The sequence below is a fragment of the Colletotrichum truncatum genome (genome assembly GCF_014235925.2).
Source record: "Colletotrichum truncatum strain CMES1059 chromosome Unknown Contig_0007, whole genome shotgun sequence".
NCBI lineage: Eukaryota > Fungi > Ascomycota > Sordariomycetes > Glomerellales > Glomerellaceae > Colletotrichum > Colletotrichum truncatum.
Genome location: NW_027222404.1, coordinates 2,491,859 through 2,553,148, shown reverse-complemented (window position 1 = coordinate 2,553,148; position 61,290 = coordinate 2,491,859). Strand labels below are relative to the sequence as shown.

Below are 61,290 nucleotides of genomic sequence, written 5' to 3'. Positions count from 1 at the left end.
GAGCGAGTCTCAGATGTCTGGTGGTTGGCGTGGGCATCCACGGGCGGGTGACGACCGTCGTTTGCAGTGATGTGATTCCAGTCGTTGCTTCAAACCATGCGTGAGACGCTTGCGAGGAAGGCAGAAGTTGGTATTCGGAGTGGGATGCCCCGGTGGTAGGGTGGCCGAATAGTGAAGTACGGTACCAGGAGCGATTGAGGTAGAGGAGAGGAAGAGCTGGTGTCACGGCACCGTTGAGTGACACGAGGGACACAAGCAGAGTGAGGCGTAGTATGAAGGGGATGCGCGGTGGGAGGTAGCGGCAATTGTGTCTGGATGTTTGGGGTGAAGACACAAACAAGCATGCATGGGAGGACGAACGGGATGTACTCGGCTCAAACAAAACAACCTTGGATAAAGTGGCAGCGAGCGCGAGATGAGTGGCAGGGAGGGGGTGGGAGAGCAAAAGGCGGGGAATGATGGAGATGGATGAGGAGACGTCTTTCGGGAGAGGAGCGGAGGAGGGAAAGAGGAGAAGGGAGATGGCGAGATGGGGGAGATAGGTTAGGTTAGGTTGGGTTAGGTAGGTTGGCAGGTAGGCAGGTAGTTAGGTAGGTGTCAAGGTAGATCCGGCCGGTTGACAGGGTAGAGCGCGGACCAGCACAGCGAGGTGGAACTCGAAGACGGAGCGGAGGAGACAAGAGCGAGACAAAGAGAAACGCTTTTGCTGCTGCGAACCGCGGGTTTGAAGCCGATGTGGGCAAGATCAGTGAGAATGTGAGAGGCTGGAGCCGAAGAGGGGGAAGCACGGGAATGTCGGTTGTCTGCCGGCGCCGTACGACCAAACAGAGTGTGAAAGGTAACGGTTGGCTCGAATAGAGGAGATGGGCGTGAGGTCGCTCTATTGTGACGAGAGATGTTCTAGCACGTATGCGTATACGCAAATTGGCAGAGGTAGAAGGTTGTCGCGTGAGGTGAGGGGGAGCAAAAAGAGAAAAAAAAAAAAAAAAAGAAACAACAAGAGCCGGCGTGTAGGTGCTTCAGTAGCGGCAAAGATTGTTTGATGATATGCCACGGAAGATCAATGGAGACATGTGGTCGCGATGTAACGGTATTGCTTCAGGTTACAAAGGAGCAGCTGCGGCAGCAAGGCGCGTACTTTCGGAGATGGAGTAGGTCGCCCGGCGGTGAGGAGGAGGAGGACAAGTAGGAAGATGCAGGTAAGGCGAAGGAGGAGGAGCGACAAGAAAGGTGATGCACAGCGATGCGGCTTGGTACGGCGGTAGTGGTGGTGGTTTTGGTGGTGGAAGCTGTGGGAGCAAGGTGAGGAGGAGGTGGTAATGCGTAATGGGTGGGAAAAGGTGGAGAGAGTGATGAGGAGAGAAAGAATTGGCTTCTGTTGGATGGGGGAAATCCAGGCAAGGAATCTGGGGTCTGGGGTTGTCTCCTCTCTCTCCGCATTGGAGAAGCAGAAGCACCACGGCAGGACGGCAGTAGTAGCGGCAGCGGCAGCGGCAGCCTCGAGCCTCAGCCAGCAGAGCTGTAGCTGCTGCGACTGGACTGTCATCGCCACTAGCCTATGCCTAGCACCAGCTCATGTCCTGTCAAGGTACTTTGCCTCGCTGCGCATTGCAGCGCAAATGCAAAGTACCGGAAGCAAGGGGGGAGTAACGCCAAGCAACACACAGCACCTGAAATGTGGTGGTGGTGGTGGTTGTGGTGGCCTGGCTCCCGGCGTTGGAGAGAGCAGGAGCCAAAGCACTGTTCGAAAGCTGTCTGTGGGGCACCTTTGAGAGAGGGGAGACCTTTGGGGTTGACATGTGTGAAGTACCTAATCTGTGGAGGTCCCACGGGGCAGCTACTTTCTCCAGCTGACCTAACCAGGTATATGGCCAGCCAAGCTTCAAGGTCTTCCCCTGCTACGCATGCTAAGATGGGTTGCATGTGGTGGGGGGAAAGCTGAGCGGGGAAGACACAGAGAGAGAGAGAGAGAGCTTCCACAGCCAGTGTGAACGGAAAATCAGCCATGAAATCATTTGTCGTCGGTCGCCAAGGGGAAATGCTAGCCGACACCTCTCTGTTTTTTTTTTTTTTTTCGTTGCTGTTTTCTTCTGCCTTCCTTTCTCATTCTTGTCCTTCAGTCTAGCCCACTCTACAGAGTTATTGCATACATAATAGTAATTGTATATCTGGCCACCACGACTGAACAACAACAAGTAATGCAATCAAAAATCACGCCAATCTCACCTCACCTCATCTCATTTCATATCATCTTCCCCGCAGACTTTGGCTCGCATAGCAATGGCTTTGCTTGATGATATGCTCTTCATTCCGGAGAGTATAGCTTGTGCAATTCAACTTTCCCCTCCTCTTGGAGTAAGACAAGCTACGTAGAAAAGCTCCCAGTAGTCGTCTGCCAGGGCCATCCCCCCTCCTCTTGGTTGTCCGTGCCAGCTGCACTGACACTTCAAAGAGAGGAGAAGGTAAGAGAGACATGGATTAGTCTTCATTTGGGCATCGGAGGACCGAACCGGGAGACTGCAGGCCAGAATACGCGCCAATCGCAGCTGGGCAATAGCGGTCAATTATGGCAGGGAACCCTAGGTGAGAGGGTCCTTTGCCAACGAACCTCTCTCTCTCTCTCTCCCCTTGTACTCTCCTCTTGTTTTTCGTACATTCTTATTTTGGAGAAACTACACGAACCGGTCTGCATGGCTTGGTTGATCGATCAGCTTGGTAGATCACCCAAACCCCCAACCCCCGTTCTTAGTGTGCAAGCACCGATCAGTTTCGAATGCGTCGGCACGATATGGAGCGAAGCGCGGCGGCGCTTGGCTTCTCCCGTCCTGTCCCCAATTACCCATGTTTATTGTGTGTCAAGAGAGGAATCGAATTTGGTATGTGCTCCTAGGTGACGAGACGGCCAACCTTGCACAAGTAGCTTCATTGTCTCCAACTGCGGAGTCCGAGACACTCACTGGAATGGGCGGGCAAGGAGGGGAGAGGGGTTTGCGCAAACGCAAAAGAAACACTCCCGAGGAATCGCAAGAGAACGGAACGAAATTCAAATTCGGCCTCCATACGTAAACAGACAGTTACATGGTGGATGTAACTTAGCATGTAGGTTTTTGCCCGCTCATCAACCTCAGGTATTCGATTCGCATGAGCGGCCACAAGAGTCGCAGTCGGGTGTCTCGGTACAACTCCAAAGCAGGGAATAGGTAAGATGAGGTACCCTGCTCTCGAACTACCTTACCCCAAGCACGAGATAAGGGAGCACGCGGTTGCGCATCCGGTCTGTCCTCGGTGAGAAGCCGCCCATGATACTGGCCACAAAAATAAAACGCAAAAAATGAAATACGGAAAACAAAATAAAGGGTAACACACGGCATCTGTCTGTTCCTCTCCCCTTTGGGAACTCAACCTTGGTTGTCTCCGTGAAACTCTGGTTACCATCCTCGGCAATCATCCAGCGCAAATATGCCTCCGGCTCACTTGACCAGATCACTCAAAATAAAAAGACGACTCCCCTTGCGCCTCGTCCCCGTACTCATTACGCAGAACTGCATCTCAGGGCATTCTGGATGGCGGGAAATTGCGTTCGAATCTTCTGGGCCCCCCTCCTCGGCCCCGCCCTTGAGCGTGACATCCCATCTCCAACCCAAGGCGAGGAAATTTCCCGATGGCTGCTGCCCTGCACCTGTACTTAGTAAGGTGGTGGTGAACGGGCAGCGGAGGGTAGGCAATTTGGTATGTGCTATGTGTGTGGTGTGTGTGGTATGTGGTATGTATATCGTGTGGTGGTGTGTGTGTGTGAGAGTGGGCGGACGAGGGTAGGATGTGGGATCCTCATGGCCCTGGATGCAGCAGCAGCAGCTCCCTCCAAGGGAGGCTTAGTAGCGGAGGGAAGCAGCAGGCAGGGCAGGTACAGGCAGGGCACGCAGGGCAGACAGGGCAGACAGGTACCATTTCCACCTTTCACCTCTTAAGGGAAAGGGTACAAAATGGGGGATGCGGAGGAGGCAGGCAGGCACACACACGTCCGACGCAGGGCAAGACACAAGTGAAGCCTTGCCCAGTACCAAAAAAAAAAAAAAAAAAAGCTGCAGCAGAGCAGGAAGGGACTGCGCAGCATGGAAACGGAGAACCTGCCCCAGGTGCAAAAGTGTGGGGTAAGTCAGGTAGACCCACTGTCACGGTCTGTGTCCTCTCCTTCTGCCCCACAGCGTCCGGATTTTCTTCCCCCATTTTCCCCCGTTTGCAGTTTCAATCACAGCTTTTGCAGGCAGGTGCAAAAAGGGGATGCTGGGTTTGTGGGTGTTTTGTAATCAGCGAATCCTCGTCATTCCCCCCTCTCTCCACCCCACCCTAAAGACCTTTTGATTTTCAACCCACCACCCAGGCCGCTGCTATGTAATGTACTCTCCAGGAGAGCCTACCATTACAGACCCAACCTCCAATTCACCTACTACGTAAGCTGTAGGCTTTTTCAAATGTCATTCACACCTTTTTTTTTTCTTTTTTTTTTTTTTTGGTAAACCTTGTCAAAGGACGGCGATAAGACCTCGGCGACTAGCATGTCCAAACTAGCCAAGCTTCCACCTGGCGTCACAATTGACACCCTTTCCCAATTCATCTCAACTCCGCATCCTCCTTTCTCGGTATACTTCCCCTGACCTTCAGGCACATGTCAGGTGGCCAAAAGGTCATGATGATCTGCTCCTGGCCACGATACTTTGAGAATTCCATAATGCCGTTGCTCCATTTCGTGGCTTACATTCGATGCACTTCTTTTATTCTTCCTGAGCTTGACCATGATCACGGCCGTCAATCGCACAGACACCAACCACGGCCCCTAAACCATCTGCCAGACGAGGAGGTTTCCCCCAATGTCAGCTTGTCACAAACCTTGAACCATCTGCAAGCCAATAACAAGGCTTCTCTGAGCCATTCCGACCTTTTGCATTTTAGCCTCGGTAATGCTGCGTCTTAAGGCCTTTGGCCAGAGGGCCAAGAGGAGATTCTGTTTCCTATGCTGACCGCACGCTCAAACACCCAAAACTGGGTTGATGAAAGCAGACGTCGCCGTCTCTTGCGTGACATCCGCTCTTGCCGTGACACGATTCCATCTTTCCTATACTTTTGATAAGCCCAGTCTACCAACTGGACAACAACGGAACTCCAATCGTCTTCCTAGGGTAGGTTCCTGAGTGCGGCGGCCATCCTCCGCCAAAGTCAAGACCCCCAACGCCAAGTAGGACACGGGACTATTATGCAATGTAACAGGCAGTTGTCTGTATGGTCCGCTTACACATTTCCGGAATAGCCTATGCAGTGCTCCTTTGGCTTTGGGTTCGGTGGCAATCATCCGCTCCGATGACGGCCAGCATAGTTTTAATGTTGGATGAGAGTTTCTGGCAATATTTGAGAAACCTGGAAACAAAACCCCCCAACCTAGATGACCCAGCGGTTGCAGTCTGCAAAGTGAACCACGTGGTTAGTTAGGTAGCTCATATCCAGATGTACCAAAGCATTATAGTACAATTCTTTGCCGAGCCTGAATCATTTCAGCCTGCTTGAACAGCTTTATACGATCGCTGCTATAATGCCTTCGTCAGCTATATCACGCCTTTGCCCATGGTATGATGTACATGAGAGTTTTGCAGAGGAGATGTTTATGCTCCAGTAGATGTGCCGACATCTTCGAGTCCTATATGTTACTGGCTGGTTCTCAACGTCCTCTAGCTTTGATAACAACCCCGAGGCTAATTCAAAAAGCCAAAGACATCCCGTCGTCCGAGTATTTTACAACAAGGGACAATATTATCCCTAATACCCTGATTACGCCTGTCATTTCCGGCGCATGTATTTTAGTCTCGGCAATACTCAGTCTCCTTTTCTCTACATGACGCGAGGTTTTCCTTTTCTGGCAAATATTCAACGGCTATTTGCAGCAGGCGGCTGAGATGATGGCAGGCCAACATTTGTGGCTTATTTCAGACGCCTAATGAAGTAATTGCATGGGTAACACGAAGTCTCGACTGTGAAGTCAAAACCTCTCTATGCCCTGACCTTCCAACGGTCTTCTAAATGGCTGTAATTCAGGCTATCCTAGAGAATGCCATCTCGTGAATTTCATGCCCAGCTTAGGTCTCGATTCGCATACCTAAGGACATTTGAAGTGCTTCAGCATCCACCAAATGCCATTTCTCAGTGGCCCACTAAAATATCATATCTTCGAGGTTTCCTAGTGCTCGGAAAGATTATATCCTGTTTGAGCATTCGGCTGGACGACAGACCTTTTGCGAGTAAGCGAAACTTCCGTCCCGAACGTGTCGTTGGAGTCTCTGGATCGTGACCAAACTGACGTTTGGGGCCTTTTGTTAATAAATTGAGATTTGTAATTCACCAAGTAAGCCTCGAAAGAGATAAGAAGATCCCCATGTGTATGAATATGGGCTCAAGGAGGAGCGGAGGGAATGGATAGACTCTTGGATGAACAAACAAGTGGCCCCGCCTAGGTGATGATCACGCAAACCGTTCTCGCGCCAATGAAGTATATGAGGATAGTTTCTTTTTCAGTAATACTCGCAATAGCCGCCCAATGCCCATGGTCTATCATGATTCTCCCAAGTCGTCGATTTCTCATTGACATCCTTTTTCCACGCATTTCGTTTCCCACCATCTGTCTCCCAGTCCCATTTGTAATACCCAGATCTTTAAAGAAAGCACCTGCCGCAAATCCCCTCCCTCCCGTATTCCAACCAATGCATGCCCCAAAAGAAAAAAAACACACCCTCGCCCGAAAGCTCCCTCATCACACCAAAAACCACCTGCCAACGCTCAACCCTCCAACAGCTCCTCGGGCCACCTCACCTCGAACCCGCTGACAGTCTTCTGGACCTCGACATCTCCAGGGTCGCCCTCGAAAAGCGGCTTCTCCATCTTCTTCTCCAGCACCTGCTCGACCACCAGGCCCCTCTCGCGCGCGACGTCGAAGAATGCGAGGTCCTTGTGCCGCAGCCAGGGGCGGTAACTCGTGAAGAAGACGTACGCCACGCTCTCCTTCTTCCTCGACAGCGCTTCCCAGATCGTGTCGACCAGCTTGCCGTGCTCCGAGTGCCTGAACAGCAGATCCGCCAACACGAGCACGTCGAACTTCTCGTCCGCCCCGTCGGGCAGCTCCTTCAGCAGAGGCGCGACGTCCGCCCCCCACACGTACCCGAGCGGCACGACGACGCCCTCCAGGTCCCCTGCCTCGTCGACGTTCTTGTGCATCGTCTGGACAATGTCCGCGTCCGGGAAATCCGTCACGACGACCTTCTTCGCGCCGAGGATACCGGCGGTCAGGGACGGCAGCCCCGCGCCCGCGCCGAGCTCGAGCATCGTCTTGCCCTTGATCCGCGACGGCTCCGCCTCGAAGTAGTCTGATACGATGCGGCTGCCGTTCCAGAGGTGATGCGCCTCCGTGGGCGAGTAGCCGACGAGGTGCAGCGTCAGCACACGGCCTGATGAGAGCGTGTGGGACTGCGTGGTGGGAGGGGGGGTAGGAGGGTAGAAGTCCTCGGGGTCCTGGAAGAGATCACCCGTGTCGCCGTCCGCGACATCGCTGACTGGGCTCATCTTTGTCTTGGGTGGTGTTTTGCCGAGTGAGGCTCGTCTTGACGAGCAGTGAGGCGGATGGAGGGGTTAGTGGGGGGAGGGGCAGAGTGAGTAACTGATGAAATAAATTTTGCAAACCTCTTCGGTATGAAGAGTGTGTGAAAGTGAGACCAGTGAAACCGCCAAATGACCGTAGAAAGTCGATTTGCTTTTGAAGATCTGCGTGCTTAGTTAGACTGTGTTCATAATGATGGGTGAAGAGGTACACATACCTTGGTCGTGTGTGTGCGGGTTGAGAGAGGATAAGTCGCAATTTTTTTGTGAATCTTTTTACGACTCGAGGTGAAGTTGTGGGTACAGTGCGCGATCCCCCTCCATTGCCCCTCTTGCTCGTGGATATCTCGCCTTGTCACAGTGCGAACGCTCTCCGGCTTTTCACATGGTACTCATGACACTCAAGTAAAATCCAGCAGAGCTGAAGTCTTGAAGAGGTTGCTTCATGTGAGACGGAAGCTTGCCCGGTAGTCCATTCTATTAAATGGTCAAGTCCCACGTTAAAGTGGCTTTGAATGCGACAGACAGGGTGTGCGAAATGCCGATGCAGCCCAGCATGAAAAGGCTTCAATGTCATACCTGTTGCTTGCCCTGGTATTATACAGATTCTCTTCTTGGGCGTCAATAGTACACACAAACTTCCCGTAACTCCTCATACAAACCTCAACATCATCTACATTAGCCTCCTTCTTCTCTACCCAAACCTCTGCTTAGCCAACTCCTTCAGGCCCTTCATTACCCCCTCCTCGCGCTCTCTATACTCTCTAACTCTCTCCTCCCTCTCCGCGGCTCTCGCTCGCGCAACCTCCTCCCTCCTGATCTCTCTTTCAGTTTTCTTCCGCTCCTCCCTAGCCTTCATAGCTCTATACTCCGCCAGCGAGTCCCCTCCGCCCATCAGCTCTTGCTCACCGACCTCGGCCTGACCGTCCCCGCCTCCGCGCTCTCTGAAATCCTTCATCTTTTCGTTGACGAGTGCCTTCTTCTCCAGCATCCGTTCTCTGGTGCCAGCCTCGGCGCGGGGTGCCAGATCATCGAGCCTCTCTCGCTGCATCTTCCTGTCATCCTTCCTCTGCTGTCGTAGGTCTTCGTTCCTCGCTTCTCTTTCGCGCTGCGCGTCCTCGGCAAGGTTCTCTCGGCGGAGCGACAGGTCCGCCATACTGGGCATGCCAGGCCCGGACCGCTGGCCCCCTTCTCGCGCGGCGGACGGCAACCTCGGTCCCAAGTCCTCATCGTCCTCATCATCATCATCATCATTCTCATCCTCGTCCTTCTCTCCGCTGGCTTTCCTGTTAGTCTCCTCCGCGTCCGGTCTCCGGGGCCCTTCCTCTGCCGCCCTGTCCTTGGCGGTCATGAACATCTCCGGATCATACCACCCAGAACTCAATTCCCCACGGTTCCATTTCCCCATAAAACTCTTCCATCGGCCTCTCACCTCACGCTCATCCATGTCACGCATGTCTTTTTGTTTCTGCAAGTCGAGGTAGTACGCCAGCAACGGTCTGAAGACATCCAGGTCGTTCTTAGAAAGCGTCCGCGCGTCGTAGGGCAGTGTAATGGGTGGTGCGCTGTTCGTAACATCTCTGCTCCCTCCACGACCGCTCTCTCTGGGGCTATCCCGATGGCGATGGTGGCGATGGTGGTGGTGATGATGCCGCTCTTCCCGCTCTCGTCTTAAATTCCCTTCGCCAATCGGCGACCGCCGTCTTGTCTCATCCCGACGTCGCCTCGGTGACCGCGACCTGCTGCGAGTACGTGTCCAAGTCCGCTCATCCGTCATGACGGGCATCAAACACTTGCCAAATGAGTCGAAAAGGTTCCTTCAAGCGCAAAGTGACGACAGCACGTCAAAAACGCTATTGAGTAGCTTCGATTGATGTGAACAAGGGTCACCCCCAGAGAAGGCTGAGTTGGTGGGGTCTGCGTGTGGAAGGGCGTTTTGTTTGACTACAGTTTCAGGCGTTCGACAATCTGCCGCGAAAATCGAATGGGATCCTGCCAATGAGTCTCTCTGGTGGTAACACTGGAACGGTGGCGTCGAATGCAACTGAGGGGTTTGTCCGAGGCTCTGAAGCGGAAAACCCTGAATAATGACGTCGGTGGAAATGGATAAACTGATGTTTGTTTTGTTTGTAGTTGCAGGAGGGAAAGCTCGTGCCTTTTACCGAACCAGGGGGGAAAAAAAGTTGGAGAATGGAGCCGCGAGTGCCCCAAACTCGGCTTCGGAAGGACTGAGAGAGTGCCACTTCCCCCCGGCCACAGGTGCCGCTTTCCCGCACGAATCTTCAACTACCGGTCCGCAAAAACTCTATCTGTCCCGGTCATCCGTCTAACCAACGATTCCAGCAGTATCCTTATTGATCATGTATCAGGTAATCCGCTGAATTCACACAAAGTTTCTCAAACATCTCCCGCGTCTGAGTGAAAGTCGTAAATGAATAGAATTTGACACACGTCAGGATATGACCTGTAATCCTGAGATCCGCAGACCTGAAGTAGCAAATCTATGAGACATTTGCGATATAGCCAATTGAGGGTATCGACTTGAAGGAAGGTAAAAAAAAAAAATGACACCACCAGATGCAAGTCTTTAACGGCGTAAAGCTCCGGCCTCCTAGGCAGCCCTCGTTATCCATCATCCCAAACCATGCCGTCGTGAAGTAGCAAACATCAAAAAAACCTAAAACTTCTCTGGCGGTGGAACAAGCTCCTTGTGAGCTTGTCATGACTCTACCACGGGCGCGTTGTTGTGTATCGAGCAGCCTAAGCATTGACAATCGTCGCCGCAGGGACATGACGAAGTCTCGCCAGCGCAAGCATCCCCACTAAACGGATATGTCACGAAGAAGAAATCGCTGGCCGAAAGTGCTTGTTCCTCGCTCAGCCCCGAAGCTGCATCAGAGGGCGTCTGGGGCGCAGGAGGAGAACCGCCGCTGTCGCCGTTCGTGTGGGCATCGACCCCGCGGGCTCCATTTCCGTTGGTTGCAGTATTTTCCAAATGACCGTTTGCACCGTTTGTTCCATTCGTTCCGTACGAGTCGTCAAGCATGCTGTTCCATGCCGACCTCACGTAATCCTGCGTCGCATCGTTGTAAGGATGGGCAGCGCATCCAACACATTGACATCCGTCACCGCAGCTGCACATGTGTGATGTCGACTCCGAAACAGCGGGAGTTGTGCCATCAGACACAAAATTGAGTGGGGTTGACATGCCGAATCCTGTTGGCTGCGACGCCGGTTGTCCATACTGCAAAGCCTCCATCGCCTGTCGCCATTGCGCGGGTTGTAGAGGCGACATGTAGGAACCATACTGCGGAGGGTAGGTGAAGATTGTTGGTTGAAAATAAGATTGGTACATGCCCTGCGGCATGGCGATCGGTGTTTGTTGATAGGGTGACATAACCATGCCGTTCGGTGACATGTGGCCGTTGAGGATGTGACCGTTAGTGACGACGTTAGTGTTTATCGGCGGTGCTTTGCTGGAGCAGCAGCCGCCCTTCTTCGGTTTTGGTTCAGTCTTTGGACTTGAGGTGACGCTTGAAGGTTGTGCCGACTCCCCTTCACTCTTGCCTGGTCCTGAACAACATGAGCCTCCTTTGCTGGCGCTTGTTAGTGAAGGTGTAACAGGCCCGACGGGTGTCTTTACAGCCCCGTTGGCCGAGCCAGAGCAGCAAGAGCCCCCTCCGTTTGTTGCCTTTGTTGGAGCAGGCACTGGTGCAACTTTTGGTGTGATGGTGGTAGACACAGCACCATCTGTCTGAGGTACCATCGAGGCGGCTGGTGGAAACATGCTGCCGGGTATCTGGTGGGGGAACATCGGAAACATCATGGGCTGGTGGAATCCTCCATTGACGGCACCCATGATGGGCATCGAGCCGTATTCCATACTGGACTTCGGCGTAGGCAGGCCCGTCATGCCGTTCGCATGGGGCATGGGGCTCGGATGTGTCATGTCAAAGGGCGGCAGGATGTTGACGTGGGCAGCATCCATCCTCTCCAGGGTAGCGGGATCAAATGACTGTTTACGACTGGCGGGCTTGGCTGCGGACTTCTGGACTCGAAAGGAGGCGGCAGAAGCCTTGGTCGGAGACATTGGCGGGGCATCGCTCGCAGGTGACTCGGCCTTGATCACGCTCGATGTTGCCGACGAGTCGGTAGGCGTTCCCGCGGTGCTTGATCCGCAGCCGCACTTCTGCTTTCTGGGAATGGCGGCAGTCACGCTGCCGCAACCGCACCCGCGGGTGGGGGGATGAGGACATGTGCTTAAAGGTCTGCCTGGTTTTCGAACGGGGACCATTAGGCGCTCATTCGCGTGTGTGCATTTCGTGGAACGATGACCACGGATGCATGGCTCACTGAGCAGTGGATGCAATCAATGGTCAGCTTCAGTATTCCAGCAGCAGTAGTCGATAGCGAGGCGGGGATGGAAAGATAAACCAGGCGATGCGCATGCTTGACAGGAAAACATGAAATATGCAGTAGTAAGAGGCAGAAGACTGGTGAAGTGCACGACAGGAGGAAGACATGGCGACTTACCAGGCCATCTTCTGGCCGTTGATGAGGGGCATGGCGGGCGAAGATTGGAGATGCGCAAGGGATAACTTTGAGATTGGCGAATTTCGGGATTGAGAGAGCGAAGACGAGCGGAGACGAGGCTCTCAGGAGAGAAAGCGTACAGTGATGGTTGTCGCTCTGGTTCCAACTCCGACAAACCTTTGACCCTTGAAGTGAGCCGCGAGGTGAAACATGGAGGCGGGCGCCGGCTCCCTGGGTACAGCGTCGGTCTGCCCGAGTACGTGAATTAAATCGTCGGGTTGTCTCTTTGGGTATGTTTGCAGCGGCGGGAGGTGAAGCTGAAGGTGAGTTGAAACGATGGTGACTAGGTAGGCGAGGGTTTTCTGCGCAAATCAATTCGGCGACGACGTCGACTGGAGAAGCGGGATATTAAGCTGACGACTGGCAAGAAAGCTGAAGGTTGTTTGGAGATTGGAGAAGTAGAGTGTATCCGGTCCAGGTCGGGGTTTGGCAAGGTAGAAAATGGCGAGACAAAGGCGATCGGGACGGAGAGCGAGTAAGGCGAGGTACGACTCAGAGGCAGCGGCACAACAGCAGCAGAAATGTTTGTGAAGGGATGGCAGCAGTTAAGGCCGGCAGTCCTTTTGCGGTGGTGCTAGACGCAACGGAAACGGGCTGGTGGATCGTTTAGGTGGACGGACGTAGTCGTCGGGGGTTTCGACCTGCAAAAACCCACTGAGGGTGGCCCATGTGCAGTTGAACATTGGGGCCCTCTTGGGACGAGAGGGGACTTTCCCTGTAACTCCTCTGGGGCAGGTACCTAAGGTGAGGCGTGGTGAGGAAAGGCGCACTATGGCAGGGTAGGTAGGTGTACTACGTATTGGAAAAGAGAGATGTTGTGGTGGTGGTGTAGACCTGGGCCAGACTTTAGCGCCTAGAGGCTAGCCTAGCCCAGCCCAGTAGGCCGCCGCCGCATTCCTCCTGCCCCCCCAAGCGCGGCAGAGAAACAGCATGAGCACGGGTGACCAACAGCGGCCGACGGGACGAGAGACGAAGGGACCAATCAGATCTATCTAGTATCCTGGTAGCGCATCCAACCAGCCCCACGTGCGGGGGTTATTACACACTGGCGCCACGCTGCCGATGTGTTGCCAGCGCCTTATCCAGTCACCAACCACTGTACCACAGTAGCTGCGCTGCGCTGTTATACTGGTGAGTTAGGCTGCACTGCGGCACACCCACCCCTCCCTTGGACCCTGGACCCCCCATAAAACATACAACAGGTACGCACTTCCTGTCCTGCTCCTTTCGGTTTGAATGAGGGAAGTCATTGCCTTACTTGATCGTAGTGTAAGCGAGAGATACATAAATGCTCTTGGCGTGGTATCATTCGTATATATCCATCACAGACACTAAACTGCTCACACATACACATATTTATCTGAAAATATGTCGAGCATGAGATGATTGCCTTGGCTCGGAGGAAAGAATCTCTTTTCAGCTTTGTCTGATTAAAGAAATTACTCATCCAAGAAACATCTATCGTAACAAGGGGTCCATTTCATGGCATCCCGGGTCTATTGGATACCGTCGACGACGCGATATGTTGTCTGCCGGTGGTGTGTTGCCGCACTGTCTTGAATCTCATGCACAATATATGAGGTCCCTGCCGTTACCACCGCACACACCAGGACCTTGGAGGGGGAGGGGTAATCGGTTGGTCGGTTGTCGGGGGGCATGGCATGGCTTCACGAGCGACCCTCCCTACCATGTGCTTCTCCATATTGGGATGAGGATGGGGGTTTCTTCCAGCGGTGCCGCCACGAGGTGATGATGTCCAACCATCGTCCAGCTCTTTCACGAGCTCAACGTAATAAAGAAAACACGTAAAATGACTAGTTTTCCCAGTTGCGAGACAAGCCGCGTTTTCTCTACCGGGATACACTGCCTTGACAGATCAGAGGCTAGCATAGCATGATCGCCCTTTAGTTAGCATTCTGCCCTCCCGTACCGTGCCGGCCTCTCCCTTTTGTTGCCCGCCCTCTTCTGCAGTCATGGTCTGTTTCGTAAAACCTGTTCGGCAAAATTTCTTCTTTACGCCCATCTCGCATCTTGACATGCCTCGAGCTCCATTTTCCGCCGCCATGACTGCACCTCCACACCCCCATCCCGATAGGTAACCTGTCCCAGGGTCCGGCTTCAAGGATTGATGCAACATAAAAAGATGCTGATCCCACGTTTCGTCAAACCTTGAGTTGGGAAAATCTGCCTTTCGGTGCCGAGTCCATGGTCAGCCAAGCTAGCCTTCATATCAGATCGGACCAAAAATGCCATCAGTCACCAGCAAAAAAAAACAAAGAAACGGGGGTACAGACACCCTGCTTCACTCAATCTTGATGATTCTTGAATTCATCCCTGCATGATCCGAACCGGTCTATCACTCCTTTCCGTCTTAGCACGGCCAGCAAAGTAAAGTATACTTCTGTCCATCTCGCCATACCTGACATACGCAACCCCACATGGACATTGCGCCTCATTGCCTTTTGTCCATCCCACGTCCACCGCACATTCCCACGCCGCCAAATGCACCCGAGTCCCACGGCCACGCACCCTATAACAGGAAAGTCGAGCGTGATAAACGGGTGGGTGAAGTCGGGTAGGCAAATAGAACGAGAAAAAAAACAGCGAGAGGGCGTGGAGGAGGGTGGGATGCGAGGTCAATACTCCACTGCCAGAGGCTCGAGAGGCAAGGGAAGTGAGCAAGTTTTGATTGGCCAGATCTGGCACCAAATTCAACGAGACGGTTGTCGAACGAGCTACCACCAGATAGATACTTTTGCAGCACCCCCCCTTTCGACGAGGGTCGCTTGACGAAGAATGTGTATCCTTGCTGTGCAGTAGTAGTGCTTTGCGAGAAGGAAAAAAAAATCCCAAAAGATGGACACTTGTGATGTAACTTGTGTACTTGGGCCATACTGGCCTCGGAGCTGCTCTATTCCTTCTTGGCTTCTTCCAGTTATTCACTCGGCTTTAGCCCTTTGCGTCGGGAACTAGACTGCTGCAACTCGTTTTAACGAGACAATATGGCTGACCTGTGCTTGTGAAAGATGAGCCACTGCCTGTGAGGCTAGTCGTCATGTGCGCCGCTACGCCATAAAACACCCCGATACAGATCCAGAACAAGGGTTGGCCAACTTGTAGAACGCTTTCAATTCTATGCCGTCATGCCTTTTCTTGCCTCTTCTCCGTCGCCTTCACACAGCACGGTTTGCCGGTTCACCTTATGCATCCGCAATGCCATGCAATGCCATGCCTTGCCTTCTCTCAGCGGCCCTCGGCAATGTTACTTGGCGATACTTATGTGTGCCCTGCAGGCCAGCAGTCACAACCCTCCACATGTACCCTGTCCACCTGCAGTCCAGTCAAGACACCGGCGTTTGCAATGCTGGGCATGGGCTAATTCTTCAAATATCCTGCGTCTCCATTAGGTGAGCAAGATTGTTAATCGTCCAAAGCCGCTGCCTCGCCCCTGACCTCCCCTGATCTAGTCTCGGATAACACGCTTGTTTCCACCATACACTGCAACGTTAGTTTCCCTCATCCGACTCCCCGGAGTCGGCGAACATATCCACTGCCCTCATTCGTTTCCTGGTTTGTCCCGTGGGTCTGGATGATAGCTGCAATCTTCCGACCGTGTGTGGATTGGAGGTGCCATCCGCGCTCTCCGCTGCTGCTTCTGCCTTGCCGGGTTCGGCTGGTGTTGTCTGAGCCTCCGCCGGCTCGACTAGGCTGTCTTCCTCCATCGCCTCCCCCTCAACATCGTCGTCCGCCATAGGTTCGCCCTCCACATCTTCTTCGCTCATTGGCTCGCCCATGACGTCGTCTTCCTCCATCGGTTCGCCAGCAACGTCTTCTTCCTCCATCGGTTCACCTTGAACGTCATCATCTCTTTCTGACGTTGTTCTGCGAGGCACACCAAGGTCAGGAGTTGCCGTGGCCGTGGCATCAGCGCTTGGTGTCGAGGTTTCAACCAACTTCCATCTTCGCTTCTTGGCTGCGTCATCTTCGGTTTGCTCCTGGGCCTTGAGGGATGGCGGGTTGTCGAAACTGCTGGCAAATGACTCCTGACTCTCTGTCGGAAATACGCACCAACCTTCCCAAAGACCAAGAACTAGCCCAACACTTCTCTTCCACTTCTCGGCCCGCAAACGGCCCCAGTTTAACTTTTCGGCCATCAAGCCAAGGCCCTCAAAAACATTACGCTCTTTGAGTGCGCCTTCAAATATTTGTCGATACCGCCAAGCCCGCTGGATTCCGCTGTTTGAAGATGCAGATAGTATGTCGCTAACAACATACAGGCCCACAAGGCTTGCTGCACTTGTGTCTGGACCCTCTTTGTCGGCCTTGTCTTCCGGCTCAGGATCTGATTGCTCAGATTCATCCCTCTGCCTGCCCTTTTCTCTGCTGTTTGCTTGAAACTCCGGGTTCGCCGCCGTCAATGCAAAAGGCTTTTCAACGTTCGACACAATCATATCCACCACCTCCTCGGCACCCTTGCTTGCGTGCGTGAGAGCAAAAGCCGTAACTCTAGCGACATCTCCTTTCCGAATCTTGGATAATGTTGTTGGGAGGCGGGCCAAGAGATGGGTTAGTTTGGCCTTGTCTAGCGGGTTCAAGAAGGTAACTTCGGCCTCTGTTCCTTGGCCCTCCCGGTTGTCACCGTCGAAATCTTCGTCGTCTGACGAGTTGTACTCGGGGTCCGACACAAACTCGTCAATGTTGGCAACAAACTCGAACGGTAGGCTCCTTTCGGGTGCTTTCCAAGCGTGACTGCCGTCAAAAAGGGGCAAATACCTTCCTTTATTACGCCGTGATTCAGAGCCAGTGATAATCTCCCAGAGCCGCCAGCGGTACCAAATGCCTCCTTCGCTACGCGCATTCCAGATCCATGCCCACTTCTTTTCTCGCTGAACCTCAGGACGGCTCATCAGCAGAGCCTCAAACTCCACGCCGTGCTCGAGAACTGATTCGATGGTTTTGTTGATAAGTTGTAGCATTTTTATGTCGTTGGGAGGCTTGACAGGAACGTGAAGTAAGCTGTTTCTGTTGAGCGATTCACCAGAGTTCGGTCCGTAGGACGTAGGCGGCGCAAAGCCTCGATGGAAGGCTTGCTGCGTTGGCGCATTGCCGGGTGTCGCCTGCTGTGCGACTGGCTTCGCACCAAAAGGCTGCGATGCGCCAGAAGTGCTACCAAGCGTAGACGCCGTGGCGGTTGCAACAGCTGATGAGAGATGTCGATGTAATGATAGGTTGAATCCGTATCCGAGATAGCGATTCTGGAGTGAACTGACTGCCGCGTCAATGTCTGTTGCCGGTGTCTCCTGTGACAATGTAACGATGGCCACTGCGCACTTCCTCTCTGTGGCGGAGGATGCAACAGACGGCAAAATCTTGACGTTCTCAACTGTAAGACTTGATGGCATCAGCGATTTGATGAACGCTGGAGAGGTACCTGGAGGCAGCTGAGATAAGCGCAAGGTTGGCTTGGCTACACCCATGGCCTCCCTTGGGTCCGACCCGCCTTCCTCCTCGTCATCGCTGGTGTTGAAGGCCTTCGATACCGACTTTGGCTCGTCCCGGTCATCAAACCCCAGCCTGCCGTCTCTATCCCTCTCTTGACGGTATGCGTCGAACCCTCTCTTCCTTCCGAATGACCCTGGCGGGGGTCCTAAGCTGCCGGGGCCACTCTTAAAGCCGGATACAGGCCCTAAGCTCCCTGGGCCGCTCTTCAGTGCGGATGCACCGAAATGTCGCTTCGAAGCGGCAGCGCCTCCCAGCGGCGCGCCAAAACCAGGGCCTTTCGGTGGCCGTTGTGAAGGGAATGAGCCATAGCGGCCGCTCCCTGTGTCATCGTCGTCATGATCGAAGCTCTTGACAAAATCTTGGTATACTGCAGCGGTCTCGGCGGCCTCCCGGGCTTTTTTGGCTTCGGCTTCAGCTCTCTGTTTCTCGAAAGCGGATTGCTTAGGGGCCTTCTGAAGTTTCGCTTCGACGTCGGGAAACTCAACGAGGTTCTTCGCCGATGACATTGTTACCGAGAGAATTGTTGAAAGCTTCGTCGCATATTTGAGGAGGGCGCAGGTTTCGCACTGTCGCGCAATCGCGATCGGCAATTGGGAAGCAGTTTGTAGTTGGATAATTGAGTTACTGTAGCTAATGGACATAGCGCGCGGGATACCGTCCGTACCATCTCACTAGTCATAGCTGGTACTGTGCGTTGTTCAACTGGGGTCCATTCACACCGTGTAACTGTGGCTGGATCTCGGCTTCTGGAAAACCAGCCACAGCGGGACTTAATTTTTTGGTTCACATAGTGCAGTTTCCAGATGTCTATGAAGTAGATAATTGCTCTACATTTCCAGAGGACGACCAACATAGTTACTTTCTTCGTAAGTGATTTCCTTTTACAATTGTCCGTCCCCTTCTTGTAGCGACAGTCAGATATGCAGCGACAATCAGCAGCATCTGAAGATGCAAGAGACAAAAATTCATCAAAAACATACAACACCAGGTATTCGCTGGTCGTCACCGACCCAACTACTAATCCGGCCCTCACTGGCTTATCTATGGGAGAGCGGACGGGATCCCGAGTTTTCCAGTGGGTATGGTCGAATGTGATTGGGTAAAGTGTAAAATTTGCCTATAAAGGATGACTTGGCGAATAGTATACCTGAACAGACGTCCAATACTTGCAGTCACCAGTTACCGGTGCACTTTAATTTTTTCTCTTGCTATTCCTCGATCAAGTATCCATCTGGCAGCTTTCTCGTTGTAAAAAGATCATCTCCAAACTTTATATGCACCAAATAGTAGAATTTATAAAGTCGACAACCGGCTAAGAGGCCCACGGTAATGTGTGTATAAAGGTTTGTTGTTTTATAGGGGGATGGAGGGCGCTGAGGAATGGCGGGACATGTACCTTAGCTGCCGTAGAACTCAGAGCAAGCAATGGTAAAGAAGACGTAGAATTCGGATTTGGAACATGCATGCTAGCATCAACTCAGGCGGTTCAGTCTGAACATTCAAAACGATCGGGTGCGAGTCTCTATTCGTTATCTCGAGTAATATGGGAACAAGCCCATTGACGACAATGCACTCACTGCAAGAGCACCCCCATTCATAGACAACATTAACTCAGTGAACTCCTGGCTATTATTGGGAATCATTACTGGATTCCTGCTGGTGGCTTCTTTCACAAGATCAAGGAAAGGAAAAGATCATTGAAAAAAAAACAAAAAAAAACACTGTACTAGATCCGGACGATACTGCTGAGGAAAATCATCGTTGTTTAGATTCACGAGAACTCCTCCTGGGGCAGTCACCAATAGACATAAAGCGCATCAAGTTCTGATAATCTAGCTCCGCTGTGGAACTAGTCACTTCTCGATAGTTTGAGCGTCCAAAAACAAGGATGATAATGACGAAAACAAAAAGACGGCATCCATCTTCCCTTATATATCCCCCTCATTCCGTCCCAAGATCGACAAAAGTTGTTACGCAATTGCGTTTGCTGTGTGACTCGTCGTTGTCATCATGTTCGAATATTCGGTACAGTTTGCTGCCGTAAATATTATCCCAGATGTTCCTCCTGTTCACCCAAAATAGCGAATGGAAGCCTGAGTAGAATATCGAAAAAATGGGCGCGATGAAATGCTTGTGATGCCACTTCGACCTCTAGCCAGTGCTGGCTCAGAGGTCATGACTTCTTGACTGAACAAAAAAGGGCCCGAAACGATCGCTTTCCTGTCGGATGATGGTTGCTTGGTGGTTGGTGCATACACAAGGCTGGTCCGAAAAATGGACGAAGTATCCGAGCAGTCGAAAATCGCAGGGAAGTCTCCGCCATAGAAGTTAAAATGTTATCGCAATCACTTCCAAGCCACAACACTCCAGTTGAGGTCTGATGCTGCGTGAGACAGACGGCTTACGGGCCCAATAAGAAGCAGATTCAATCTACCTGCATACCGGAAAAGAGACCCTCATTCATGAAACAAACCCAAGAAGCATCAACAAAAGCTGGCCCGACTAGGACACATTTACTCCTTCATCATAATCGAGGCAAACTCATCATCTAAAGGCGAAAGTCAGTACACCCAACCAGGAAAAGGAAACAAGGAGAAGCCGGTCAAGGGGAAACAGCACTTACAATCAATCGACCCGTCGCCGTTCTTGTCGGCCATTTGAATCATCTCGTCAATCTCGGCCTTGGTCATGTTCTCGCCCAGCGAAGTCAGGACATGGCGCAGCTCCTCGGCGGAAATTGTGCCGCTACCGTCGCGGTCAAACACCTTGAACGCGTTCTTGAGCTCCTCCTCGGCATCGCCAACCTGCACCTTTTGCGCCATCAGGTTGAGAAACTCTGGTGCTTGCGTCAGCATTGTCATCTCCATGTTTGTTTCACGAACACTAAGTGGCTGAGCCAGTGTCAGACAAAGGACAAACACACCATTAAAGTCAATCGTGCCGTTGTTATCGGCATCAACCTCGTTGACCATGTCGTTCAGCTCCGTGTCGCTGGGGTTGAGACCCAGGGACCTCATGACCTCTCCGAGCTCCTGAGCGGTGATGTCACCTGCAGGATTAATGTCAGTTTGCTTTTGACTGGGTCATGGGACGAAAAAAGTGAAGAGAAAGACAATGCGAGATGAGACGGAATGGTCTAAGCCACTCCGTTCCCAATGGGCAAAATCAGGGGTTCGGTCGAGCTAAATCCCCAAATCGTTCAAAAAAGAGGCGTAGTAGATTTGCGCATATGTTATTACTGACCTGTTCCATCCTTGTCCTGTTCGCGGCGTGTTAGCAAAAGTAGCTATTTTGCATCGGAGTTGAGCTGAACCAGGCTGCCGCCAGCCTTGTGGAAAGGGGAAAGGGGAACTGGGAAGTGGGCAGGAGAAACTCACAAAAAGGTCGAAAACCTCCTTGTATTGCGCCCTTTGCTCTTCGGTCAACGCAGCAGCAGCCTGCACATAGTAGTCAGCATCAAATATTTAAGAAGGCGCATCTTGGCCATCTAGGGATATGTTGTCACCATTTTTTATGTTTGATTTTGTAGTGGTGATGAGTTGTTGTGAAGGAAGTTTTGGTGAGTGAGAGGTGGTTTGAGACAGGGAAGACGGCGTGGGACAGCTGAAAGCGGGGATGTGACGACGACCCCGCACGGTGCGATGAGTGCAAACAGCGTCATCAATTCATACGGTTGTCAAAAGTGCGTGGGCGTGGTGGGCTGGCCCTGTGTTTGTTCCAGGTTGCATCAGCATTTCCCTGTTGAGACGACCTTACCGACTAGCCATCATCCAGTCAGCCTCATCACAAATATTGTCCTTGGGCGGCACATGACCCATCTGATGGACCTGTTGTTGGTAAGGCTATGAGGCACAACTGCCGATGCAGCTGACATAATCCCCTCTGGGTCTAGACCACCAGTCATTGAACTCGGATATTGACTAATCGGCTCGTCGTACAAGTCGGGACAACGATAATGCTTTTCTTAAGGGTATCACTACCACTAGAACATTGAGTCTCGTTCTACGTTGATGTTGAGGGAAACACAAGTGTCTCTCGTGGGTTTGGTGTAACTCCTGGTGCGAGAGAAGGAGTTTGAAAGATGTACAGGAAAGGCAACAATAGGCACAGTTTCGAAAGAATTCAATACGAAACCAACAGTCTCGATCTACAACAACCACAACCTATGCATTTCGACTAGAATGACGTCGCAGGGATGACTGCCAACAGAACCAATCATACTCCGGACTGCAGACACCATGGATATATGCCTCCACTGGGATTAAGTATGTTAGCTTAGAGACTTATGGCCCACATACAAAGCAGTTTCAATGCCCGACCGCCCCCGGATCCAGCTTCCGATTCCGACTGTTTTTGTTACACGACTATCATTAATCGCCAGCCGCCAAGCTTGAATTGATGAGCATAACCACACAGACATCTTGTCGTCCTGCAAGAGTTCGAATTCATTACCTTTCAATAAAGGACACAGGAAAACTTGTATATCCATCGCAACCTATGTGTACGCCAAGCGTGCCCTAACTAAAACAATATGCACATTGGTAGTCTCTTGGGCCGACGACACCCCCCTCCCATGGACCCCACCACCAGCATTGTGGTCTCCAACAAAAAAATGGTAAAAAATTTGTTCGACCCCACGCCGAACATTGCAATCGGCTCTGGCATTGTGCTGCAAAAAACTTACGATAGGGACGGTTCCCCGCCATGATAGCGAGTCAGATCAACCGATACGCAGACAAGCCGGGACACCGCAAATTCGAGCTCCGATATTGCGCCGGTCCGGGTGCTTCTTCCAACCACCGCTTCCCCTTTCCTTGCCTCCCCGCTCCCCCATACTCCTTTTTAAGGTATGTCTCTTCCCTTTCATCTGGTGTCGTAAAATAGTATCTTTTTTCCGGATTCTCCCCCCCCCAATCAAGACCGTGATCAACCTCGCAGAGCCTCCACGGGTCCCGCCTCAAATCGTACAGTCCAGAACTGGTATCTGTACCAGGGACCTACCTTCACAGCCACACGGACAGGACACCGGGCCGCAAAACATACAAGATGGCAGACCCCGCTGAGGTCCCTTCTTCCATCCTCATCATTGGCTCCGGCGTCTTCGGCCTGACGACAGCCTACGAGCTCGCCCTCCGCCCCCGCTACGCCTCCACAAAGATTACCCTCCTCGACCGCTCTCCCGTCCCCGGACCCAGTGAAGACGCCGCCAGCGTAGACTCCTCCCGCATCATCCGCTCCGATTACGCCGACCCCGTCTACTCACGACTCGCTGCAAAGGCCCAAATCGAATGGCGCAAGACTGCCAATGCCTCTGACCTTGGAGGCGAGGGCCGGTATCGGCAGTCCGGTATGGTCCTCGTCGCCGACCCCGCCGCATCATCACCGTCAGCCACCCCTGCCGACCCTTCCAAAAAGTCGAGTTTGGAATACGTCCAGCAGAGCTATCACAACGTCATTTCCCTTGTAGGTGAAGACGGCGACAAGATCATTAAGGAACTCCCAACATCCGCCGCCATCCAGGAACATCTTGGTACCCCCAGAGCCCCTGGAACATGGGGCTATCACAACCCCCTCGCCGGCTGGGCTGATGCCGGCGAAGCCATGAAGCACTTCACCGCCCGCCTCCAGGCCCTCAACCGCGTGGAATTCGTCTCCGGCACGGCTGCCCGCCTAAACTACTCCTCCACGTCAGCCGTCACCGGCGCCACCCTCGAAGACGGACGCGTTCTCTCTGCGGACCTCGTCGTCGTCGCCGCTGGCGCATGGACGAGCCGACTCGTCGACCTCGAGGGACAAGTCAGCGCCACAGGCCAGGTAGTAGGCTACATCGACATCACCCCGGAAGAGCTCGCCGTTCTCTCCAAGATGCCAGTGGTCCTTAGCTTCAGCACAGGACTCTTCATGATCCCTCCATCGGGGCTGCAGGTAAAGGTAGCCCGTCACGGCTACGGCTACATCCACCCGGCCTCCGTTCCCCACCCGAACCCTTCATCCTCAGGAGAGAGTGTAGTCTCCCTGCCCGTAACCCACATTACGCATCCGGACTTCAAGCTCCCAGAGGAGGGCGAGGATGCGCTGCGCCAAGCCGTCCGCACCATCGTGCCCATCCCTGCCATTCACGACCGTCCCTTCGTCAAGACACGCTTGTGCTGGTACACCGATACCAAGACCAGCGATTTCATCGTTTGCCACCACCCAAATGTCAAGAACCTCTTCGTCGCAACAGGTGGCAGCGGTCATGGCTTCAAGTTCCTGCCTGTCCTGGGTGAAGAGATTGTCAATGTTCTCGAAGGCAATGGCGACAAGGTGTTCACGGAGAAGTGGAGATGGAGGGGGGTCAAGAGGGACGACAACGCGACAAACGCTTACGAACATATTACGAACGAGGATGGAAGCCGTGGAGGCATTCCCGGAATCATGCTGAACCCCCCGCGGGCTAAACTGTAATTGCCATCATCAGACACGTATATTCCATTGATAACGAAACGTAGATAACGTAAACGTGTAAACATCTTGTAACGTCCCACACCCACTTCTGGGCACCCCCCACATTTGGGCACCCCATTTACACCAAAAACGCCGTTTTTCGAAATTCTATATTAAACTAACTACTATACTTACTAAGAAAAGAAAATATATATAAACTATGTTAAGTATAATTATAGCCATCTAATTTTTTATAAAGGTTTAAATATAATAATAGTTATAATATAGAAGTTTAAAACTAAAAGCTTTAAAATGTTAGTAGATACTAGTAACTTACTAGTATTCCTTAACATTAGAAAAATATATTTTCGCTTATATATACTTATTTAAAAAATCTAGGAAATTAATATTTATACTTATTAAAAGTATATAATTATATTCAAAAGAGATTTAAAAGTATTACTTTAGTAAATATAGTATAATTAAGGGTTAAATTCTATAATAGAAACTTTTCTTAAGGTAAATTTTAAAATATTATTCTAAGCTTAAAGAATTTTTTACTAAGTATAAGAATATATAAATCTACTATATCTTACTTAAAAATTCTAATCATATTAGTTAAATATCTCTACCTATTTTATATATTAAGATATAGGCTAGGTAAATTAGTATTATAAATGTTAAACCTTGAATTTATAATACTTATTATCAATAATACTAGTATATAGCTACTTAAGTATTATAATTAAGTCTTAATCTATTTAACATATATTTATTCTCTTTAATAAGTAAAGTATTTAGTTTAATATAGAATTTCGAAAAACGGCGTTTTTGGTGTAAATGGGGTGCCCAAATGTGGGGGGTGCCCAGAAGTGGGTGTGGGACGTTACCTATATAAATCAACTTGTTGGAAATCACGTCTCTCACGTCTCACACCCATTACATTGGATATTCAACGACCCATGACTTCGACGAGGCATGTATATGGAAAATGGACATTCATGAAAATCAGGTTTGGCATTCAACTCGAACTAATGCCCACTAATCAACTCGTTACAAACCCTCAGCTAAAGGCAGAGTAAGTATAGAGTGATTAATCTAGCCCACCTGACCCTCGCAGCAAAAAAGCCAGGCAAACCCTTTTCTCGTAACACATTCCAATCCGCTCCCCCCGACCAGCTGTCCAGAAGGTAACGCCGCTACCAAACCAATCCCCACGCTTACTCTCCAGTTCCTTCCCCTTCTCAGACCTTCATGCATCTAAGTCGCTTCCATTAAAGAACGGCAAAGTCGACCTGCGCATCTGCCGTCGACTATGCCACGAGCAATCTATGTAGTGTCGCGGGATGAGAAAAATCTTATTCTTTTCGTCTGAATCAAACCACCCGACTGGATACCTCCAATCCGAGTCCCCTCCTGTGCTAACGCCAATGCAATGCAACGGAAAATCAAATGAGACACAAACAAACGTCAAGGCAACCAGAGTCATGACCAAGGCGTCACCTTGACGTTCGCCTTTTTTTTATGTTGTGCGTAAGAAAAGCAGTCGTGGTATCGTGAAAAAAGGGTGTTGTCTAATCGTACAAGTCGGCAAAATAATTTTGGGTGATGGTAGTACATCGACTAATGTCGATGATCCATCCTTGGCTTCGGTTTTTAAACTTTGCGGAAATCTGTGGCATGTTAATGATTGCAGAGCGATGGTGAGGGGCAAGGAATACGAACCCTGAAGCACAGGATAGATCATCTCGAAGGCTTGGTAGATCTCCTCACGCACTTTGGCACCAGTGAGGACAATCTTTCCACTGACGAAGATAAGGAGCACAATCTTCGGCTTAATCATGCGGTAGATGAGACCAGGGAACAACTCGGGTTCGTAAGAACTGAAGTTGTGATGGCGCGATGCCAGACCTTCAAGACGAATAGGAAACTTGATGTCGCAAGAACCGACAATGTTCTGGATCTTGAAATCGGTGAACTTGGCGTTGAATCCGAGCTTCTGGATGATACGAGCGTACTTGCGCGAGGCAAGCTTCGAATCGTCCTCAGACTTGGCACCAGTAACGACCATCTTACCAGAAGCGAAGATCAGGGCGGTGGTCTTGGGCTCACGAATACGCATGATGACGGCGGCGAAACGCTAGAGAACCAGTTAGAGTGATTGTGACAGCGACGGAAAAGAGGTGACACAACATACCTTTGGGTTGTACTCAGCGTTTCTCGCGTGCAGGGCAATCGTCTTAAGGTCCAAACGGCAATCGAGGTTGACCGTGGCAACGATGTTCCTTAAGCGAGCGATATAAGCGTCATGGATCAGAAGAAGATCACTCATGATATACATACTGCAACGTAGGAGTCAAGCCACTTCCGCCCTGGGTAGCAGCAGGAGTCGCGGCGGGGGTCGCGGGAGTCACCCCGGTACCGTTTGCGCCTTGCTGGCCATTAGCGGCAGGAATCTGGCCATTGGCAGGAGCCTGAACGCCGTTTGCCGTGGGAGGGGGGAGCTCGTGGGCACCGCCGGGGAAAGAGAGAGAACCAGGCGCGGTGAAGGCCTTCGCTTGCGCAGCGCTGGTGGGATGGGTTTGGATCGCCTCCATGATTGCGGTTGCTTGGATATTGACCGTGGATAGGACAGTGAGCAGATCTGAATTTCGAGTCAGTATGACGTTGTATGTGGTGTAGCAAACGCGATTACCCCCAGGTAACGCTTAGGCTTTGGTGTCCCAAAAAGGAGTACGAGAAGGAAAAAAGAGATATTGGAGATGAAAATGAGACGAGGTAAGTTATGTGGCTAGCTGAGTGAGTTGTTGTGGCGGGCAGCAGCCGAAAGTGCCAGAATATTTAAACGATGGGCTATATGGCCCGTGCACAATCATCTTTGCGCATACGGACTTGGGATATGCGTGGATGCGAATGCAGGTGGCAGGAAGGAGATATGGATGAACGGGAAGGAGAGGTAGGACACCTACCAGACGTGGGAGATGAACAAGTGAATGTCTCCCCTACAGCGACTGCTCAGGACAGGTAGAATATGCGCGCAATCTTCTTCTTGCGATGCGACGATTTTGGAATCGGTGCCGGGCTTACAGCAACGGCGGGAAGGGGCGAGTGGAATTAAGTGAGGTAGACCGACGAGAGGGTCGTTGGTTTCGTAGGCGTCGCTTTGAATTTGCCGCGAATGACCCAGATACCACAATCAACTCGACGTCTCGGGATACCTCGTCACGGTTCAAAGTACTATGTCTCTATTCGTCGACGATGCGCACGGATTGTCTACAGAGCGCAGCTACTCGTTCTCGACCTGGTTGTCGTTGAAAGGTATCGCGCGAGGTAACGTAACGAAGGGGTGTCTTTGAAAGGAACGTATTCCAGTCCTTTCTCGTGCAGGGTAGGATGTCCGGGAACACTTTCAGTTAAGAGAGCGATACCACCTGTGCCCTGGCGGGTAGTGACAACTCCGACGTTAGTTGGAGGAGAGGTAGAGAGAGTAGGTAGACCTCGGCGGGTGAGGACTGCGACAGCGATATATGAACTGTCTGCCTGCCTGTCGATGATGGACGGGACTTGTGAAATGCGATGAGGCTGCGATGACGATGACGACGATGCAAGCTCGCGTGTGTTGGTTGAGATTTGGGTTTGGGGGTGATTTGAGTGGGGGTGGAGAAGGAAAATTAGAAAGGCCGAACGTGAGTGGGTGTGACTACGTAAGGCTGTCGGTCGGAGCTTCCGCGCAAGAATTTCGAAACAAGCGGGTTGGAGGGAGGCCTGCCTCTTTATAATTTTGGCCTTCGCCCGCCTGAGCAGTCGCCCCAACGACACTCCCCTGCCACGCAGTCCAGGGGCCCCAGGCAGCCAGTGCGCCGTGGCGGTTGGTCCTGCTTGACATTGCTTGTGCTTAGCGGCCGCGCTAAGGTGGTGCATCCAATCAGGGGCCGCAAAACAACTGATTTTATCTCCTTTGCACCCCCATGTCCCCCCTGTTGTGACCACCCAGCCCCTGAAGTACCGAGGCACCATGTCCCAAGTCTCTGTACTTGGTCACGAATTTTCCTTTTTGCGACAATGCTGCTGGCCAGTGCTCACGGTCTCCTTGCCTCTTCTTGGCTGCTGTGTGAGGACTTGGTGTCACGACTTGGGGCCTGGTGGGCCATGTCATCATCCACCATGACTGCTGCTATCCAGTCTGGTCGTATTTCTTTTTTCTGCCCTGAAGCCTGCTTTGCGCTCACAGCATTTATTTTCTTCTTTCTCTTCCACTTTTTGCGACTCGTCTCGCTTGGTTTGCTGGCACATCCCTGGATTGGGACCATCGGTCATCCCTCGCTCAGAATTTCGTCAGGGTTAACCATCCACACACACTCTCTCTCTCTCATACGCACACATACTCAGACACTTCAACCGCGACCAGCGATTTTCTTTCATTCTCTCATCCTATTCGGATCTGATCCAAAACGAAGCCTCCACTGACACTCTCCGCTTCGCAACTGTTGCGACCATGCCGACTTTTATTGGCCGTAACGGATACTTACTCGCCGCGACCACCACCAAACTCTTCGTCAGGCAATCACCAGCACGACACACCAGCGGAATCGGTTGCGACTATGACGACCGCTGCCTGACTGGCAAGGCCTGGAGGCAAACAACACGGGATCAATAGCGCGTCTTTCGCCCACTTGCTTGCTTCCACCTGCACTGCGATGATTCAATCCAGACCAACCAGAGGAGCCTGCCAATGCCGCCGACAACTGCCCGTGGACCATGTCAGGCCCAGCAAGCTACCTATTGTCTATTGATTGCATGTGCTGCTCCTCCTACTGGATGGACCAACCAACAAATCCCACAGCAATGCTACCACCTACGCTACCCAACTGGATACCACCACCGCCAACGCTACCCACGGCCTGTCAACCCATTCCGCTCGGTTCTGCCCCCTTCTGTTCAGCTCCAGCACTCCCTCAAGGCCATCAGCGCCGCGCGTCAAAGTCCCTTTGGCAGCTGCCTGCACCACACAGAACGGCTCCAGCCTTTTGGGTGGAGGAGGTCTGGGTTGTTTTTGACTGGCTCTCCTTTTCCCACGACCCCTTTCCGCTCCTCCCCCTCCCCCCTTTTTTCTTTGATTTTGCATCCTCCCAGCAACCGAAGATTTCTTTCCCTTTTCCCAACCCTCCTCCCCTCCCACTCCAACCACACGCTAGCAGTTTGAAACGCTAAGCCTGCTCCCTACTCTTGATGCCTCATTGACGATCAGCACCGACATGGCCTGTCAGTGCTGAGCAGCAAGCAGCGGCAACAGAAGCGGCACCCGCAGCGACCGGGCTCGCCGTCAAATATGTCAGAAAGGTCACCAGACCACGTTGTCGGCACTATGCCCGGACGTGATGACACGAAGACGCGAAACAGTCAAAGAACCACAGCTACTACGGCAAACGAAACTACGAGAGGAACGCGAAAACGGCACCCTTTGATGGCGCTTGCACTGCTTTCGGGCATCGGCTGTCCTGTAGCAGGAATTTAATGGGCCACGACAGCAACAGACGGCTTCCGACGTGTGAGTCATTGACTCTAGACCGGTTTTAATCGGCCAGTGCCAGCAATGGCAGGGGGACGTGAAAAAGCATTGAAAAGGCTGGGCTGGGCGTGTCTGGGTCGCCTCCCAGTGCTAACAATGCTAGCCCCCCCATGTCGTAAGATTTTCGCGTATTTGGTACGCGAGCCTCGCCACACCGCGGTTCATCAGTCCTGAGAAAACTCTGTCTACACCCACCCGCACCACCCATTACACTCCGATAAATGCCCGGTAAGTCCGACGACAGAAAACCATCGTGATGCTATTCTTCTCGGGCATCATCTTTCCTGTTTGTAAGCCTCTAAATGTGTGGCGTTCTGGCGTTGCTTCACCGTCGTGACATAGATGGGCACTTGCAGGAATTTTTGCAGATGCAAATTTGACCGTAATCTTACGGCCAGGTATCGGGTACTAGGGCTTCACGAGATTGGAGATGTGGCCCGTGCACGACCAAGTATCCTCTGATCCACCATTTAGTCAAGGTACTTCCCCAGACCATCAGCTTTGCCCTGCGCGACTCATGCCTAGCCCAAAGCCAAGCCATAAGTTTTTTCATCCTCTGGCAGCCGAGTGTGCTGAGCAACGAGAGTTCCAGTATTTGGGAGGCCGCATCTCGGCCTCGCGGGACCTGGGAAAGCTCCATCTGCACTGCGACTCATGCAACTTCAAACAGCATTCGCCCGATAGCCTCGTCGCGCCCACCCTCTCACCATATTAACTCCAGTGTCGCATCAATCCACATGCTCAGTCGATTTTTTTTTTATCCCTTTTGTCCCTCCCTCCTCGTCCTCCTTCTTGTAGTTCCATATCGTCGCCCTAAACTTTACGGCCCACCGCCAGTACACTAGATGTAGATGGGGTTTCGGGCAGCAGTCCCATCATAGACTCGGAAATCCTCAAGAAGCTTGTGCGAGTCGCCCAATCATCAGTGTTTATTGACGAATGGGAGCTTCCAGTTTAGACTGCCGTGTCAGTCAGTCTTACTCTCCGAGAAGTTGCCGATGTGTTCATTCCAGCCTTGTCAACCGCATGAAGTCCAAACCCGACTCGTGTCTCGACTAGCATTCTTTTCTTGTCTCCCATGTCCGTCCCTCATCCCCAGGTCATGGTTGTCACCACCCTCCCAATTAGGGAACTATGAGGCAAAAAGTGGACTTTGCTTTCCCAAGGCCACCTTTTCCAGCACCTCCTTCTCTTGTCACAAGCCTGGCGTGGCGCGGGTTAAAGTCCGGGCCCCTTGACACAGAAGGCCATCTTCCAGAAGGCTTCTTCATGCATTCACACAAACCCCATTCGTCCGATATGCTTTGACCAGGTTGGAAGTTTTTTTAAAAAAAAAAAAAAAAATTTACACACAAAACAGTGTCGTCATTTCCTAAGTTTTTAACGTAAGGATACCGCTTCCTACGTGTATGACAACCAACACCTTGGACCCCTGTACACCTTTCCTGTCCATAAAAAAAAAAAAAAACAGTAAACCAGCCAAGCAACCTAGCGCCTCCAATGTCATCGTTTTTTGGCTTTTCCGTTACCGCGCCACTCACGTGATCTATCCAAAAATGAAGCATGGATGAGGACGTCGGGCTTTCGAGCGATCCAATCATCTACCCCCCCTCCCTTCTAGTGTTCTCGGTTTGGGTTGTCTGAGCATGGGCCGCCTTGACTCTGCAAATAGAGATGACAGGTTATTCCGTTTACACTAAGCTCGCGCCAATAACGAATGTCTTCATGACATGTAGTACTTTGGACCCTCGCCTCCCTGTGGGACCTGCCAGTTGATATCCTGGTGTGGCGCCTTGATGTCGCACGTCTTGCAGTGAATGCAACTAGAAGAGGGAAAACAGAGTCAGCCAAACCATCCATTATCTTTTACCGCCCCCACGATTCATTGCAGTGACGGTGTGTGGGGCTATCAGGGACAAAAACTCACTTCTGCGCGTTGATCTGGAACCTCACGCCAAGCTCCTTGGTATCGTCCTCGACGTACTCGTACACTCCCGCGGGGCAGAACCTGTTCTCGAGGCCCTTGAACGCGGGCCATGTCTCGCGCGTGTGCTTTTCCCAATCCTTGACTTGCAGGTGCACCGGTTGGTCCTCCTCGTGGTTCGTGCCCGTGCGGCTCACGCTCGTCAAAATGTCGAAGCTGATCTTGCCGTCGGGCTTCTCGTACTCAATCTTTTGGAACTTATCCGCCGGCTTCGTTGCCGCGTGATCCGGCGTTTTGTGCTTCAGCGTCCAGGGCACTCTGCCCTTGAGGATGTAGGCCTCGAGGCCAGAGTACATAATACCGCCGTAAAGGCCGAGCGGGGTGTGGAAAGAGGGTCGGAAGTTGCGCACCTCCTTGAGTTCCTTCCAGATGGACGAGTTGCGTAGCTTGTCCTCGTAATCATACAGGAAAACAGTACCTTCGCCCTCGCCCCCCTCGGTCGTTGAGAGTGCGTCAAAGGCAGCCTCGGCCGCCAGCATGCCCGACTTCATAGCATTGTGCGTGCCCTTGATCTTGGGCAGGTTGACAAAGCCCGCCGAGTCGCCGATAAGAGCACCGCCTGGGAACGCGCATTTTGGTATCGACTGGAAGCCACCTTCGATAAGAGCGCGGGCGCCGTAGGTAAGGCACTTTCCGCCCTCGAGCACCTCTTTGTACATGGGGTGATGTTTCATCTTCTGGAATTCACCGTAGGGCGAGACCCAAGGGTTCTCGTAGTCCAGCGCGACGACGAGTCCAATGCTGACGAGGTTGTCGCCAAAATGGTACATCCACCCGCCACCGTAGGTGTCCTTGGACAGCGGGTAGCCCATCGAGTGCGTTATGGAGCCTTTGTTAAACTTTTCGGGCTGCACCTCCCACACCTCCTTGATGCCGAGCGCGTACGTCTGGTGCTGGCTGTCACGACGCAGATCAAACTTCTTAATAACCTGCTTGCTCAAACTGCCATGGCAACCCTCGGCGAAGAGAGTGCAGCGCGCATGAAACTCCATACCACGTTCAAACGTCTCCTTGGGCTTTCCATCGCGGCCAATGCCCAGGTCGTTTGTCGCGACACCCTTGACGCTACCATCAACGTTGTACAGGACCTCAGATGCTGCGAAACCGGGGTACACCTCCACGCCCAGCTCCTCCGCGCGGTCGCCCAGCCACTTTGTAAACTGATTCAGCGAAACAATATAGTTGCCGTCGTTGTGCATCTGTGGCGGAGTCGGGAGCGGGATGGCGCTCGACTTGGTAAGGAAGCGCATTCGGTCACCGCCGGCGGGGGTCGCATACTCGAAGCGGTCCGGGTTGTCCTCAGAAAGCCAGTCGGGGATTAGCTCGTTGATGGCAGTGGGCTGGATGACGGCGCCTGAAAGAACGTGGGCACCCATCTCGCCAGCTTTCTCCAGGAGAAGAACGCGGAAGTCTTCATTGCCGGCCTCGTTGGCCAGTTGCTTCAGACGGATCGCGGCGCTGAGTCCGGCGGGACCTGTCAAAATCACATCGTTAGTTATAGTCTTGGTAATGGAGGTATTACAATTTCGTACCGCCACCCACAATACAGACATCAACCTGGTCTGATTCACGCTCAAGGCTCGCAGGGTCAAAATCTTCCTCCTCATCGCTACGGCGTGTCCGGGTCGTCGTGAATGTCCGCGCACCCAACGGCCTGAAGACTGTAATGGCGGAGCCCCGCACTGAGGGTAACCGGCTCGCGTGCCTCGGGGTTGTGCTAGTGGTGGTGGCGAGGCTTGCTTGGGCGGGGAGTGTAATGCGGTATCGACATCTTGAGAGGTTACGCGTACTGCGCTGCAGACTCCTCGTGAGTGGAGTGGCGGTGCTCATCTTGGGCGAGTGTAGGTGTGTGTGTGAAATCGAGCTCCAACGCGCTCCCTAATGACGGAACTATAGGTAGTTCTTACGATCGTAGAATGCTCGTAGAATGATTGTAGAGCTGGACAATAAGTTACTCTTGGGAGCTCAGATGCAGTTCGGCTATTTGGTTAGTCACAAAAGCTTGACCGCGGACGTAGTCCAATTCGTCCGTGTCGTCAATGTCGCCGGATCCGTCTACGACTTTCAGAACGTCTTAGGTAGGCGAAGCTAGCAGGGTACTTCGAGCGCTGGCGCAGTTTGTCTTTAACGTGGTACCTCGGTAGGCCAATGGCGCTATGAACTGTCAATTGACGCAATAGTAGATGTAGTTTGAAAGTCGCGGGACCTGGGGTCTTTTCAGGCAGGCGGCAGGCACTTAAGAAAAAACCGGACTGTCGACTGGGGGTTTTCTGAACGACCTTCCTCTACGTAATTGAGGGGGAGAATTATCCTGGTGTGGTTCAATGACACTCAATCCCCAAGCTCGGGCCCTGGTTTCCGGTTGCTGGTGATAGCCGAGAGAAACCGGTCTTGCAGATTCGGGACTCAAACGATACTTCCGTGATGCAGCGAAAAAATGGCCCAAACAAGGTAGACGTCAAGTAAATCCTGCAAGGCGGTTTGGCATCTGACAAGTACCTGCGTACCAGAATACCGTGGACCGGGAGAAGCCGAGTTACTTTGGCCATTAACCGCCTGCAGCAAAACGAGCTTAGTCTTTGGACTCGGGACCACATTTATCCAATCATAGAGCTCAAATTTGAAATACCAGCTGGGTTCCTCCGATGTCGTTTCGGCTGCAGGGGCTGTACTGCCGTCGGCGTACCGTCGCCTTTGACCGAAATCCCACGTTTGCAGCTACAGAAAAGGGAGGACAGATTCGGCGGAATTGTCTTTTTCTGCCGGTTTTTTTTGCGGATTTTATTGCAGGCGAGCCGTCTCGAGGGCTATCACAGTGCAGCTAGGATTAATATACGTTTAATTAGCCCTGCTCAACTCTGGGTGCGAGTCGCAGCCACTGTCTTCGGTGTCGCTGGATAACTAGGCGGCACGTCTTCTTCCCTAGTACCCCAATCACTCTCTTTCGTCCCGACCGTCAACTCCAACACCCCGCCATGGTAGAAAAATTCGTGTGATATCCAGTTTTTGGTGTACGGTTTCCCGTTCAGCGTTGCGCTCTGGATGTATATGCCATCCGCCAGTTCCGCTTTGTCATTGGCGATCTTTCGGATAACAGCGGGCTTGGCCCCCCTTGACTTAAGCCGGACCTCAGGAAAGAACGGCGGGATAAGAAGGTAAACATCCTGTCCGGCGACAGGGAAGAACCCCATCATGGCCAATCCGCTGAAAGCACCCATCGCGCAGTCATCATTGCCTGGGATGCCATTGATGCTGGCGTTGAATTGTGAGGGGATGTAGCTCCGTGCGGTACGGGAGCTAAGACCGGGCCGTCCAGCGTAGTGGAACTGAAAAACGGTAAGGAAGCCCTGTTCATTTCCCATGTAAACAATGTTACCTCCATGGTAATATTCGAGTCTGTCAACGAAAGCATCCCGCCCACCCATGAGTTTAATCAATGTCGACATATCCTGGGGCGCAAAGAACGAGTACAACCAGGGTGAGCCTTCGTATGTTGCCTGCCAAGTGTCAAAATAGCAGAGATGCTGCTCTGTGTTGGGTGAACAGATGCGCGTGTTCTGATATTCGAACGAGCCATTTATCAGCCTTGGCATCAGGAATCCCTTATACTTTGTAGTCCCTGTCTCTTTCTTTTGCGTATCTTGGACAATGTCTGGCTGATCCGGATTCCAGAGATTTTGCCAGTTGGCGCTACGCTGCATATACTTGGTGTGATCCCCATTGTGGCCAAGTCCACGCGCCATCTCGGCGATGCAAAAGTCGTCATAGGCGTATTCGACTGTTCGAGAGATGGAACGACTGTTTGGCCCGCTTGAAATGCTGTCTATGTGATCCTTGGCGATATAACCCAAGCCGAACCAGCTTTCAAGGTTGCCTCGGCCTTCAACGCCGAAATGCTGTGGTGCCACTAAAAGAACAAAAACAGGCGATCAGAAAGGTACTCTTCATCAAAGGGACGGCTACGCACCTTCCGCATCGGATACTACTGCTTCATATGCGGTCTTCCAGTCTACGCCATTGCTTATATTCTTGAGGTAAGCATCCGCAATGACAATGTCGGCATTTGAGCCGCCTTGAGTAAAACCCTTGCAGAAGGACATTCTGCAATCTGGGAGCTTCCCAACAAATCTGTAAATATCCAGAAGTGCCCTGACCATTTGCGTCTGCGCCTCCGGATCAACAATGGTCAGTAACGGATGTTGGGCACGGAAAGAGTCCCAGATGCAGTAGAACGAGTCGAAGTACGGCTCCGATGACTGCCACAAGGGGTTTTCTCCTGTGTAATTTTGCGGCGACAGCAGACTCCTGTACAGCCCAGACCAGAAGGTGACCTGCATGTCCTTGCTGACACCCGTAGAGTCTACTTGAATTGCCGAGAGCTTTTCTGCCCAGATGGACTCGGCGGTCTTCACAGTACCTTCAAAATCGAATGTAGGGATCTCGGTCTCGGCATTGTGGCACGCCTTCTCGACAGATACAAACGATAGTCCAACACGAGCGAGGATCTGATTGTTTTTAGGGCGTTCAAAGTGCAGCCACGCACCGGCCGCGCCTGTAGGGTTATGTATACCTCGGGTAAACTCTGAGAGGTGCTTTACACTGTCATGAGGGTTCTCACCCTCGAAGACACCTGATTTCCTGATGGTGGCGCCTCGAAAATCAGCGCAGAAAAAGGCCGAGTAGCTGCCCTGTCCAAAGGAAGGTCGAAAGGTGCCATCGCCGATGATACGGCCGGACTCATAGACCTGTATACCACCGCTAGACCTGCTCTGAGCAATATCCGTCAGGTCGATAAGAATGAGAGGGTTGCTCACAGCGTTGATGGTCCCTTTGTTAGCCACATCCTCATATGAGACTGTTTCATTCGGCGAGAAAGTGAAGCGGTAGAGAGTGGTTCGCTCGCCCGCCGTCATCTCCGCACGGACGGTGTTGGAAAGTTCGACAGCAAAATAGCCTGGGCTAGCCAAGACGGATTCATTGACACGATACAGACTTCTTTGGTCGGTGGTGTACTTGCACATGGCAAAGTCATCGTTGGAGCAACCGGGATGAACGAAAAGTGGAAAGTTACCAAGCGACGGTGACTAGAGCGAGAGAGAGTTAGATACTTTCACGTGTGCAGGAACGGCCTCACATCTTACACCTCCAGTTCCTACATAATCGGTTAGCCGGGCGGTAGTTCAGCAGCAGGAGGAGTCTGCTAACTTGCCTGAATCATGCAGATGGGAGAAGCCGGTGATCTTGGAACTGTCAGAGACCCAGCCCGCAGCGTTCTCGGCACGGGAGTCTGTATCGGCGCAGGCCTTGGCCATGCCTGAATGAAACTGTCAATGACCTAATACGCATAGTCTAGTGAGTGAGTGTAGCGGACCGTATGGTAGCGTTGCCCCGGGGAAAACATGTCCTCCGTTGACAGTCCCAATCAAAGGGTCTATAAGTTTAAGGATGTCATGTTTAGCTTGAATGTTCGGCGTTGAAAAGAATAGAGAAGCTAATCCACCGCCGCCCGAGAAAGGATTCCAAAATATCAAGAAGACGACGAAAACAGCGAAGGCGACAAGACGAACAGGCCTGGAAAGACCGATCGCAGGTATGAGGACACCCATGATGGATGGTGCGCAACACTTGCCATTTAACAACGTCTCGCAGCTACAAGTCCAGCCTCAATATCGAGCAATGAAGGGGTCAATTGAATGTGCAGCCCCTTAAACCGACACGAGGCTTGAGGAACCACTGGTGCTGCCGCTTCCGCAAATCGAGGTTTTTGTGCCTCCTTCCTTAGTCAAGTGTTTGTTTCCTGGGGCGCTGTCAATATGTTTGATCAAGAAATCTGTCTCGGATCGGGTATCGCAGACATACCAACTGCCTCGTCATCTACTTGAAGCCAAACAGCAACGTGGACCAAATCACGAGAAAGAAGAACCTGCGTATGGAAAGACGAACTTCGTCGCCGTGTTGAGGTAGTAAGGCCAAATGTGTGCCTCAACGCAATTGGTTGATGTTTTCTTTCGTACCAGGGTTGTGATGAACCGTCCTGGAATGTTCAGATTCGGCCGAATGTTAGTTAGTTCGCCGTGTCTCGTTCTGAGCTCCGCCGCAACAGTCTTGGGTAAACAACCCTTCCGGTAGGTGGAGTGGTGAAGTTTAGGGCCGGTTAGGTTCAAGTATCAGCATAGGGTGGAATGGCGAAGAAAGGCAATAGGCCACATTTACAGAATTATATAGGCAGGTAGTCCCTGTCAAAGGTTTGTGCTCCAGCAGCACCACGGGGCGGAATGGGAAGGAGAAGGGGAGAAGGGGGTTCAAGGGTCGGTCTAGTTTGTCGCCTCGCTGTTGGAGCCACCCATCCTAAATTGGCAGCCACCACCTCAATGGCATTTTGGGGGGGACTCATTGGACCATAAGGATAAGATTCCTTAGACTGACGGAGAAATTAGCTTTCAAACCGCCGAGTGTGCAGGCTATGCACCTAATCGGGCCCCGGAGGACGTAGGTTTATTTAACTTCTGTTCTTGGTGCGGTTAAAATGCCATGTGGCTGCCTCAATCTGAGAAGATCCTGTGGCAGATTGAAGCAATGCTATACACCAATACAGGTCCGGTAGTCGCCTGAAGTACTCCCACGGCGTTGTAATTAACCTGTGGCGGAAACTACTGGCTGTCGCTACCCTGTCATGGATAAGGTTAAATGTTAGTGCAACTTATGCTAAACTGTTGATTACCCCTAACATCTACCTAAAGTAATTCATTCCCCTTCACACCTCGGAACTGGTTTTTTTTTTTTCTTTTTTTTCGTTTTTTTGCTTGTTATTGTTTTTAATGCTTTCTAGTTGTATTCTCTACTTAAATAGAGGGCCGAATTTTTCCCACATACTAACGCTTCCAGCCACGAACATGGTCCGAGAGCTTGTAGCAGTAATGTCTAACAATCGCCAAGGTCTTACCTCTTCTTTTGCAATATCAGTTCCTTGAGCTCGAATGCATAGATCATTCCGTCTCTGTGCAAGTTTCCGGTAGGCAGTCCAAGCGGACTTGCTTCGCGAAATGCGAAACGCACGACATGCCATTTATGCACCCGCATCGGAGGAAAGCAGCGACGCCAACGAATCTGGTCAAGGGCCAACATGTTTAACGGCTATTGTAATACAATAGCAATATCATCCCGGCTTCTAGAACAACTATCCAGAAGTCTCTGTTCTTTCACTCCTTTTCTAAGCAAACTTTCGTCACAACAAGCGGCCGACACGCAGTGGAACTTCCCCACCCATCCCAATCGCTGCATGCCTCATTGGAGAAACACCAAATCAATGCACCGAGCCTAGTGGCTGCCTTCACCGTTTCCTAGCATGAGAGATCCAGCTGCATAACGGCAGAGAACCCTGCTCAGATCCTCTTCAACTGCCTTAGGTAGGCCTCTCTCATTACTCATGACAACCAACTTGTCCCCCGCCGACGGGAAACCCGATCGGGCAGAACCCAGTCCCGCCCAGCCTGTCAAGCGGCTCAGGGTCCTCTCACGTTTGAGAGTAGACTGTTGTCTTGTTATGAAGCCCGTGGGAAACGCTACGTTCCAACATCCACCTCCTGGTCTAAGCTCCAGACCTTATGCCTGCCGCTTTAAAGCTTTGTAATGCTTAAAAAGTCGTGGGAACCCACGACTTCAGCATTATGGCTTCTGGCTGCTCCTCTTGTCTTGTCCCTGCCTCCTCTTCTTGGTCTCCTCATCACGTTCTCACTCCCCCACTTCGGTGCGTACGGTCTGGTGGGCACTAACAAGCAGAACGACATCATAATCGCCTGCAATACTACAGCACAACTGTCACCATACAACGTTTCCTTTCCCCGCGCCTTGGTCGGCCCGCCCATTATCCAACGTCACGCGAGCCACCGCTGATCTCGAGCAGAACATGCTTGCCCGGCACCTAGCTATTCGCCGGCCTTCATAACCATGCCCTGCCCGCTGAGGGGCAGGTATCGCGACGTCCTGCGATCCTGATCGCACCTCGTTGAAAACCCTCTCAACTGGAGTGAAATAGACAGAAACCGCCGCTCAGAGTTATGGCTCCTTTCTTCGGTCTACTGCTCTTTGCCGGCCTGGTAAATGCAGCTCTCAGATCTAACTGTCCTCATTACACCGACTACGCGGCAACCCCCCACGAACCTTTTTCTGAAGGTGTTCACCAGCTCTCGTACCAGCGCCCGCCACTAGAATGCCGCACCGCCAGCTTCCCGGAGGTCGAAAAGACCATTACTGAGATGAAGGCTCTAATCAAAGACCCCGATCTCTCCCGCCTCTTCGAGAACACCTTCCCCAACACCCTCGATACTACCATCGCCTGGCAAGGCCATGCCAACTCGGACTCGGACGAAGAACTCAGTTTCGTTATCACGGGCGACATTAACGCCATGTGGCTCCGTGACTCCAGCAACCAACTTCAAAGCTACCGCAGCCTCCTGACCCGCAACTCATCTGCAAACTCCCTTGCCTCGCTCTACCGCGGCCTTATCAACCTTCAGGCTCGCTACGTCCGCTTCGCCCCGCACTGCAACGCCTTCCAGCCGCCCGAGGAGTCAGAAATCCAGCCCACGCCCAACGAGGCCGGCGGCAGCGATCACATCTTCCCCGCCTATCCAACTTACTCCTTCTTCGAGTGTAAGTACGAGCTTGACAGTCTCGCCGCCTTCCTGCAGGTCTCGCACGACTACCACGTCGCCACTGCCGACAAGGATTTCTTCGCACGGCACCAGTGGTCAAAGGCCATCGCCGTGCTGCTCAACACCACTGACGCTCTGATGATGGGGACCTACGCCGCAGACGGCACACTTAATCCTTCCCCCGCGCTGTTCGAGCGTCGGACGACGTCGGCCTCTGAAACACTCTCTAATAAGGGCAATGGCGCCCCGACGCAAGGCGGCACCGGCATGATCCGCAGCTTCTTTCGCCCCAGTGATGACAGCTGCATCTACCAGCTCTTTGTGCCGGCCAACATGATGTTCTCGCGCTATCTCAACTCGTGTGCTGAGATCATGGACGGAATCGATCAGGATCTTGCCGAGAGGATGCGGGACTCTGCGGCCCGTGTCCAAGACGGCATTGAGGCGTACGGAAAAACAGACCACCCTAAGTTCGGCAAGATATATTCATACGAGGTTGACGGGTTTGGAAGTCATAATGTCATGGACGATGCCAATATTCCTTCTCTCCTTTCGGCCCCACACTACGGGTATCTCTCTGCTCAGGATCCCGTCTATCAAAACACTCGCAAATTCATCCTTTCCACCTCGAACCCCTACCAAATGCGCGGGCCAACATTGACCGCCACCGGAGGGCCGCATATCGGGCCTGGTATGGCGTGGCCTATGGCTTTAATCGCGCAGCTCCTGACTTCCGACGACGATGAAGAAATTTACAATGGGCTTAAGCAGCTTGTTAGCTCCACGAACAAGTTGGGTCTTATTCACGAATCAGTCAACAGTCACGACGCCACGAAGTGGACTAGGTCATGGCAAGTTCGCGTCCTCTCGATGTCAGCTATAGCGGCAAATGTGCTAACGAGTATGATTGTAGGTTTGCATGGGCCAACGGTCTCTTCGGACAGATGATGCTGGACATTCGCGATAGAAAACCGCATCTTCTTGAGAAGAGCTACCAGTAAGAAGCAGTACTCTGACAGGATCTAGATGGTATTATTGAACAAGGCGGAGGATTGCTTTCGTGAGAACTGATTGCGTTGATGACGTACAAATCTGACACAGGGCTTTCCTAGACAATCCTGAGGAAATGTCGTATATACCTACTGGATATAGACCGATCACACAATCAAGTCATCGACGGCCAGAAACCGGCAGTACTCTAGCTCATGGTCTCCAACGTACACAATCTCTCGCGTGTGACCCCTTGTGAGGACATGATTCAAGCTAGGTCTCCGAAAACCACTGTAAGGGCAACTAGTACATTCAATAATACATTCATATTCCGATACCTCTATCTTTTACGTCATAACATCATGAATAGTCTAGATAGAGGGCCACGCCTTAACTGAGATCGAACCCAGCTCCCGAAGAGACAGCGTAGAGCAGTTTCTTCCTGAGTGTTTCCTCATCCTTGTATCGCGGCAGTTTGAGCAGATTGACGCAAGTACTCGTGCTCGGCAGCCTCTCCTGATCCTCGCCGCCATCGCGGATACTAAACCGCGGGCTCAACTGCGAGAAGCCCAAAAGCGGTGCCCGTGGTGTACTGGTCACGTACTTGAGTACGTCTCGACGCTCTCTGTCAGAGAATCCTGCCATCACTTTCCAGAACAGCTGTACTGTAGGGTGCTCCAAGCCGTCGTCTCCGACCTCATACAGCCCCGAGTAAATGGTGTTCCGACGCAGATCGTCAACATCAATCTCGGAGCTGTCACCGCCCACAAGACGTTGTAACTCGTTCTGGTTAAACATCGATAGCCAAGAGGGTGCAATGATGGAGCGCAGTCCACGGAGGAAGGCGGCGGTCTGTTGAGCGGGCTGAGCAACGAGACGATGGCGGGCTACATAGGATATGTAAAGAAGTCGGTTGTCATTGGTGACGGTGACATTCTCTCCATTAGGAATCAAATTCCTCGTAACGGTACGCACAGGCTCCCCCGGTAATGAGATTTGATCAGTGATGGTAAAATCGAGCGACAGATCCGCCACATCCCCCGTGAAGTTCTTCAAACGTAGCATGCCCTGATAGAGCTCTTCATCAAGGTCCCTCAGATCGTTGACGTTGCCACGGTAGCTGTTTTCTCCTGTTTGACCAGAAATCCACTTCAATAGGAAAAACCCAGCAAATGCAATGTCTATGAGGATGCCCTCGTACATGCATTTGCCCACGATGCGGCCGAGGAACTCAAACTGGCGGAGCAGGTCCTGCACTTGGTCTTGCCATTCTGCAGTGTATTCGGGAACGCCAGCTCGTCTCAAAGCTTCTTTAAGTTCGTCCATGGCTGTCGGGTTTGGGTATAGGAGGCCTTGATTATTGGCCGTAAATAGTGAGATGCCGTCCATCTGCCCAAAGGCTTCTGTTGTAACACTTGTGAGAAACTCTTTCGTTACTCCACCTCCATCGATACCTGCCTCAACTGTGTCAAACTGGTCGACAAACTGGATCTGTATTGGTTCTTTGAGGCCTTCTCCTAGCTCGTAGAACTGCTCAAAGGCATCCTGGAACACCTGGCCTCGTCTGATCTTGCCGTGATGACGCCCCGCAGGGCCCCTACCCGGGGATCTTAGGGGATTATGCAGCATTGTCATTCTCCACTGGTCAGGGTCCATGCCATCCCTGCGTTTGTGCTTGTCAAGATAGACAAACTGACGAAATATCTGAACGCGGGTATCGAAAGGGATGACAAAGGGCATGTGTCTCAGTATTTCCAACTTCGGACCAATGACGGCCAGAAGACGATCCCTCTGTACCTTTCGCTGTTGAGCTCGAAGTTTCTCAATTTGAGCGTGTCGTGACACTCGTTGTCCAGCTATGGTGTGAATAAAGCTGCCACCGATGTTCGCATCTTCATCGATATCATCATCTTCGCCGTCGCTCGAATCAGACATCTCATTCTGTTGCCGTTCTTGTTCAGCGACAACAGCGCTGACAAAGCCTTCCATATCAAATTTAGATGTCATCAGCCAGTGATCCGGAGGCAAGAACGGTCGCCTCGAGTCTCGCTCGTACAGCAGTCGCAATGCTGTAGTGACAATACTCCGCAGGCTGCTCAGATCAAGCCTTGTGTCCGACGAGCTGGCCTTCGTGTTGTGCGTCTTTGCGTCCTTCAGCGTCTTTGTAGCGCTAGTTCCGAAGTACGACTCGAGCTGACTCATTGATATCGGCTCAGAGTTCTGGATGCCCTGCTGGATATCCTGAGCGTTGTAGTGCAATGTAAATGCCAGATGCTTTAGAACAATTGTGAGCTTTTCCACCTCCCGGAGGGAAAGCCCACATGATCGGAGACGAGATGGTTGTTCGCTACTTTTCAGAAGTCCAGGAAAGATACTGCTGAAGAAGTCCTCATCGTCACTCAAGCGGAGGATGAATATGTATAACTCGAGGAACAGTAACACTAATCTCCATTCCTGTTCTTTCGATGCGTTTGCTGACTTGGACTTTGAAAGATAGTCTCGCAGCAAGCCTATGACAGCCGTTGAGTCCTGCAGAATATGTCTGTAAATGCTAGTCTGGCTCATCGCCTGCCAGAGAAAAATGATGGTAGGTAAACTGCCTGAGCTGGAAGAAACATCCCCTAAAAATAGCCGCATGCGAATCTCATCGCCGTGGTTAGGGAAGCATCGGAGGAGAGTAAGTATGTATCCTGACAACAGACTTGCAGTCTCGAACTCTTCATTAGTAGATTGAGATCCAAAATTACTGTCTTTAGTTAGCTAAACTCGGGTGAAGAAGCAATGGGTTCACAAACGTAGTCAGTTCAGCCAGCAGAATTGAGATGCCGTCTTTGTCCACCAACGATGTAAGGCGTTGATGAACATACACAGGTAATGGCCGGATCAGTTGCTCCTCGATGCCGCTTGATTCCGTGTTTGAGATAGAATCTGGTGATTTTACGGATAGCCTTAAGCTAATATCTGTGGATAGGCTTGAGAGTTGCAGGTGTAACGCTTCCAAGTGCATTAGTCCCTGCAATTTGGCGCCAGTCTCCTGGTATAGGCCAATAAAATGTGCTAGAAGCCAAATCTGATTATCTCGACTAACACCATTTATGTGTCCCTCACGGTACGCTTTTGTAATTGCCGATGCGAGGTAGGTGGAGTCGAGGCTGCGGGAGAAGACTTGAGGATGCTTTTCGACGAGGTGCACATCACGCCGTGCTAGGAATGACAGAGAAAAGGCCTCATATGCTGCCAAGCTATAAGTTTCTGCTTGGCTATTAGTAGAGTGGCACATGTAAGACTGAGGCTCATTAGGTATACCGTTCACGGAAGTGGCTCCTAGCGGAACAAGGACAGCTTTGGAAGCAACCTCCAGAACTGCATCATCAACACCAGATGCACTACTTATCTCTGCGAGGACAGTATAGTATTGCCGGAACGATTTGTAGAGCGACTCGGGTGCGGTACCGACAATCTGAGTAAGGAGGATGAGGAGGAGTTGGGTGTCGTCTGGATGAAGACTGCAGGAGTTGTTAGTTGGGGCGTAGACGGGACGCGGCTGGTCTATCATTATGGAAGCTGCCGTCAGAGTCGTAGGGACTTACTTGTTCGAAATCTGAATTTCCAAGGCTTCTACCAGTATGCGGACGAACCGTGCTAGTCTAGAAGGAGGAAGTCGATCGGAGGCAAGACATTCAAAGCTAGTCGTACTCAGCTCTCGGGAGAACAGGATGAGCCGTTGTAAATCGTCGGTGTGAGTGGACTGAAAGGTTGTCAACAGCAGTGGCAAAGCCGTTGATAGTCTTTGCTGTGTACCCAAGTCGGATCTTGACGAGTAAAGAGCATCAAATGCCTCTCGACGGAAGTCTCGAAGTCGCCTCCTGGCACGATGGCCCCTCCATGTCTTCTGTATCTTGCCCGCCGCTTTCAGTTTCTCACGATCTTGTTGCCTCTGAGCTCGTTCAGCCTGTGCGTTAGAAACTGTCTTGGAGGCGCCGGATCCTGCGGATGGAGTCCATGATGTGGCGGCGAAGGGGTTGAGATTCTGGCCGCTGAGATTCACGTTCCGAGGGCGTCGAGAGTTTCCTGTAAAGGTGGGAAACATATTTCCGCGAAGGAACGCAAGTCGTATGAATGTTGTTGCAGTTGATGGTGCTATTTCATATCCTGGACCAATATCGTAGGGCCAACAGAGTGTAAAATGATTTCGAGGTTAGGGGATGTCGCGACGCGGATGTCTTCCAGAAGCTTCAGGTTCGGATGGGTGTATGTAATCGAAGTCCAGAATCGGCGATAACGCGGGACAGCACTAACGGTGACGGTGCTGGAGGGGAAATGCCGTAATTCACAGGCTTGGACACTGGTTGGTGGGGTCTGAGGTAAGCTGGACGCTGGACCTGGCCCAGGTTTGTGGAAGGTTCCGACGCACGGGACAAGCACTAGCCCCATTGCTGGGGAAGGTACCAGTGCTGATAAGGAAATGGGTCTTTGATAAGACACCATGGAGAAAGGGCAATAAACATCAGGGGCACACAAGAATTAGTTTGAGAACTAAGGCTATGGCAGTTGGATGAATGATAGCGATGATGGCCATTGGCTTTGGCCGGCAAGGACTGGTAGCGGCTTTCTAAGCCGTTACTGCTCACTGCCATCAAGTTTGAGAAGCGTACTTCGTCACCGATGAATAAGAAGCAGAAAGTCAACGTCAATGGTAGTCGTCGACTGAGACGCGGCTGACTCGGAACGTTATTGCGCCTCTCCCAATGTAAGGTAAGCGTCGGTGTAGAAACACAACAAACCATAAAATACCAAAGGAGAAAGGCAAGAGCTATTATGTCAAAGGCGAGACTCGGAATTCTTCCCGATGGGATGATATGCAGTGTATGCATCTGATGACCAGCAATTTTCAAGGGCTTACTTGATGCTCAATGGTTGCTTTACACCCTTTCATCCCAAACGCTTTTTTGGGCCCCGTGCCGTCCGTCCTCTCGGCAAGGGACCAGGCACCATCGGGTTAGGCGGGAAGGCAGGCCGTTAAAGCCAGAGCGATGTACAGATGAAGAGGTGTGTAAACATGAATTCCAGAGACAGCTTGAACCGAGTTGCCTTGCGTGTCTTGCCGTCCTCATAAGCCCTCGGACGTACGTCTTAGACGGCCGCTAGTAAGTTGATAGAAATGCCGGGGTTGCATCGTAGACACTTTCGGCACAGACAAACCACCTATTTGGGTGGTATTGAAATTACAATAACGCGGCTTTTGACTTGGTGGCCTTTTCCTTCTACTACTGGAAATGAGTAATATCCCACTGACATTGTCGTTGTGTACAAGACAAAAAAGCCTGTCATGTCAGAGATGGCCACGATTGATCAGACATAGGCACCAAGATAGTTATCAACATCACACAGGCAACCAACCAGTCGCTCCTTCTGATTCTGCTCGTCTCTACTCATACTTGTGTTTGTCGCAGGGTTCACGACCGTTTGGCCAGTCCACAAGGGTCGAAACCCACCGCATAAAATTTTCATAAAAAGATGGTCGCCCCACTAGGGTGTACCTGAGGGTTCTCAACCGTTTGTACCCCGCCCATGAGGAAGCTTGTGCCCGCTAATTCTTATCTATGGTTGGTCGCGTTTCACTGCAATGGCTGATAGTGCTCCCTGAATTATCTGGTTGGTGCATGACAGTGACTTACTGCGGGCGGTCGATAGGTACTCACGTCATTGGCACATGCCCTGTCGCCCCTCCCCTCGTGCAGAGAAAAACTGGAAGGCACACTTTGGACGCAGTGCGTGGGTGGGAAAAGTGGTAGGAAGGCACACCCTCCTGCAGCCAGGCGACAGGTCCAGTAAAAAAAAAAAAAAATCATCTCCAAAAGCCACACTCATTGAAATTTCTCTCCTCTCCTCTTCTTTTCTCTTCCAACAACTACACAAACCCTATCAACAACCCCCTTCACATCTAAAGAGGGTCTGACAAGGAGTACGTCTTTCGTACTTGTTCTCTGTCTCGCTCACTTTTTCATCAAGAAAAAAAACTTCCAAAAAAAACTTGAAAACCCCCATCAAAAATTTCCCACCTCCATCTACCCTCCCCCCCTCCAATTGCAAGAAAATCCCCAGAGGCCACGCTCCGACCCTCGTCTTTTCTTGCTTCATCTCAGCCGCCTGCCAACCTTGCATCAAGTGCGCCTCTTGTGTGTCGGTCAAACGTCACACATCAGAATAACCTCACTCGAGAAGAAAGGCTCTCCTTTGCCTCTTCCCTTACCCTTATTCTCTCACATCGTCCGGTCCTGTCACACGACCGATCGTCAGATTCTTGACTTGGTAAGTTTTTTTTTTCTTTTTTTTTCTTTCCCCTCCCCCTCCTGATATCCACATACATCAACCGGAGGGGCTTGCGTCTTCAGTTTTTCTCTCCAGCGTTTCGGTATCATCACGGTCATCAATAGCCCGTTTTCTAACGAGCCTTTGCCGTTGCAGTATCTTTTCCCTGTGTCAACTAAAACACCGATACAATGGCCACTACTACGAACAACGGCGCTGTCGACCAGCTTGCCAACGACTTGAGCAACGCTTCGCTCAACGGCACTGACTCCAAGAACGCCCCCGCCATCAACACCAACGTTGAGTCCGGTGCTCAGGGCGAGAATGCCGATGCGGGCCCTACTCCCAGCTCCGCTGCCCCCCACCCTCAGGCCTCTGCTTCCCTCTACGTCGGCGAGCTCGACCCTTCTGTCACTGAGGCCATGCTCTTCGAGCTTTTCTCCCAGATCGGCTCCGTTGCTTCCATTCGTGTCTGCCGTGACGCGGTTACCCGCCGCTCTCTCGGCTACGCCTATGTGAACTACAACACCACCTCCGACGGTGAGAAGGCTCTTGAGGAGCTCAACTACACCCTCATCAAGGGCCGCCCCTGCCGCATCATGTGGTCTCAGCGTGACCCTGCCCTGCGCAAGACCGGCCAGGGCAACGTCTTTATCAAGAACCTTGACGTCGCCATCGACAACAAGGCTCTCCACGACACCTTCGCTGCTTTTGGTAACATTTTGAGCTGCAAGGTTGCCCAGGACGAGAACGGCAACTCCAAGGGTTACGGATTCGTTCACTACGAGACCGACGAGGCTGCCGCTCAGGCTATTAAGCATGTCAACGGTATGCTTCTCAACGAGAAGAAGGTGTACGTCGGCCACCACATCCCCAAGAAGGACCGCCAGAGCAAGTTCGAGGAGATGAAGGCCAACTTTACCAACGTCTACGTCAAGAACATCAGCGGCGAGGTCACCGATGAGGAGTTCCGTGATCTCTTTGCCAAGTTCGGCGATGTCACTTCTTCCTCCCTCGCCCGCGACCAGGAGGGCAAGAGCCGTGGCTTTGGTTTCGTCAACTTCACCACCCACGAGAGCGCCGCCAAGGCCGTCGAGGACCTCAACAACAAGGACTTCCGCGGACAGGACTTGTATGTTGGCCGAGCCCAGAAGAAGCACGAGCGCGAGGAGGAATTGCGCAAGTCTTACGAAGCTGCTCGCCTGGAGAAGGCCAACAAGTACCAGGGCGTCAACCTGTACATCAAGAACCTCGACGATGAGGTTGATGACGAGAAGCTGCGCCAGCTTTTCGCCGACTTCGGCCCCATCACCTCCGCAAAGGTCATGCGCGACACTCCTTCCGACTCTAAGGAGGACGAGGAGGATTCCTCTGAGGAGAAGGAGACTAAGGAGGAGGAGAAGGAGGAGACTAAGGAGGCTGAGAAGGAGGCCGAGGACAAGGAGGCCGAGGACAAGAAGTCCGACAAGAAGTCCGATAAGAAGCTCCAGGGTAAGAGCAAGGGCTTCGGTTTCGTCTGCTTCAGCAACCCCGACGATGCCACCAAGGCCGTTGCCGAGATGAACCAGCGCATGGTCCACGGCAAGCCTCTCTATGTCGCTCTGGCCCAGCGCAAGGATGTTCGCAAGAGCCAGCTTGAGGCTAGTATCCAGGCTCGCAACCAGCTCCGCATGCAGCAAGCCGCCGCCGCCGCCGGTCTGCCTCAGCAGTACATGCAGCCTCCTGTCTTCTACGCCGCTGGCCAGCAGCCCGTCTTCCCCCAGGGTGGACGTGGCATGCCCTTCCCTCAACCCGGTATGGCCATGCCTGCCGTTCAGGGCGGACGTCCCGGCCAGTTCCCTGGCGGCTACCCCCAGCAGGGCGGACGTGGAGTTCCCCAGCAGATGCCTCCTGTCTACGGCATGCCCGGACAGTTCCCTCCTGGCGCTCCTTACCCCCAGGCCGGCAACCCTCAGTTCCTCGCTGCCATTCAGCAGGTTCAGCAGGCTACCATGAACGCCGGTGGTCGCGGTGGTCCTCAGGGCGGCCGTGGTCCCGTTCCTCCTATGGCCGGCATGCCCGGTCCCGGCATGCCCGGCTTCCCTCCCAACGCCCGCCAGGGTGGCAACCAGCCCGGTGCCGGTCGCGGTGCTAGCCCTAACGCCCCTCGCAACAACGCCCCCTTCCCCCAGGGTGGCCGCGCTGCCCCCGGCCAGGAGGCCAACGGCTCCAGCCTCATCCAGCAGCAGCTCAGCGCTGCCGCCGGTAACCCAGGCCAGCAGAAGCAGATCCTCGGTGAGGTCATCTTCCCCAAGATCCAGGCCATGCAGCCTGAGCTTGCTGGCAAGATCACCGGTATGCTTCTCGAGATGGACAACGCTGAGCTTGTCAACCTGTAAGTTTCACAATCTTATCGTTGACATAGACCATGACTAACGCCCTATAGCATCGAGGAGGAGTCTGCCCTCAAGGCCAAGGTCGACGAGGCCCTTGGCGTCTATGAGGAGTACATCAAGGCCCAGGGTGGTGAGGAGGGCGAAAAGAAGGCCGAGGAGACCAAGGCTTAAGCCGGCTCCTCCGTCTGTCACGCAACGTCATGAGCATGATTTCTTATGTCAACATACCCTTGTTACCCGGCATCCTTTCTACCACGGCTAGTGAGCATTCGACGCTCACAAAGTCACTGCTCAACACGGATTGGGAAAAGTTATTTGGACTGAGGCGGCAATATCGACAGCATTTTTAACGCCAAAGGGATTTCCACGACATGCTTCACACCTCGGCAGATGTTTGCTGGATTTGTTATAGCATCGTCCCCTACGGCCGGCATGTATGGTTAGACTTCTTTTGCTGCTTCGTGGGCAGGAAGATTGCAGGTTATCGCATAGGTGACCGACTGTCTTATCCCCAGGAAGGGCTCGTTGGGATGCGTCGTTTGCTACCCCGCACTATGGTTCCAGGAAGGCGTTTTACGGTTTATGTTTGAGTCGCGCGAGTTGCCTGGCTTCGCTCGCTGGCGATAGCACCAATACCCCTACACAGAACGGGACTCGTTTCTTCAGGCAATCAGGCAGATGGTGGTTATGAGGAGAGTGAGTAGGAAGGGATCTCCTTAATAAAAAGTTCATCAATATCTTTTGTTCCTCAACTGTGATTGTGTGCCTGTATATGTTCAACATACTTCATCAGTTTGATATCTCCACGTGTTTCGAAACCAATCCTTGGACCCTGCCGGTATATGAAGGAAGTCTTGGAGTTGTTTACTATGAGGGCATACGACTGTGCCTCTGCAGTTCTCACGCGATTCTTGATCAATAAAACTGCGAGTCTAGGGGCAATCAGCGAGATGCCTTTACCCTGGGAATGGGCTGCAGCTGGCAAGCAAATTTTCAACAATCCTACGAGCTACCTTTGGCTTGGCATTGGAATTTTTCTCCATACGAGTCGCCAAGAATGTTAACGTTGTCGAACTGCTTGTTTTGCTAATGGAGCGTTGGCCCCACGGCAAGTTGTCTAACAACGATCATAGAAGAACATGACATTAAAAAAAAAAAAAAAAAACCACAAGCGGGAATCGTATTTCCCGTTGACGATTTGGCTTCTGTGCTTTGGGAAGTACCCAAAACCATCCATTCAGCACCGTGAACTGCTGACTGTTCAGCCATGCTCGTCACATGGTCTACATCACATTCGTGATCGTTTAAAAGATTATTGTGCGGCGGGCATCATACGAGAGGAGAGGCAACAGGAGCAACAATACCTGCTTTCGCGGTGCTTTTCGCCGTATAAATATCATTATTCCACAACTCGCCAGTCACAGTAAAGCAGGAACAGCGTGGATTAGGCTGTCTAGCAGCAGCTTTCAGGTCGGTCTTTGTGCAGTGGTGGTCTCACCTTCCAGCCCAACAGTACGGTTAGTTTTGCATGCAGAGGCTGTTGCTTCGGGTTTCCCACGGAGATATTCATGGTCTCACTTGGTACCTTTGCTATCTCCTTTATACTAAACCTAGAAACTACATCTCCCGCCTCTTCCACCGTCCGGAGAGGAGGAAATGATACGTTAATAGCGTTGGGTGCATCAGGAAACAGGAAAAGTTGACCGAAATAATATGGCCATTGCCACATAGCGTCAACTTCGCCTATCCTTAGGATAACCACGGACGCAGATCCCACCTCACATAGAGACGATCTAGGATTACCCATCCGTAGTTCGCTACCCTTTCAACACTGCGAGAAACTCGCCAAGCCAAAGGAAAGCATGCACGAGGGGGACCGCTGAAAAAATTTGTGTATCTTCTACACTGTTCATGAGAAAAGGTTACAGTAATGACATGCGAGCGAACAGATACGGACATTGTGCCCGCGAGGAAGGCCAAGAGATGGCAATCAACGAATTTACACGACACTCGGAAGTATCTGCACTTGAACTTCTAGCCTTTGTGAGGAATACCCCAGCAAGTCTTACATGTTTATATACATACAAGATTCCATATACCTTTCCCAAACTCCAACCATAACCAAATCCAATACAGCCCCGTGTCCGATATATCCTGCCGCATCCCGTCACCTTGAGCTAAACGAAGCAGCCGTTTAATGGGTGTGTATGTACGTGCGACATCCTCTACCGAAGCAAACATCAGTTCCATGCGCCGTTATCTTTGCGTATTCCAGAGCAAAGGCACCAACGACCTACATGTACATATAACCGCTCTCTCGAGTACAAATCCAACTCCGGTAACCATGCTCGAGACTTGAGTCTCTTTCCTTGCAAATCCTTGAAAAAGTAGTTCTATCCAATCCGAAAGGGCGCTCTTTATTCCCTAAGATTTTACACCAGAAGCAGCGAGAATAGTGAGGCCAAGAGATAAATCACGTCACGAGGCAGTCGACATACTGTTTTCCTCTCCATTCTCATGCTGTACGGTCGTAGGTCCGCTCGTCGAGAAGTCGGCGGGTGTTCCCCACACTCCCGTACAGCATCTCCATCAACTTGCCTTTTTGGCGCGTCCGGACGCCCTCGAGGTACCCTCCCACGTCCTCCAAGCCGCGGATCTGGTCCTCCAAAGTCAAGGTACTGGAGTTGACGGACCGGACCAGCGGACTGACGAGCTTCCGCCTTAGGTTTTCGAGGTTCGCCTTGAGCGCCATGAGCTTGCCGTTGTGCTCGACGAGGATGCTCTTGTTGCGAACCGTCTTCTCTCTGACATTCTGCAGCAAGAGGCGGTTACGCTCGTACTTGGCCACTTCAGCCGCATTCGGTCCCAGAATGCGCGTCCAGAGTGATGATAAAAGGTCAGCATGTTGATCGTCCTGGGCGGAGGCCTCGCGGACAACGGTGCGGGCTAGATTTAGGAACTGGTGATCAATGGCCTCAAACAGCGCGAAGAGTGCCAATGAGTGCTGCAGCTCGGAGTTGATGGCATCCTCGAGCACAGTGAGAAACTCGTTAAAGGTGCGCTGGAGGGTGAGGCGGGTGCGCTGCGGGTTAGACATGCCAAAAATGTGTGTGGACAGCGAGCCGAGACGGGTCGGGACGCCGACGGGATCCTCTAGAACGCCTGTTTGGGCGAGGATGTTGTGAATGTTGTCAAAAGCGGCCGTGAACGGGGAAGATGGGAGATGTTGGACGTGAGAGAGTTCCCTGCGCGCCCAATCCATAACGATAAGGATGCTAAAGAGAGTGAGAATGAGCACAACTAAGACAAGACTGCGACAGGACTTACCCATCAATGTCGCCATCAACGTTGGCGAAGAACTTTGTAAGCTCAATGGCTAGCGTCTTGAGGCTATCGCTAAGTTCATCAAGCTCCTTCACGATAATGGGCGCTGAGGTCATGTTGCTTGAGCGCACACTCTCACCGAGGTCCCACACAGCGACGCCTGTAGCTTGTAGGTCGCCCACCTGCGATGCGCCGTTCTCGGAAAAATAGATGAGCGGCTCAAATGAGCGCGCGATGCCGGCGACTTTCACTAGATCGGGCACAGGTTGTTGCATGGCGGGCTGGAAGAGATTACGGGTCGCGCTGAAGGCAAGCATGGCGATGAGGATGGAGAGGATAGTGGATGACCATGAGTGAGTAATGAGGCGCCATTTTGAGCGGAATAACTCAACGACGGCCTCGATAGGTTCTGTGCGCTGCTGGACTTCTGCGCGCAATGCGAATCGGATGTCTAAGCAGCGTTAGTCGCATTGTCTACGTGAAGCCTCCCACTTCAAATGGGGTTCCTACAGTTATCTTGGTTCAAAGTGCCTTCCGAAGGGCTCGTTTCCTTCCACGGGATCTCATCCAGCTTGATTGTCGCATTATCTATCTTGGGCTCAGGGCTCGGTGAGCGCCCCTTATCGGGGCTCTTGCTCCCTGTTGGCAACCGCGTACGAATAGCGCGGCGCAGCACATCATCTTCCTCGTCGTCGGTACTGTCGTACTCCGGACTCGACTCCCTGGACCTGTGGCCGAACAAGGTCCGGTTCGGGGGCGGAAAGGCGCCCAGGACGTCTTCACTCCTCCGCCAGAAACCGCTGTCGCGGCTCCCGTTTCCGAGGCGGCGCCAGGCCGGAGGACTGTAGCCACCGACGGAGACTGAGTTTTCGGGGTCCGGGCCCAGGTCGCTCTCTGCGTCCGTCTCGGACCTGAACCCCGAGTGGTGCGATGGGTAGCCGAACAAGGGCGCCTTCTTCTGTTGGTTGGGGGGCGGAGTCGTCGGTTCGAAGTCGCCCAACGATGCGTCTAAATGATCGAGAGGATCGAACTTCGGCGGTGGAGGGGGCATAGTCGCCATCATATTGGCGGTAGTGGTGGCTGTTATTGTTGTTGTGGTGGCGGCGGCGGACGAGTGCGCCGCTTGCTTGGGTCGGCGGTGCCGGAAGGGCCTTGTGAGTCGGAGGCGGCAGGAGTGAGGGGAGCTCCTCGGTATGGTGGTGTTCGGCGGCGACGGCGGCGGATGTGGTCTTTGTCGCACGACTTGTGCGCCTGAAGAAGCTAAAGTTGGGGAGCAGCGTTGGTTTCCAGGAGATCTGGACGATATACAGGTAGACGAAGACGAAGGAGAGGGTGAGGGTGGCGACGTATGTGCTTGGAGCGATGGTGATGCTCAGCAGGGAAACGTTATTGTTGACGGTGACCAGCGACGGCATGGAGAGCATATCAACTGGTCGAGAGGTGATGCGCGGGCGTCTGCTCTCGCTCGCGGTCGCAGTCGGGGTTGCGACAGACAAAATATGCTTCTTGGCTTGGGATGGTAAGGTACTTTTTGGTTTCACGTATGCGCCGGCGTTCGCGGGGGGGTGGGAGGTAGATAGACGGTGTGAGTTGGAGGGGTGGGTGGGTGAAGGTGTCAGTGAGAGCCGCAAGTCAGACAATCAAGCCGAGTTAATCAAGTTGATAGCGAAGGCGCGCAACGACGAGTGAAAGCGGGAGGGGAAGCGTATGTATCAGAGGTATGGAATAGAATCTTAAGTTGTTTGGTCTAAGGTAAAACAAACCCAGTAGTTGGGTTATCACACAGAATAGGACGTACGTCGCTCAGGACGTTCGGTGGGTGGGTGGGGGGAGAGAGAGGAACGAGGTGAGTGACCTGAGGGCCGCAGGGCAGGAAGCATAAAAAAGCGGGAAGAATGCAAAGAAGCGGCATCGATCCAATGCCTCTTGGAGGAGGGAGGAGGAGGGGGGACCGCCTCTGCCGGTTGTCTTTTTCTAATGCGTAGAGCACCACTTCACTTGCATCTACTGCGTTTGCGCACCCTTGCGCACCCACCTGTACCACCTTGCGGCGAGTTGAATTTCGAGAGGTTGGGGAGCTCCCGTACCCACTTGCCAGGTTTGAGCCTTGCGTCCAATCATTGATTGGGCTTGTCAAGGGAGCGGCCGAATCTCAGGCCCTGGATTGGGTGGAGTGGAGAACACCAAACGCTGGACCTGAACGTCAGAGACCAAGGACGGATGAGGTACGTACCCACCTGGGTTTAGGTGCTTCGTTTGTTTCGTCCATGCGCTCAAGGTGCCAGTGGTTACAGTGGTTCCAGCAGTTCCTTCCTTATTCCCTACCGCAATCTGTCTACTGAGTCTCTATCTACCTTGGTAAATACCGCCTCTGTGTCGTCCGGCCCTTCAAACATACTCTCTTCTCCCGCAGAAAACACGGTCCAGCCCACGATCCTGAATGGACTCTGTTGCACAGGACGACGACAGGGAACACGCTTCTTTTTTGTTGCTGAGCTATTCCTGGGAGACGTCTCAACTCCATTTCAAGCCCGTGCCCAAGCTTCAACACCTTGCTCTCCCTCATTCTCTTTCTCTATCTCTCTCTCTTTTACTCTCTCTTTATCCCTCGCGCTCTCCATCTTTTTTTCCATACCCCCCTCTTCAGCGCATCTTGCCTCGCGTAGGCGTCGCGTTTTGGGATAGAAACAAGCGTGTCCCTCGAACGTTTAAGTGGTTGCATATCTTAACCACGGGACCAGCGATAGACAAAAAGGGAAGGCGGGGTCTGCCTGAATACAAACACAAGAAGCTGCGCGGACACCATGACATGTCGGCACCATCCGATTCGACAACGACGCCAGCAAGACGCGGCCAGAAGTCGACGGCAACACCTCTTTTGGTCTTTCTTGTTTACTGCCCCTTCCCTTTTCCGAAACACACTCTCGCTCTTCTGGGAGAAGAAAAAGCATCGGGTATCCATCCATCCAGACACACACACACACTCCTTGCTTTGTTTTCGCCCAGAGTCTCTCTTTTGAGACGTGGGCCCCCAGATGACCAACCGATTTGGCCCCAATCAGACATACTCATTATCTTATCACCCCGCATCACCGGTCCACTCACTGAGTCTCGTCGCCAAATCAACCATGCCCAAACAGTCCCCTGCGCATGTTCCCCATCAACCCCCCTCCCTTTGAGTGACTCGATCATGACTATGAACATACCGCCTGTTGGAAATTCATGGGTATGGCATAACTATGTCTCCTCCTACATTATGCAGGCGATCAAGGTGCATAAGCACGTCAGCCCCCCCCAAGCCCGTCGAACCGCATCATTTCCATGCTTATCACCACTTGACCACACACTTAGAGGGCACTTTTATACTGACCGATCAGCACACGCCGTCGCACATGAATCCAATGAATGAACTCAGATTGAGGGGGAAAAAAAAGTGTTTGTTTCTGAATTCTCTGCTATGCCGCTTTTTTGTGACAAAGTAACTACCTAAACCCCATTACAAAATAATCGAGACATAAGGCGTGGCTCATGTCTAGTCTAACCCACGCTTTCCCTCAACATCCCCCAAGCCATGCGTGGTTTGCCTTGAGGCAAACGCTCGACACAGCCGCCTCGCTGTTAAACAAGACAAAGAAAGAAAATGCTCGTCCTTCATCACGAGCTGAACCTACGGCTCCGCGGCTCCGGCTGTACCTGCGTTGACAGGTCCGCCGCCGAAGCCCTTCGCACACGGGAAAACAACCCAGAGAGCCTACGCTTCGGCGTCGACAGCTTCTAGTCAACCTTCGCGTTGGCTAGACTTTTCGCTCCCGGAGTATGAATTATGTTGACCTGCTTCATAGGCCGCTTGTACTTGCTCTGTTTCCGCAGGCGTTTACGAGCCACCATGACGGGCACAGAACTCTTAGTAACCAAGTAGTTTGAGAACGAGCCCAAGATGACACTGTGAAAGCTGTTAGACTAGTCGCCATGGGATCCGCAGAACTAAAACTTACCCCTTGAGTGCGCTGCGCCCGCGGCTACCCAGAATCACAAGGGTCGGGTTGAGGAGATCGATTATCTCAGTGATCAGGTGCTTGGGGTTCTTGCAGTGTAGGACCTCAACAATTACTCGCACTTGCAGGCGCGTCTTGCGCAAAAGCTTTGTCACGCGCTCCGTAATGTCGTCAATTGCCCGCAAACGCTCCTCCTCAGCTCGTCCGCGCTCCCGGCTTGATGGCGCTGGCGATGGCGTGCCGTGCGAATCCGTCCTCAAAGCTGAAGCCCGGGGAAGATGAGGGAATGCCGGGGCAACCGAACTGATTGCTGAGGTCGTCTTTGAGTTTGAGATGGCTGTAAGGGCGGCCGCCTGCTCCCTATGCGCTTTAGGATCGTCCGGCACCATAACCCCGTCGGTTGAATAAATGCCAGTCTCCTCATCAACGCAGTACATGCAAATAAGCGTGTCTCCGTCCCTCAAGACAGTGCCAATAGCCCACTCCAGGGCATGAGTAGACTCATCGCTCAGGTCTGTAGCAACCAAGTACTTTCGCAACCTGTGGTGCTCCTCTTCGGCCGCCTTTTGAATCTGCTCCCACTCACCTCGATAAATGATGCGAAGAGTCCGAGAATGCTCATCATAGTTTTGGTAGCCTGTGCTGGAAAATGCCAGCCTCTGCGCTCGCTTAATATCCGTGAGCGCTTCTTCATCGTCAGAGTTGACAGCCGAAGCCGGCCCCGAGCCCGGCCCTTGATCGAATGCCGTAGTCGGGTGAACACCAGACTTAGACTTGGATGGCTTTGCCTTTTCACCAGTGGGGGTGGTAAGAGTGATTTGCGGGTCGTCCAGCAATGATTTATATTGATACTGGGGCTGCTGGGCACTGACTTCGAGGCCTATAAACGGTTAGCATGTTACCAACACTGATCTAGGAGAAAACGGGAAGTAGCTTACGCTCTTCCTCAGCTGCGGCGAGCAGGCTAAGAGTCTTACGCTCACCCTTATCCCCGGCAGAAGACTTCGAGGTGTCGTCTGCAGAACGAGGGGACATCTTACGTCCTCTGTGTTGCTCCTCGTCCGAGAAGCTGTGCTCTTCATCGCTACTTTCCTCAAGCTCTTCCCCGTCAGGACTGAGGTAGTCTTTGGTCAAGCGTCCACCGTTGCGCTCACTTGCGTTGGACTTCTTGCGCGTAGCAAGCTCGCCCAGGTTGCCTTTAGAGAAGGCAAGATTAGCATCAGACAGTTTGCGATAGGCCCTAGTGATGTCTACAACACGGCCGTCATCAAGCATAGCGGTTCCTGGAATCTGCTGGAAGCGACCGCTGACATTAGGTGAGGGGGAGCGCATGCCTAGCCGACCATGGGGCGACTTGGATTTGCTGTTGTTGCCCCTACTCGAACTTCTGGCGTTCCGTGGGACAGGGTTGGAAGCGATTGAACCGTGACGGGCTCTTTCGCCGGGGAGAACGATGCCGGGAATTTCATTGCCGCGCATGACATCGGCCATGACGCCGCCAGCAGTTTTCCTTCCGCCCTGTGTGTTGCGCTTCGGCATAGCTTGACCGATGTTGTTGGTAGCAATATCTGAGAATTGGTAGTCCGAGGTGGGGTCCAGCCTGTTGATGGGAGCCCGCGGCCCAAAGCTGGGTTTGGGGCCTGAGTGGGAGTCGGAGAATGTCCTGGGATGAGGCGCGCGAGACTCTACGGGGGAACTGGGTCCAGCGCTAGCGACCTGCTTGGGAGCAGAGGTGTCGATATCGAGCATACTCCTGACTGGGGCGGGGGGAGCGTCAATGTCCAGCATGCTGCGAACTGGCATGACTGTGGTCCTGGCTGGGCTCTTCTTCCCACCTTCATCACCAATATCCAGCATACTCCTCACGGGAGAGCGAGGCGAAGTGTAGGGCGAGGGCGAGCGTGCAGATACGGGAGAATTTGAATTCCAGCTGGGTCGGCTCGTGGTGCCTTCGAGCAGCGCCAGGACGTCTCTCCTCTCCTCGTCCAGCATGGCCTCCATGCTCATGGGTTGGCGCGACATCTTGAGTGATGTTTTGGGGTGCCGTGCGCTTTCGGCGGTGTGATTGCGAAATCGGGGATGGTACTCAGACTCTTTGACCGTGTTATCTGCGCGGTAAAGGGATGGTAATTACTCTCGTTCGTGTGATGATGATGATGATATCGATAACGAGTACTTGAAACCGAATTCAGGTGTTTGGTTTAGTCGCGGTAAAATACGTGGTTGGTATATCTAACGGGGGATGATCTTGCGATGTTGACGTCGGCGGTGCAAGTTGGTCGGCAGAAACAGCATCGTGTAGTGGCAGTGAGGGCGGGTCGGCGGAGTCTTTCTTTTTTAGATCATGGCTCCTGGGGACCAGACCTAGAAATGCGGGAGGTTGCGCTGGATAGAGGGGGAGGGGCCCTAAATTAGCTTTTTTGAAGCACGAGTCTGACTTGCCAAGACCAACGGTCGAAAAGAAGAGAGAAAGTGGCCGTAAGAAAGCAGTAGAAGCAGTTTGGGTTAAAGAGGATGAGAGACAGGGCAGCGGCACACGACGCACACAATTGGTGGTGGCAGTGGTGGTGGACTGGGGGTGGCAGCAAGGTGATTGTTCAGTAAGTAGTAGTGGTAGTAGTGGCGGTGGTGGTGGTGGTGAGGCCGTGGGTACAGAAGAGTTAGTATATTGCAAGTGCAGAACCGGGCTAGGAAGGAGTGGTGGGGAAGGGTGCAGGTGGAGAGGAAGGGATCGGGGAGGGGTAGGTGCTGGGTTTTTAGCGTTCCCCTCTGGTCGACCCGACGGCGCAAGTTTGCAGCCTAAGAGCAAAAGACACAGTGCAGTGCCTGAGTTGCCCTGGGGTCTGGTCACATTTGCCCGCTGCACTTGCGCACCATTGCACCCTATGTTGTGTGTGTGTGGAGGAGGGAGGGACCCATGGATTGACACCTTATCCCGTCTCCAGTTCCATCCAGCCCAGCCCAGCCCTCTCCGTTGGGCCCCTCCAGACAGTGGTCCCCCTCTCTTTTTCACCCCCAAGAAGCTGAAGAAGATCAGCCATTCAGAGCAGCCGATGCCTTCTCTAAGCTGCTCGCAGTACACAACTTGATGGTGGGAGAGTAGTGCCTCGTCATCGCTGGTCTTGGACGTTGGTGGTACCTGCCCCCTCTGGAAACCCGGTGAGATGGCTCCTTGTCCATTTTCTGCTTACTCACTCATATGACATTTGAGATGAGGAGGGGGAGCCCTGCAATGAATGGTGGAAGCTCTTCTCTATCTCTCTTCATCACTGACGGTGACCCCCGGGCTGCCTCACGAACTCAATCGAAAGATGGGATGCTCCTCACCTCACACCGTTCGCCCCAGAAACTGATCTGCTGATTTGACAGGAAGACAAGGCACGACATCATTATGCACACCGTCCAGAGTGTGTGCACGGCCAACTCAGCCGCCTACACACCTTCAAGTGACTTACTTGAACTTCCGCACCCACTGAAGGGTACGTACCCCAATCTCAGTGCTGAAAAACGAGACAAAAAAGAATGGGGAAACAGCTGAGATCTGGGGGACCACTTACGAGATGTCTTGAACCTCGAACAAGATCGACTGCTTTCGTTTGCCGATGATCTTGGAATGCAAAAAAGACTCAAATAGAAAGGAGTAGAGGGAAAGAGGGGGAAAAGAATAACAAAAGTTGCAAGAGACCTCTATACTTTAAGACCAAGACCCTCAGTTGGTGAGAACAACAAGATGCAACAATTCAATCATTTGACACCGCCGCGCCGCCAAAGTGTTTTCAGTGGGTGTAACCCTTGACGGGCTGGAAGAGGGGACGGCGGGGGCCCCAAAATGCCCAACTCAAAGTCGGTGACGCATATCTTATCCACTCCGGATACACCTAGTATTATCATTTTCTTCGCCCTTTCTGCCGGAGTATTGTGCGCTATTCTA

General features: G+C 52.4%; 15 protein-coding genes across 15 annotated transcripts; 4 read left to right on the top strand and 11 right to left on the bottom strand.

Moving 5' to 3' along the window:
* Positions 1–6,822: 6,822 nt before the first annotated feature.
* On the bottom strand, positions 6,823–7,602 carry CTRU02_211117 (nicotinamide n-methyltransferase; the record flags this gene model as incomplete). The annotated part of the gene is made up of 1 exon (XM_036720141.1): positions 6,823–7,602. One exon carries the CDS (start codon positions 7,600–7,602, stop codon positions 6,823–6,825), a length of 780 nt encoding a protein of 259 aa, XP_036587884.1.
* A 727-nt stretch (positions 7,603–8,329) lies between these two features.
* CTRU02_211116 (RNA helicase-like protein) lies at positions 8,330–9,412 on the bottom strand (the record flags this gene model as incomplete). The annotated part of the gene is made up of 1 exon (XM_036720140.2): positions 8,330–9,412. The coding sequence occupies one exon, from the start codon at positions 9,410–9,412 to the stop codon at positions 8,330–8,332; it is 1,083 nt and encodes a 360-aa protein (XP_036587883.2).
* Positions 9,413–10,354: 942 nt separating this feature from the next.
* On the bottom strand, positions 10,355–12,200 carry CTRU02_211115 (Protein GRISEA; the record flags this gene model as incomplete). Its single annotated transcript, XM_036720139.1, has 2 exons — positions 10,355–11,987; positions 12,169–12,200. 2 exons carry the CDS (start codon positions 12,198–12,200, stop codon positions 10,355–10,357), a joined length of 1,665 nt encoding a protein of 554 aa, XP_036587882.1.
* Positions 12,201–15,734: 3,534 nt separating this feature from the next.
* Positions 15,735–18,371, bottom strand: CTRU02_211114 (coatamer subunit protein; the record flags this gene model as incomplete). Its single annotated transcript, XM_036720138.1, has 1 exon — positions 15,735–18,371. One exon carries the CDS (start codon positions 18,369–18,371, stop codon positions 15,735–15,737), a length of 2,637 nt encoding a protein of 878 aa, XP_036587881.1.
* A 1,872-nt stretch (positions 18,372–20,243) lies between these two features.
* Positions 20,244–21,167, bottom strand: CTRU02_211113 (calmodulin; the record flags this gene model as incomplete). The annotated part of the gene is made up of 4 exons (XM_036720137.2): positions 20,244–20,278; positions 20,354–20,779; positions 20,974–20,989; positions 21,108–21,167. Coding segments are annotated over 4 exons (537 nt in total), but the record flags the coding sequence as incomplete, so codon positions are not given.
* Positions 21,168–22,776: 1,609 nt separating this feature from the next.
* CTRU02_211112 (fructosyl-amino acid oxidase) lies at positions 22,777–24,177 on the top strand (the record flags this gene model as incomplete). The annotated part of the gene is made up of 1 exon (XM_036720136.1): positions 22,777–24,177. One exon carries the CDS (start codon positions 22,777–22,779, stop codon positions 24,175–24,177), a length of 1,401 nt encoding a protein of 466 aa, XP_036587879.1.
* Positions 24,178–25,812: 1,635 nt separating this feature from the next.
* On the bottom strand, positions 25,813–26,753 carry CTRU02_211111 (RNA polymerase i and iii transcription factor complex component; the record flags this gene model as incomplete). Its single annotated transcript, XM_036720135.2, has 4 exons — positions 25,813–25,829; positions 25,882–26,296; positions 26,354–26,441; positions 26,500–26,753. 4 exons carry the CDS (start codon positions 26,751–26,753, stop codon positions 25,813–25,815), a joined length of 774 nt encoding a protein of 257 aa, XP_036587878.2.
* A 4,695-nt stretch (positions 26,754–31,448) lies between these two features.
* CTRU02_211110 (electron-transferring-flavoprotein dehydrogenase) lies at positions 31,449–33,539 on the bottom strand (the record flags this gene model as incomplete). The annotated part of the gene is made up of 3 exons (XM_036720134.1): positions 31,449–31,548; positions 31,653–33,183; positions 33,242–33,539. The coding sequence occupies 3 exons, from the start codon at positions 33,537–33,539 to the stop codon at positions 31,449–31,451; spliced, it is 1,929 nt and encodes a 642-aa protein (XP_036587877.1).
* A 1,022-nt stretch (positions 33,540–34,561) lies between these two features.
* CTRU02_211109 (alpha-1,2-mannosidase-like protein) lies at positions 34,562–37,315 on the bottom strand (the record flags this gene model as incomplete). The annotated part of the gene is made up of 5 exons (XM_036720133.2): positions 34,562–35,616; positions 35,677–36,793; positions 36,851–36,861; positions 36,919–37,023; positions 37,081–37,315. 5 exons carry the CDS (start codon positions 37,313–37,315, stop codon positions 34,562–34,564), a joined length of 2,523 nt encoding a protein of 840 aa, XP_036587876.2.
* Positions 37,316–39,766: 2,451 nt separating this feature from the next.
* Positions 39,767–41,364, top strand: CTRU02_211108 (uncharacterized protein; the record flags this gene model as incomplete). Its single annotated transcript, XM_036720132.1, has 2 exons — positions 39,767–41,214; positions 41,277–41,364. The coding sequence occupies 2 exons, from the start codon at positions 39,767–39,769 to the stop codon at positions 41,362–41,364; spliced, it is 1,536 nt and encodes a 511-aa protein (XP_036587875.1).
* Positions 41,365–41,743: 379 nt separating this feature from the next.
* Positions 41,744–45,443, bottom strand: CTRU02_211107 (iq and hect domain protein; the record flags this gene model as incomplete). Its single annotated transcript, XM_070205574.1, has 4 exons — positions 41,744–44,099; positions 44,149–44,605; positions 44,660–44,859; positions 44,944–45,443. 4 exons carry the CDS (start codon positions 45,441–45,443, stop codon positions 41,744–41,746), a joined length of 3,513 nt encoding a protein of 1,170 aa, XP_070060817.1.
* Positions 45,444–47,856: 2,413 nt separating this feature from the next.
* On the top strand, positions 47,857–50,043 carry CTRU02_211106 (polyadenylate-binding protein; the record flags this gene model as incomplete). The annotated part of the gene is made up of 1 exon (XM_036720130.2): positions 47,857–50,043. The coding sequence occupies one exon, from the start codon at positions 47,857–47,859 to the stop codon at positions 50,041–50,043; it is 2,187 nt and encodes a 728-aa protein (XP_036587873.2).
* Positions 50,044–52,555: 2,512 nt separating this feature from the next.
* On the bottom strand, positions 52,556–54,788 carry CTRU02_211105 (uncharacterized protein; the record flags this gene model as incomplete). Its single annotated transcript, XM_070205573.1, has 5 exons — positions 52,556–53,315; positions 53,368–53,815; positions 53,875–54,275; positions 54,319–54,551; positions 54,576–54,788. 5 exons carry the CDS (start codon positions 54,786–54,788, stop codon positions 52,556–52,558), a joined length of 2,055 nt encoding a protein of 684 aa, XP_070060816.1.
* A 1,016-nt stretch (positions 54,789–55,804) lies between these two features.
* On the top strand, positions 55,805–56,773 carry CTRU02_211104 (uncharacterized protein; the record flags this gene model as incomplete). Its single annotated transcript, XM_036720128.1, has 1 exon — positions 55,805–56,773. The coding sequence occupies one exon, from the start codon at positions 55,805–55,807 to the stop codon at positions 56,771–56,773; it is 969 nt and encodes a 322-aa protein (XP_036587871.1).
* Positions 56,774–57,138: 365 nt separating this feature from the next.
* Positions 57,139–59,381, bottom strand: CTRU02_211103 (usp domain-containing protein; the record flags this gene model as incomplete). The annotated part of the gene is made up of 3 exons (XM_036720127.1): positions 57,139–57,307; positions 57,360–58,239; positions 58,298–59,381. 3 exons carry the CDS (start codon positions 59,379–59,381, stop codon positions 57,139–57,141), a joined length of 2,133 nt encoding a protein of 710 aa, XP_036587870.1.
* Positions 59,382–61,290: the final 1,909 nt, after the last annotated feature.